The 72,089-nt window shown below is 38.6% G+C and overlaps 1 pseudogene; it reads right to left on the minus strand.

Annotated features, from left to right (window-relative positions):
• Nucleotides 1-29,159: 29,159 nt before the first annotated feature.
• On the minus strand, nt 29,160-39,333 carry LOC119821718 (annotated as a pseudogene).
• Nucleotides 39,334-72,089: the final 32,756 nt, after the last annotated feature.

A 72,089-nucleotide genomic window follows, 5' to 3' on the forward strand; every position in this document is an offset into this window, starting at 1 on the left:
AAAACACTGATGACAACTTATGCTGGAGAGGTTGTGGGGTAAAGGGAACACTCAAGCATTGCCGGTGAGAATGCAAGCTAATATAGCCCTTTTGGATATCAGTATGAAGATTTCTCAGAAAATTAGGAAGCCACCTTCCTCAAGACTCAGCAATACCACTTATGGATCTATACCCAAAGGATGCTCAATCCTACCACAAGGGCATGTGCTCAACTATGTTCATAGCAGCATTGTTTGTCATAGCCAGAACTTGGAAACAACCTAAATGCCCCCTGACTAAAGAATGTATAAGGAAAATGTGGTACATTTGTACAATGGAGTACTTACTACATAGCAGAAAAAGATAATGACATCTTGAAATTTTCAGGCCAGTGGATAGATCTAGAAAACATCAAATTGAGACTCAGAAAGACAATTATCATATGTACTCACTCATATGTGGATTTTAAACATAAAGCAAAGAAAACCACAATCCCAGGGAACCTAGACAACAGTGAGGACCCTAAGAGAGACATATATGGATATAATATATATGTGAAGTAGAAAAAGACAAGATCTCCTGGGTAAATTGGGAGCAATGGGACAATGAGAGAGGGTTGAAGGCGAGGGGAGGGGAGATGAGGGGAAGAGATCAGAGAAAAATGTAATGCTCAATAACATCAATAAAAAATTAGAAAATAAAAAAGTGAGTCATGTTGGTATTGTTTCAGCAACTGAACCTTGCTGTCAGTTTATATAGAACATTTTTTAAAATAGTTTTGACAATAGCCTGGATTGTTTGGGGATTCCCATGGGACTCCTTTGACCAAGAATGCAATTAGATGTCACCTGGTCCTGATATTAGAAGTTTTATTTGGCGACAAGAGATGGCCAGGTAGGGATCTGTCTTTCTCTTATTTGGTAATTTTATTGAGATCACCTTCATATATGTATATATTTTAGGAGGTTTCTACTGTATTAGGTTTCCATACTATCCCTCAAATACTCCTTAATTTTAACTGTCTCTACCCATATTGTCTCCTAATAGTTCTCCTTCTCTCTTCCTCCCAGCTTGATTCTCTAAATTCAAATGCCGCTATTTATCCAAAGATACCTATTTATTTCCCATTTTTGAGATCTATCTATTCCCTCTATACCCTGGTTCTCTACTTATCATCTGTGTTTCTTTGAACTATATCTTGGTCATCATTTACCTAATGGCTAATATCTACATATAAGCAAATAAATACCATACTTGCCTTTCTGGGTCTAAGATAGCTCACTCAGGATGATTTTTTAAAATATTTTAGTAATCTTTTTTAATATTTAGTTATTTATTATGTATACAATATTTTGTCTGTGTGTATGCCTGAAGGCCAGAGAGGGAGCCAGACCTCATTACAGATGGTTGTGAGCCACTATGTGGTTGCTGGGAATTGAACTCAGGACCTTTGGAAGAGCAGACAATGCTCTTAACCTCTGAGTCATCTCTCTAGCCCCAGGATGATTTTTTATAGTTCCATACATTTGCCTATACATTTCATAATGTCATTTTCTTTAACAGCTGAGGGAAGCACGACTAATAAAAGTTCTGTTTCAGAAATTGGGGTTCAACCAGAAGATCTGAAAAGCAAAATAGCTAGCCACGGGCTCTCATCTCGACCTCAGTCTGAAATGGCAATCCTGCCTCCAGGAATCGCAGAATGAAACTGAATTTGAGAGCTGTCTTGACACGTTTTATATTCCTCTCTAGGGCTGGGGTCAAAGGCCTGCACCACTGGGATTAAAGGCATGTACCACCCGATTTCTATGGCAACTAAGGCGGCTACTGGGATTAAAGGTGTGTGTTACCATAATCTGGTCCATAAGACTGACCAGTGGGACTATTTTATTCTCAGATCTTCAGGCAGTCATTATTAATTAAAATACATTTGAGATGCAACGACATCTGTTGTCTATATGTATCACATTTTCTTTATACACTCTTTGATTGAGGGACATCTAGGTTGTTCCCAATTTCTAACTATTATGAATAGAGCAGCAATGAATATGTTTGTGTCTCTGTGGTAGGATGAAGCCTCTTTTGAGTATATTCCCATGTATGGTATCACTGGACCTTGAGGTAGATTAATTCCCATCTTCCTGAAGAGACCCCACACCCACCAGTAATGCAGGAGTGTTCCTCTTACTCCATATCCTTGTCAGAATGAGCTGTTACTTGTTTTGTTGATCTTAGACATTTTGACAAAATGAAATATCAAAGTCAGTTTGATTTGCATTTCCATAATGGTTAAGGATGTTGAACATTTCTTTAAGTGTTTCTTGACCATCTGATTTTCTACTTTTGAAAATTCTGCTTAGATTGGCTATTCATTTTTAAAATTAGTTTATTTGTTTTCTTGATTTTCAGTTTCTTGAGTTCTTTATATAATTTGGATATTAGCCTTTATTGGATGTGTGGTTGGTAAAATCTTTTCCTATTCTGTAGGTGGCTGTTTTGTCTGAATGATGAAGGCCTTTGCTTAACAGAAGCGTCTCGGTTTCATGAGGTCTCATTTATTAAATGTTGATCTTAGTGCCTGTGCTAAAGTTGTTCTGTTCAGAAACACTTCCTATACCAATGACTTGAAGGTTACTCCTTATTTTCTCTTTTATCAGGTTTAGTTTTTTTCTTTTTCTTTTCTTTTTTTGAGGTCTTTGGTTTTGTGCAGGGTGATTAGTATGAATCTATTTGCATTTTCTACATGCAGACATCCGATTTGACTAGGGCCATTGTTGAAGATGATATTTTTTCCCACTTTATTTCTGGCTTTATAAAAAAATCAGGTATTGATAAGTGCTTTGATTTATGACTGGGTCTTCAATTTTATTCCATTGATCAACATGTCTGATCAACATGTCTGTTTTTCTGCCAATACAATGCTCATTTTAAAACAAGCCACACCCACTCTTCCTGCTTGCAGCCTTAGACCCCCACTCTCTCTCTTCCTGTCCCCTCTCTCTAAGAGGCAGCCTCCCCCCCTCTCTCTCTGTTTTTCTCTCTTTTTCCTCCCTTCTTCCCCTTTTTCCTTCCCCTCCATAACCCATCTAATAAATTTTCAATTTTACTCTGTATGGTGTGTCTGTCTCTTTCACTCACCGCAGTCACATGGAGACATGCTGCATGGTCTCGTGTGCTTTCCCTGCTTGGGACTGGCTGCTTTCAGAACTCTGGCAGCTTGCAGCAAACCCATCTGCATGGTGTACCTATCTGTCTGCCCCTCGCCCACCCACCGCCCACATGGCTAGCTGCCGGGGACACCCAGGGGACCAGCCACCTGGAGACCTGCTGCATGGTGTGCCCAGGCCCTGCCCAGAACTGGCTGCTCTCAGGACCCCACTGCCCCCCTGCCTACCGGCAGCTCGCAAATCCATTGCAGCAGTTATTTTCTTATTCATTGTAATTTATTTATTATTGTTTTAGTTTTTTGTTTCCATATTAATCTGAATTTTTTTTTTTAAGATCTGTGAAGAATTGTGTTGTGATTTTGGGGGAGATGGCATTGAATCTGTAGAATTCTTTTGGCAGGATTGCTGTTTTTACTCTGTTAATCCTATTCATCCATGAGTATGGGAGAGGTTTCCATCTTTTGATATGTTCTTCAATGACTTCAAGTTATCATACAAGTCTTTCACTTGTTTGGTTAGTGTACTTTATTTTATTTGAGGTTATTGAAAAGGTGTCATTTCCCCGATAATTTTTTCAGACAATTTGTATATAGGAAGGATATTGATTTTCATAACTTAATTTTGTATCCAGATACTTTGCTGAAAGTGTTAATAAACTCTAGGAGTTTCCTGTTGTAAGTTTTAGGGCTTCTTATGCATACCATGACATCATCTGCAAATAGAGATACTTTGACTCTTTCCTTACTAATTTGTATTACTTGGTATTACTGATCTCCTTCAGTTGTTTATTGCTCTAGCTAAGACTTCAAGTACTATATTGAGTAGACATAGGGAGAGTGGACAGCCTTGTCTTATTCCTGATTTTAATTCAACTTCTTTGGGTTTCTCTCAGTTTTGGATGTTGGCTATGGGCTTGCTGTATATTGCCTTTATTGTGCTTAGGTATGTCCCTTCTATCTCTGGTCTCTCCAAATCTTTTATCATGAAGGGGTGTTAGATTTTGTAAAAGGCCTCTTTTTGCATCTAATGAGGTGACCATGTGTTTTCTGTCTTTTAGTTTATTTGCATGGTGGATTACATTGACAATTTTTTATATATCAAATCATCCTTGCCTTTCTGGATGAAGCCTGCTTGATCATGGTGGATGATCTTTTTAATTTTTTTTTTGGGGGGGTTCAATTTGCAAGTATTTTATTGAGTAGTTTTTGCATATACGATCCTAAGAAAATTGGTCTGTAATTTTCTCTCTTTTTTGAGTCTTTATGTGGCTACCTGCCTTTTAATGTAACATGGCAATTCAAAACTGAGGGCACATGTGGATAAAAACAATATCTATAAACAGAAAGTTTCTGATAATTCTACTTCCTGTTCCAGTACATGTATTTATACTTTCTTATATTAATATGTGCAAAAGCATTTGTCTTGATTCTCATCCAGTCAATTTTTTTGATGTGAGAAGTCCTTCTGTATATGTGTTGCTTTCATTGATTAAGGAATAAAGAAACTTATTTGGCTTATAATAGGACAGAGTAGAGCTAGGCAGAAAAACTAAACTGAATGTTGAAAGAAAGCAGAGTCAGTGAGAAGCCATGTAGTCTCCAGGGACAGATGCCTGCTCTGGAACCCATGAAAACATTATCGGTAGGCCACCACCTCGTGGTGATGCACAGATAAATGGAGATGGGTTAATTTAGGATACAAGAATAAGCAAGAAATACCTTTGAGCTATTGGCCAAACAGTATTGCAAATAATACAGTTTCTGTGTGTTCATTGTAGAACGAGGTGGGATGGAAACCTCCACCAACAAATTGGCATGCCAACGTGGTCTGAAGCATTTGGAGCTGATGCCTGCCACCCACTTTGGGTCTGGATGCTTTTGTGCTCACTCGGGGTCAGGAGAAAGTAGCTGAGACTATGCCCCTGGCTCAGTACTCCCTGCCTAGGCAGGCAATCTGGTCTTCTAGGAATGCACAGACAGGAGAGCATGGTGGATTCCTGATACCATACACAGAGATAGTTTAAGGCCACGCAGTGCACTGCATGGCAGATTTAGCTTTTACTCAGATAAAAAGGGTTTATATGCTGCACAGTGCTTCCCAGAGTTGAAGTGGTGAGGATAGCTCCCACTCAGCAGTCTCAGGGGCAGTGAACATGCCTCCACCATGTTGGACTGGGTGGAGCCATCAAGCAGGGCCCAGTTGGTCCTTGCCATGCACACTTAGCATTTTTTTAAAAAAAGAAAGAAAGGTGCTTCTCGTCAGAAAATACTGATACACAATAAAGACAGATTCAGATTTTAAAAAGACCTTTAAATGAGACACATGTTAAAAATGTATGTAGGCTTGGGAGAGAGAAGTAAAAGAGTATATAGAATTATAAAAAGGAGTAAATGGCTTTTTAAACAATTAAAGTCTTCAAAGAGACAGAGTAAGCCTGTAGAAAAAGTAATAGAGTAAGAAAAAAATAAGCCACATAAAGATGGGATATCCATAGAGAGTCTGGATTATGTATACCATTCTGTTTTTTTTGAATTTTTTGACTGCAGAGAGACATTTGATTCTGGGAACTGCCAAGTTAAATCAACATATGTACTTTAAAGGTATCTTGATTTCAAAATATGGGTCTAAGAATATGTTGCTTTGGAAAAGAGGTTCTACTTTTTTCCACAGAGAACGAGAACCTATGGAGTCCTTCCAGACTAATGTGGTCTAATGGGCCAAGACCCCCTAAAAGGTTGCTGTGAACACCCCCCAAAATTACTTCACCCAACAAAAAGCAGGAAGCAGCCTTGTGTCTGAGGTGGCCTTGGAATACCAGGTATCCCAATTTCAGTGTTGAGGAGTTTCATCCAGATGGGTGGGTGTGTGCTATCCTGGGGCAGACTGTCCCGGAAGAGAGCACAGCCTCCCACCCCAGCTCCTGCTGCAGGGTTTCTGTGTTCCACTTGACCCTGCCCAGCCCCCACGTCTACCCTTGTGACTGAGGTGGCCGTGGAATACCAGGTATCCTTGTTTCAGTGCTGAGGAGTTTTATCCAGACAGGTATCCCTGTTTCAGTGCTGAGGAGTTTCATCCAGATGCCACTGAGGAGTTTCATCCAGAGGGACAGGAACAGTTCCTGCTCCTGCACTGAGGAGATCCACCCAGAGAGTCAGTCACAGCAGACTGGACCAAGACACCAAGACTCTCCTGGCTCCATTTGAAGAGATGGGCAGGCACCAATGCAAAAATTCCTCCAACAACCTGAAAGGCAACATGACATCACCAGAAACCAGGGATCACAAAACAAGAAGAATTGAACAACCTACTCCAGAAGAAATAGAAGAAATCAACTTTAAACGGAACATTATGAAAATATTAGAGGACCTTAAACAGGAGGTGAAAAACTGCCATAAGGAAATAGAGATGACAAACAAAAAGGTTGAGGAAATGGATAAATCTCTCAAAGATACCCAAGGAAAACAAGAAAAAGCAATCAAACAGGTAAGGGAAACAGTTCAAGACTTGAAAAATGAAATGGAGGTAATGAAGAAAACACAAACTGAGGGAAGGCTGGATATGGAAAATCTGGGTAAACAAACAGGAACTGCAGAGACAAGTATTACCAACAGAATACAAGAGAAAGAAGAAAGAATCTCAGACACTGAAGATATACAGAGGAAATAAAATCACTGATTAAAGAACAAAACAAATCCAACAAATTCTTAACACATAACATCCAGGAAATCTGGGACACCGTGAAAAGTCCAAACCTAAGAATAATAGGAGTAGAAGAGGAGAAGAGTTACAACTCAAAGGCCCAGAAAATATATTCAACAAAATTATAGAAGAAAACTTTCCCAACCTAAAGAAGGATATTCCTATGAAGGTACAAGAAGCATACAGAACACCAAATAGGCTTGATCAAAAGAAAAGCATCCCCACGCCATATAATAATCAAAACACAAAACATACAGATTAAATAACAAATATTAAGAGCTGCAAGGGAAAAAGGTCAATTAACATATAAAGGGAAACCTATCAGAATTACACCTGACTTCTCAATGGAAACCATGAAATCCAGAAGGTCTTGGGTAGATGTACTACAGACACTAAGAGACCATGGATGCAAGCCCAGACTACTATATCCAGCAAAGCTTGCATTCACCATTGATGGAGAAAACAAGATATTTAGGACAAAAACAGATTTAAACAATACGTTGTCACAAACCCAGCCTTACAGAAAATACTAGAAGGAAAATCACAAAGCAAGGAAGCCAACAATACCCATAATAACACAAGCATCTGACAACCCTGCACCAGCACAACTCTAAGAAGGGAAACACACAAACCCTACCACTAGAAAAAAATAACTGGAGTTAACAACCACTGGTCTTTAATATCACTGAATATCAATGTACTCAATTCACCTATAAAAAGGCACAGGTTAAGAGAATGGATATGAACCCAACATTCTGCTGTTTACAAGAAACACACCTCAAACTTAAAGACAGACACTACCTCAGAGTAAAGGGTTGGGAAAAGGGTTTCCAATCAAATGGACCAAAGAAACAAGCAGGTGTGGCTATACTAATATGTAACACAATTGATTTCAAACTAAAATCAATCAGAAGAGATGGAGATGGACACTTTATACTCATAACAGAAACAATTCATCAGGAGGAAGTCTCTATCCTGAATATCTATGCCCCTAATATAAAAGCTCCCACTTATGTAAAAGAAACATTACTAGAACTCAAAGCATACATCAAACCACACACTCTAATAGTAGGAGATTTCAACACTCCACTCTCACCAATGGGTAGGTCAACCAGACAGAAACTTAGCAGAGCAATAAGAGAACTATCAGATGTAATGAACCAAATGGACCTAACAAACATCTATAGAACATTCCACCCAAACAGAAAAGAATATACCTTCTTCTCCGCATTGCATGGAACCTTCTCAAAAATTGAGCACATAATTGGTAACAAAGCAAACACCCAGAGATACAAAGAAATTGTAGTAACCATCTGTAATGTAATGTAATGTACTATCGGATAATCATGGAATAAAGTTAGAATTCAACAACAATTCTAACCCCAGAAAGCCTACGAACTCATGGAAATTGAACAGTCAACTACTCCTGGGTCAAGGAAGAAATAAAGAAATTAAAGTTTTCCTTGAATTCAGTGAAAATAAAGACACATCATACCCAAACCTATGGGACACTATGAAAGCAGTGGTAAGAGGAAAGTTCATAGCACTAAGTGCCCACTTAAAGAAAATGGAGAAAGCACTCATTGGTGATTTAACAGCACACCTGAAAGCTCTAGAAAAAAAAAGAAGCAGATTCACCCAGGAGGAGTAGAAGACTGGAAATAATCAAACTGAGGGCTGAAATCAACAAAATAGAAACACAGAAAACAATCCAAAGAATCAATGAAATAAAAAGATGGTTCCTGGAGAAAATCAACAAGATTGACAAACCCCTAACCAAACTAATCAAATGGCAGAGAAAGAATATGCAAATTAACAAGATCAGAAATGAAAAGGGGGACATAACCACAGACACAGAGGAAATTCAGAGATCATTAGATCTTACTACAAAAGGCTGTATGCCACAAAATTGGAAAATGTGAAAGAAATGAACACTTTTTTAGATAAGTACAATATACCAAAATTAAATCAAGACCGGGTGAATAGTTTAAATAGACCTGTAAGTTGCAAGGAATTAGAAGCTGTCATCAGAAACCTCCCTACCAAAAAAAGCCCTGGACCAGATGGTTTCAATGCAGAATTCTACCAGAACTTCCAAGGGGAGCTAATACCTATACTCCTTAATGTGTTTCACAAAATAGAAACAGAAGAGTCATTGCCAAACTCCTTTTATAAAGCTACAGTCACCCTGATACCAAAACCACACAAAGACTTAACCAAGAAAGAGAATTACAGACCAATCTCACTCATGAACATCGATGCAAAAATTCTCAATAAAGTACTGGCAAACTGAATCCAAGAACACATTCAAAAAATCATACATTATGATAAAGTAGGCTTCATCCCAGAGAGGCAGGGCTGGTTCAACATACAAAAAATCTATCAATGTAATCTATCATATAAATAAACTGAAGGGAATAAAACATATGATCATCTCATTAGATGCTGAAAAAGCATTTGACAAAATTCAACACCCTTTATGATAAAGGTCTTGGAGAGATTAGGGATACAAGGTTCATGCCAAAATATAATAAAAGCAATATACAGCAAGCCGACAGCTAACATTAAATTAAAAGGAGAGAAACTCAAAGCCATCCCACTAAAATCAGGAACAAGACAAAGCTGTCCACTCTCTCCATACCTCTTCAATGTAGTGCTTGAAGTTCTAGCAATAGCAATAAGACAGCATAAAGAGATCAAGGGGATTTGAATTGGAAAGGAAGAAGTCAAACTTTCATTATTTGCAGATGCCATGATAGTGTACATAAGCGACCCCAAAAACTCTACCAAAGAACTCCTACAGCTGATAAACACCTTTAGCAATGTGGCAGGATACAAGATCAACTCTGAAAAATCAGTTGCTGTCCTATACACAAAGGAGAAGAGAGAAATCAGAGAAACATCACCTTTCACGATAGGCACAAATAGTATAAAGTATCTTGGGGTAACTCTAACCAAGGAAGTGAAAGATCTATTTGACAAGAACTTTAAATCTTTGAAGAAAGAAATTGAAGAGGATACCAGAAAATGGAAGGATCTTCCTTGCTCTTGGATTGGGAGGATCAATATAGTAAAAATGGCAATTCTACCAAAAGCAATCTATAGATTCAATGCAATCCCCATCAAAATCCCAACAAAATTCTTCACAGACCTTGAGAGGACAATAATCAACTTTATATGGAAAAACAAAAAACCCAGGATAGTCAAAACAATCCTATACAATAAAAGTACTTCTGGAGGCATTACTATCCCTGACTTCAAACTCTATTACAGAGCTACAGTAATGAAAACAGCTTGGTATTGACACACAAACAGGGATGTTGATCAATGAAATATAATCGAAGACCCAGATATTTTCCACAAACCTATGAACACCTGATTTTCAACAAAGGAGTTAAAAGTATACAATGGAAGAAAGAAAGCATCTTTAATAAATGGTGCAGGCATAACTGGATGTCAACCTGTAGAAGAATGGAAGTAGGTCCATTTCTATCACCATGCACAAAACTCAAGTCCAAATTGATTAAAGACCTCAATATTAATTTGACCACACTCAATCTGATAGAAGAGAAAGTGGGAAGTAGTCTACAACACATGGGCACAGGAGACCACTTCCTACATAGAACAGTAGCACAGACAATAAGAACAACAATGAATAAATGGGACCTCCTGAAACTGAGAAGCTTCTGTAAAGCAAAGGACACTGTCATTAAGACAAAAAAAGGCAACCTACTGAATGGGAGAAGATCTTCATTAACCCTACATCAGACAAAGGTCTTATCTCCAAGATATATAAAAAACTCATGAAACTAGACTTTAAAATGCTAATTAATCCAATTAAAAATGGGGCATTGAACTGAACAGAGAATTCTCAATAGAAGTTCGAATGGCCAAAAGACACTTGAGGTCATGCTCAACCTCCTCAGCGATTAGGGAAATGCAAATCAAAACAACTTTGAGATACCACCTTACACCTGTCAGAATGGCTAAAATAAAAAACACCAATGATAGCCAATGCTGGAGAGAATATGGAGTAAGGGGAACACTCATCCATTATTGGTGGGAATGCAAACTTGTGCAACCACTTTGAAAATCATGTGGTGGTTTCTCAGGAAACTGGGAGTTAACTACCTCAGGACCCAGCAATCCCACTCTTGGGAATATACCCAAGAAATGCCCAATCATACTACAAAAGCATTTGTTCAACTATGTTCATAGCAGCACTATTTGTAATAACCAGAACCTGGAAACAACTTAGGTGCCCCTCAATAGAAGAATAGATAAAGAAGGTGTGGTACATATACACTTTAGAGTTTTACTCAGCGGTAAAATAAAAAACAATGACATCTTGAATTTACATGCAAATGGATGGAAATAGATAACACTTTACTGAGTGAGATAACCCAGACCCAAAAAGAGGAAAATGGTATGTACTTTCTCATAAGTGGATTCTAGCCATAAATAAAGGACATAAAGCTTATAATTCGTGATCCTAGAGAAGCTAAATAAGAAGGTGAACCCCAAGAAAAACATATTGTTATCATCCTGGATATTGGAAATTGACAAAATTGCCAGGCATGGGTTGGGAGCACAGGGGTGGGGATAAGGTGGGGATAAGGGGAGATGGGGGGAGAGAAGGGAGAAGTAGATGATGGGGAGAGCTTGAGGGAATGAGATGGTTGGGATGGAGGAGGGATGGATGTGGGATCAGAGAAGTATATATCTTAATTATGGGAGCCATTTTAGGGTTGGCAAGAGACTTGACTCTAGAGGGGTTCCCAGGTGTCCAAGGAGATGTCCCCAGCTTGTTCCATGGGCAGCAGAGGAAAGGGTGCCTGAACTGGCCTTGTCCTATAGCCACACTGATGATTATCTTGCATATAACCATAGAACCTTCATCTGGTGACGGATGGAGATAGAGACAGAGCCCCACATTGGAGCACTGGACTGAGCTCCCAAGGTCCTAATGAGGAGCAGAAGGAGGAAGAATATGAGCAAGGAAGTCAGGATCGCGAGGGGTGCATTCACCTACTGAGACAGTGGAACAGATCTAATGGGAGATCACCAAGGCCAGTTGGAATGGGACTGATGGAGCATGTGATCAAACTGGACTCTTTGAATGTGGCTGAAGGTGGAGGCTGACTGAGAAGCCAAGAACAGTGGTGCTGGGCTTTGATTCTACTGCATGGATGGGCTCTGTGGGAGCCTTGTCAGTTTGGATGCTCATCTTCCTGGGCTGGGGGTAGTTGGGAGGACCTTGGACTTGCCATAGTGTAGAGAACCCTGACTGCTCTTTGGCGTGGAGAGGGAGGGAGTGGGGTTGTGGGTGGAGGGGAGTGGAGGGAAGTGGGAGGAGGGGAAGAGATGGAAATTTTTAATAAAATAAATTTTAAAAAAGCAGGAAGCAGTTTGGAAAGAACTACACCCTAATTCCTTCCATTGTGTACTTTTGGCTCCTTTATCAAAAATCAGGTGTTCATAGGTTTGTGGTTTAAGATCCGGGTCTTCTATACGATTCCATTGGTCAACTTCTCTGTTTTTATGCCAATACCAAGCCGTTTTCAATACTGTAGCTTTGTAATAGAGTTTGAAGTCAGGGATGGTAATGCCTCCAGAAGAACCTTTATTGTATAAGATTTTTTTGGCTATCCTGGGTTTCTTGTTTTTCCATATAAAGTTGATTATTGTCCTCTCAATCTCTGTGAAGAATTTTAATGGGACCTTGATTGGGATTGCATTGAATCTATAGATTGCTTTTGGTAGAATTGCCATTTTTACTATGTTGATCCTCCCAATCCACGAGCAGGGGAGATCCTTCCATTTTCTGGTATCCTCTTCAATTTCTTTCTTCAAAGACTTAAAGTTCTTGTCAAATAAATCCTTCACTTCCTTGGTTAGCGATACTCCCAGATATCTTATGCTATTTGTGGCTATTGTGAAAGGTGATACTTCTCTGATTTCCCTCTCTGCTTCCTTATCCTTTGTGTATAGGAGGGCGACTGATTTTTTGGAGTTGATCTTGTATCCTGCCACGTTACTGAAGGAGTTTATCAGCTGTAGGAGTTCTTTGGTGGAGTTTTTGGGGTCGCTTATGTATACTATCATATCATCTGCAAATAATGAAAGTTTAACTTCTTCCTTTCCAAATTGAATCCCCTTGATTCCCTTATGTTGTCTTATTGCTATTGCTAGAACTTCAAGCACTATATTGAAGAGATAAGGAGAGAGTGGACAGCCTTGTCGTGTTCCTGAATTATTTATAAATTTTTGTTTAGATTTAAAGGGGGATATGCTATAGAAATTTACATTGGTATGTATCTCAGTTTATTGATACAAATTTAAGGCCAATTTTGTTATATGTATATTTCTGCTCTTGATTAAGGTATTGTGTTTGTGTAGCTCATTTAAAAATATAAAGTATAATTAAGAAATACAGGTTAATAGATAATCATCTATAATATTCAAGCTTGTTGTCATGTTAGTTTGTTAGTTAGATATCTAGAGATATATTTCATTTAGATGGATATTTTTCAAATCTTTCAGAGACCTTTGAATATGCCATTTAAAATGTTTTAAAAACTGAGGATTTTTCATGACAGTGAGACTCATCTGCTCCTGGTGGCACCAATCAAGAGAAAGCTCTGCTTTGAGGAGGCTCCTTATGGAGTTTGTTAGCCATTTGGGCAAGAAACTGCTCTTTCTTGGACTGCTTGATATTATACTGTTTGAACTGGACATGCAAGATCCACAAAAAATGACTGTTGAAGTTGCCTAAAGAAGGTGAGACAGTCCTTTGGGGTTCCTGCTTCATGAAAGAGTCTGCCAGACATTCTGCAGGACACAGAAGAAAGTAACTGATGGTCTTTGCTATTACAAGGCAGAACAGATCTTCAGATTTACCGCTCCATGAAAAAGTCTGCCAGATACTATAGGCCTATAACCTGAAGATGGATGTTCCAATGTAACAGAAGAACTTTGGGTGACTGTCCAGACAGTGAGATGTTTCTGTCAGTTCTAGAGTTTTGGAAGTTGTTTACAATGCACTTTGTGTTTACTTAGGAAATATTATGTCCTTCTGTGGTGTTTGATGGAGTTGAAGAATAGATAGGTATAATTATAGTTTTTCTTGGTTATGACAAAAGATAAAGTAGACATAAATATTGTAACCATAATTCTTGCTTAATACCTATTTTGTTATATGTAATTTTACTATGTTAACGTTAAAACCTTCCTTTTAATTTAGACAGAAAAGGGGAGATGATGTGGGCAGTCCTATATATGTGTTGCTTTTATTGGTTAATTAATAGAGAAACTGCTTTGGCTTGTGAGAGGGCAGAGTAGAGCTAGGCAGGAAAAATAAACTGAATGTGGGGAGAAAGTAGGTGGAGTCAGTGAGAAGCAATGTAGCCACTGGGGACAGACCTCTGCTCTAAAACCTGCCAAAAATTTTCTGGTAGGCCACCACCTCATGGTGATGCAGAAATCAATGGAGATAGGTTAGTTTAGGAAATAAGAGTAAGCCAGAAATATGCTTAAACTATTGGCCAAACAGTATTGCAAATGAGACAGTTTCAGTGTGTTTATTGCAGGACTATGTGGGATGGAAACTTCTGGCAACACTTTTTAAAATGTTTAACATATTAAAAATACTAAAAGTATAAAGTGAAGTTCACAAAAATAATTTTGGTTGTCATTTAAATTCATATTAGTGAGAGTCAGTCCAGTGGTAGAACTTGGGAAGGCCTTGTGACTAAAAATAGAAATAAGTGCACCCTGTTTTTGAAAATAAACCTTAACCTTAAAAAATCAACATAGGAAATCATAATTTGCATTTTGGAAGAACTGAAATTCTTACTTTATAGGATACCCTGAATAGTAGACTCTACATAGAGCCAAGTGGTTAAGAATATGAATTTTAAATTGAAGACAGCTGAATTAAATTTATAGTCTAGTCCTTACATGTTAGGCAAGTTGTTTCTCTGTTCTGAAACCCAATTTCTTTGCTGTAAAAATGATAACAATAACTTCCTCGCAGGAATATGTATCTATCAGATATTGAAGGAGAATGTACATGATTACAGGGTCTGGGACACAGTATACACTCAAGACACACAGCTTCAATGCTGCCTTCATCATCTCTCCATAGTGGTTGAGTTAGAAGAGAAGCCTTTAACGTCTAACTGAATCTTTTTCATTTATGTCCCTTGTACTTTTTTATTTAATAACCCACTTTTCAAACCATTACTATTCGGCTACCAAAACAATTTAACAATTAACCCTGGTGGCTGGACACTTCTCGCAGTATAATGCATCATACATGTCACAGACAGCACTGGGGAAGCAGAGTCCTTGGCCTCTGAAGGCTCTCCATTCACCAGCTTCTCTGCCGTAAGTCTGCTCATCTATGATATACCCCCATGGTTATATTTGTTACGCTACAGCACCAGCACTGACAATTTTGCAAAACTCATAATGTTCCCCTTATCATCTCATCCTTTCTGTCAGTTGGAAACATAGCTGAATTGATTATTCCAGTCACAATTTACAGGACATATATAGTCAAAGTTTTGGTCGTAATAGTGAACCATGCTATAGTACCCAGCACTGTAAAAGATACCAGTTTATATTTTGAAATATGTATTAGGTTGTGTTTGCTATTTTCTGGAAGTAAAAAAAAAAAACATCTGAAATATGTTTAGATTGTTCCCAGAAGAAAAAGTACCTTTGACTTTATTTTAAAATTGGAATATGGGCATTTGTGTGCAACTCCAGCCATGTGTACTTTTAATTCATGCTTTGGGTTAAAGAGGGCATTTTATAGGTTGGAACATGGCATGCATAGTAGCTTGGTGGTGCATAGTAGCTTGGTGGTGGCGTATTACACTATGACTCCTTTCCACCTTTATTGCTTCCATCCTGAGAACAACTTATTAGTATCATGAAATGATTTTCATTCTTCCTAAACCTTTCCCTTTCGAATGCTTTTCAAAGTTCTACATCATGATGATGAACATTAAAGCTCACTCCCACGATTATTGTGTAAAGCAAAGACCTAAAGGGATAAGGGTTCCACTGTCCTTGAGTTGGCAATGTGGTACAGGGAGAGCAAAACAGCTTGTTATTGAGGGTGGGAGGGTAACGGTTTCTTCCTCAAATTTCTGCACCTTGACATTTTAGAAGGGGTCTGAAAACCTGCCACAGCAGGTAGCTTCACCTCCATGCCCAACCTCCATTATCTCTTACTCCAATTTACTCATAACTGCTTGTGTGGGATACCATGTTGGTCACTGATGCAGCTGATAGAAGCCATCTGGCTCACAAATATTGCTACATGGGAGCTGTTGTTTTATGCATAACATTTACATCATCTTTAAGTCAGTTCTGTTGATAAATTATATTTTCCAGTATTCTTCATCCCTTTCACTCCATGCTCTCAATTCTATGCCTTCCCTCAGGTTTCCTAACAGAAATCCACCCCTATCTCTCTGCTGGAGCTCACTGCCCTCCTTTGTGTTTCTGATCACATTTGAAGGCTTCAGATCCATGAGTTAAGCTTGGAGCAACACAAAGTCTTTAAGTGTGATAGTTTTCACTGTCCCTTAGTTGAGGTGTGGCACAGGTACATAGTTTCTTACTGTCAAGGCAAAGGATAGTGACTTAACTCTCCTGACAACATTTGCTTACAAATTACATTTCACTGCCATTTGAAGGCTGTGGTGCAGCTGCCATGGGCAATGAGGCTGGCACTCCCCAGGGACAAGACATTATAACTGTATTTGCCAGTTGAATGGATAGATTTTTCATCTGCTCCAAGAGGACTGAGATGTGTTTCTTATGATCCACACACACGATTCTTATGGTGATAAAATAGCTCCAGAAATGGGAGCTTTGGAAAATCATAATTATTTCTTTATGCTGCAGAGACTTGGGTGACCATTCAGCTGTCTGCTTAAATTCTAGACTTGCGAAAGCTTTAAGGGAGCTTTTGTTCAGATGTGAATATAATTAGACTTTGGGCTAGCAATCAACATATAAACAATTCACTTTGAACATTTCATAATTAGTTGAGACACAAATAGTGTATCAAGAGTTTCAGCGAGACTTTCCATTGTTTATTTTTTGCCCTTCACTCTTTTCATATGGAAGTATGCACACATGTAAACCCAAATGCTCATACAAGCAAGGGTATAATGTGCTGTGTCCAACCTCAAAAAAGGCTAAAAATTTAATGAACAGGGCAGCCCTGTCATGGATTCTAGCTGTTTCACCATGAGATAAACAAAGACTCTTAATTAGAAGCTAAAATTTTTAATTAAGATGATTCTGCAGTAATTATCCTCATTGTCTGCTTCACTGGATTTTAATGAAAAAGATTGATTACTTATAAAACTAGAAGCAAAATTTAACATTCAGGGTTGCACTGGTCACTGGGGTGAAAGTAATGTGATTAAATCCTAAAGTACGCTCTTTAATAAAGTGCTGCACACGGTCAGATCGGGAGTAGTGTCTGTAAGCCTCCTTTCTGTGAGCCATTTCAGTGTGTTCAGGTAAACACAGGTACTTCTACAGCTGGTTGATCCATGCAAAAGTGTTTGCTAAGCACTTAACTATGTACTAAAGCAATACAGCAGTCTGTAATATGAGCTGTGGAATGAGATGTATCTGTTCAAAGCTTCAGTTCGTTATATAGCAGAGGTAAATATAATCTTTAAGCCACAATATTTATATTGTATGTGAATGGGATGGGTTACACTTTATTTGTTTGGTGAGCTGGTAAATGATCAGCATGTGTTCTTACTGAAGTTCCTGGCACTCAATACATGCTTAATTGAGTAGCAACTATCTTTACTATTGATTTTATTTTTTTAAAATATTGTAAAATTTTCTTATAAATAGTGTAGTTATAGATTCTATTCATTTACAAAATCTTAAACAAAGGACTCACAAATGTTGACAGGTGTACTGAGGGTTTAAAACCATAGCAAAATTTATTGCAACAGTAGTGAACAGATTATTAGATGCTCAGTAACTGAGTAAACTTTTGAAAGCTAACTCTGTCTTACTTACTGTCTCTGTCTCCTCTGTCTCTCACTTTCTCTCTCTCTCTCTCTCTCTCTCTCTCTCTCTCTCTCTCTCTCTCTCTCTCTCTCTCTCCCCTTTCACTCCTCCCTCCCTTACACTCCTATAAGTAACTTCCCGTAAATGCATAAAATTGATTTGCGACATATATTCATTTTATTTGGCTTAGAAGGAATGTAGAACAAATTTCTGTATCTGCCACCATCAATTCATATTATCACAACTAGTCCCTGTTTTCAAGGATGCTTTCATTGCCATGGGTTAGAGTGAGTGATTTTTGTTGAACATAGTTGTAGACAGAAATTTCTGGCCCTCCTGGTCCCATAGCCATTTATTCTTAAATAAACACACAGAGACTTATATTAATTATAAGCGGTTTGTCCTATTGTTCAGGCTTATTAATAATTAGTTCTTACCAGTTAAATTGACCCATAATTCTTATCTATGTAGCCATGTAGCTTGGTACATTTTCGCAAGTAGAGAAATTTGCAAAAATTCAGGTTTTGTGAGGTCAGTTATCAAATACTTGTTAGAGCACAGAGGAAGTTAAAGACAATCTAGACCATATTCTACTTTATTTGGCAATGAAGACACCCCTGCAGATAGCTATTGTGCCCTGCATTTAAAGCCAGATTTATTAGAACCGTAGTCTTAGGCAAGATACTTATCAAATGTAATATTTCTGTAAGATAAACAAACACATGATGAAAAGCATAGATTCCCATTTTTATACTTGCCAATTTATTGTGTGTGTGTGTGTGTGTGTGTGTGTCTGATGCACACAAGTGTGTGTGCCCAGCAGTAGAAACTGAGATGTAAGTGAGATATACTAACCCCTTCAAGGAGATTTCCATTGACAAATGAGTAAGTCAACAGAAACTTGCACCTTGGAATGAGGGATGCATGGCCTAACAGCATGCCTTGAATGTTTTGAAAGCCAAGGAAAGCATCTAACCCAGATGTAAGTGGCAAGGACTATTTTCTGGAGAGAGCTGAAATATGAAGAATGAATTGATTAGTTCAGAGACTGAGCAAGGGCATTCTTGGGGGAGAGAACTGTCAGATAAAGGCTTGGCTATATATGACAGACACAGTTGCTAGGGGACTGCTGTGGTAGAGAAGAGGCATGCTAAGATTTCCCTTGGGGCAAGGAGAATTACAGAAGACAAGACAGAAGGGGACAGCATAAGCATTTGAACATTGTACTGATGTTTGCATTAGTTTTTTGAAAATTTTGTATTTGCTCATATTCACCTCCCAGTCAGCTCCTTCCAAATCCACTCCCTAATTCCCTGCCTGTTGCCAATTACAATAAAATAGTCCCACGGTAGCACAGAATGGAGTATAATATTTTTTTTTTAATTTAGAGGTAGATTCACAGATCAGCAGTCCTCTGCATGAGCAGGGAACAGGAACCGAATACAACAGTGAAGGGGCTTGCCCATGCTCTAGTCTACATATGTAGTACCCAAGATCATGCCCAAAGTGGGCCAGCACCTCAAAAGCCATTGGCTGAAGGAGTTCCCATGGACACGGTTACCTGCTTCACGCCCTCCCATCCCATGGTTCGTGCTCCACTGCCACGTTGGGCACCAGATGTTACAGATTATAATAAAAGTCCCACGCTAGTGCGGAATGGAGTATAATAAAGGTTTCTTCACTTAGGGGTAGACTTACATATCAGCAGTCCTTTGCCTGAGTGGGGAACAGGAACTGAATCCAGTTGCCAAGGGGCTTGCCCACTCCCCTACCTCTGCTTATATAGTACCTAAGATCACACCCAAAATGGGACAGCATCTCAAAGGCCATTGGCTGAAGGAGTTCCCACAGCACCTGCCCACCCAATTGTGTGTTATTTAAAAAACGTCCATCAAGTCCAATCTGTGCTGCACATATATTCTTGGATGCATGACCATCCACTGGAGTCTGGTCAACTTTACAGGGGCTACACCATTAAAGAAAACAGACTCTTCCTCTCCTAGCAGCTATAAATTGCCAAAAGTTCCTCAGCTTTGTTTCCACCTTTCCCTCCATCCTGTGATTTGGTCTGGCTTGAGCTTGCACAGATCTTGTGCATGGTGTCACATTAACCCCGAGTTCCAGGTGCAGCTTCCCTACTGTGTATGGAGGACACATCTGCAGTCATCCACCACTCTTACACTCTTTCTAACCCATGCTCTGCAGTGGTACCTGAATCTTGGGAGGAGCAGGATGTGATATAAATGTCCCATTTAGGACTGAGCACTCCAGAGTCTCTTATTTTCTCTACCTTGACCAGTTGTTGGTTCCTGTGTTAATAAGTACCGTATGTAAAGTAGGAGCTTTTCTGATGAACATTAAAAGATACATTCAACTATGAGAAGGATGTTTAGATTTTGGGTGTTACTTTAATGTTACGCCAATGACTTTTAGGGATTATAAAATGGTACCTAAAGGTATGGTGATATTTATTTCTTTAAAAGCATGTGGGTAAAAAACCTTGATCTTTAAAAAACATGTAGCATAGACATCATATAAAAATTGCTACTGAAAACAAAAGTTTTGCTGATGATAGAGGGAAATGTGTATATTCTTCTACATTTTGACAAATGATTCCCATAGAACCTTCACTGAGCTACCAATATACAATGAAAGATGTGTTTCAAGAACCACTTGTGAGAGGTTTAAATGACTTCAGGATTTTTAGAAATGTTGACAGAATATCAGTTTGTGGGAGGATTTTTTCCATGTTGTAAAGCTCAGGATGACTTGGAACTAATTTCAGTTACTTCTTTTCAGAAAGAAATGAAATAAGCCTTTTTGAAGCACCTCATCTCTGGGATTCAAAGGGAATAATAATCATGAGTATATTGATCTACAGTCATCATAATAATTACGCCAATCTGAGTAAGAGATCTCCCTACCAGATTTCCATCTACTGGCCCACCAGACCTACCTAGTATGAAATGTCTCAGAAAAATAGAAGCAATGATTGAACTAGAACTTAAATAAGCATCTAGCATCTGGGAAACTTGCTCTTTTCATTTTTAACATTGGACAATAGCAACACTATCAGACACATCACCTAGTGACACAAATGTTTGCTTATTTCATCCATGATGAAATTTGATGAATATTGTCTTTTCTTGGGTGTTTTTCTTAATGCTGGATCATATGATGGCTCAGGTCCTGTCACTTATGAAGCACCCCCTTTCTTGGAAAGCAATTGGGAAAAATCAGTTGTAAAAAGAACTTATTATATCCTAAGGAAAATTCCAAGTTGTACCTGGTAGCTTCACATGACATAAAAAGAAGTGACTTTGATATAAATGACGTACACTACATATTAACATTACATATATACAACATTTACTATCATTAGAACTGGTTCTGTGTTGGCTGAGCAGGTCATCCCTCTAGACAGAAAGGTAGGAGACCAAGAGAAGAAGGGTAAGAAAAATAATCCTCCACTTAAAACTAGTCTACAAATAAAAATTCTAAAACTCATAAAAGATTCAGTGTTATGGAAAATGCTAAAATAGAAATGGACATAAATCAGACAGTCAGAACATGGATTACTGAGTCACGTGACCAATGAGTTTATGTTTAGATCTTAGAGAAGTCTGAAAAACCCTTAAAATAATTGTGACAATAATGAAAAGTTTACACATCCGCACTGCAATAAAATATATTGGTAGATATGAAAATGATATAGTCAAGTATTTTAAAAATAAAAATGTGGAGCATGAAATAAAAATGCAACACGCTAGACAGATTTTAGAATAGTTAACAGGAAGCAGAATAGAATGGCCTTGGTCATTCAACACAGACAGGAGAATATATTTGAAAGGGCACTTATGAAACATGAGAGACTAAGGTAGGTGCTCCAACATTCAATGTAGGTGTTACCAAGGGAGGCAGAAAGGATGGAAGAAATATCAGAGAACACATACACGGGTGTCTTCATTTCAGCTCTATTATTGTGAAGAGACACGGCAACCACAGCAACTCTTAGAAGAGAAAGCATTTAACTGGGGGCTTGTGTACAGTTTTAGAGGGTTAGTCCATGATTACAATGGTAGGAAGCAGACGGGCATGGTGCTGCGGCAGTAGAGAGCTTTATATCCCAGTCCTTAGATAGCAGGCAGAGAGGGGGTGGGGACTGAGGGGTTGTTTGACCCAGTGACACATGTCTTCCAAGGAGGCCACACATCCTAATCATTCCCAGCTGTTTCCCTCCCTGGTGACAAACCATTCAAACACATGACCATATGGGGGTCATTTTCATTCAAACCATCATAATGGGAGGTAATTGTTACTAACATTTCTCCAATTTAAGATTATCAACCATAGAATAGATGCAAACTCAATATAAAACTGTATAAATAAAAGTAAATTCTCTTTTGGAAAAATAACAGAACTATGTAAATAGGAATAAATGAAACAGAAGTTATCAGGGAAAATGCACAAATTAGTTGTAAAGAAATAATTAGACCAACAGCATCCTTACAATCAAGGGAAATGATATCTCTTAAAAGGACTGAGGAAAAATAAATCAATTATATGTAAAATATGCATGGATGGAAGCAAGTTAAGAGAAATTAAGAAATACAGAATTGTAGCAAGGGGCCGCTTGTCCTTCCCAGCTGCCCAGCTAGCTTACACCCAAAATAATCACACAGAAACTATTAATTAAATCACTGCTTGGTCCATTAGCTCTGGCATCTTATTGACTAACTCTTACATATTAATTTAACCCATTTCTAGTAATCTGTGTATCACCATATGGCAGTGGCTTACCAGGTAAAATTTCCAGCTTCTGTCTCTGGTGTCTCCATGGGGTTCCTACTACTCTGCCCTTCTTTCTCCCAGCATTCCTCTTTGCCTACCTAAGTTTTGCCCTATTAACAGGGCAAGGCAGTTTCTTTATTAACCAAATAAAGCAAAACATAGACAGAAGGACCTCCTACACCACAGAATGTAAAGAAAACTATAGTCACTAAAAGCTTTCTTTGTTAAGGAAAACATGGATGCAAAGGGAAGAGGAAGGTTAGGTATGTTTAGCTGGCATGGCTGGAGACATGATGAAAAGACTAGAAAACACATTGAACACAGAAGTAAGTAAAATAAGCTGGCAAACTTTATGAGCTATCACTTTCAGTTTTTTTAAACAAGGTTTATTATTTTCAGATTTATTTTATGTGTATGAGTGGTGTGATTGTTTTGTTTACATGTATGTAGTGCAGTATGCATGTGCTTGGCAGTTGTAAAGGTTAGAAGCAGACATGGGACCCTCCTGAGTTGTGAGCAGCCATGTGAGTGCCAGAAACCAACACCAGGTCTTCTGCAAGAATGGTGACTTAGCAGCTGAGCCACCTCCATATCTCTACTTTTATTATTATTATTATTATTATTATTATTATTGGTTTTTCGAGACAGGGTTTCCCTGTAGTTTCTAGAGCCTGTCCTGGAGCTAGCTCTTGTAGACCAGGCTGGCCTTGAACTCACAGAGATCCACCTGCCTCTGCCTCCGGAGTGCTGGGATTAAAGGCGTGTGCCACCACCGCCCGGCTCCTACTTTTATTATTTTAAATGGTGTGGTGGGGAGTAGGGTATGCACACGTGAGAATGCAGGTTCCTGCAGAGGCAGAGGCATCAAATCCTTCTGAATTTGGAATTACAGGTGGCTGTGAGCCTTCCAGAGTGTGGGGAATGGAGCTCAGGTCCTCTGCAAGGTCAGTAAGCACTCTTGACCCCTGTGCCATCTCTCCAGAGCCTCAAGATGTTTTCTTTGTTTAACACAGTTACAAGGAAACAATGAAAAGAAGATCTCTCCAGGAGGGTGGAGACTAAGGACTGCTTACCCTTCCTCTGCTGAGCCTGGGGGAACTCCTGAAGGAGATGTGGATCTAAGCTGCCCTCAAAGTAGGAGGGCAGCCTGCCTGAGACACTGTAATTTTAAATTCAATCTTGTAGTCTTTGCCCTCACCCGGAAAAGTAAACCCTACAAGATCTGAAGTTATCAAAGTTTGAAGTGTACTGTAGTCATATTAAAAACTATGAATAAAAATATTAACTACAGGTTTTCTGAGAAAATTTTGTGCTTAAGTTTTAATCTTGATATGCTAAAGTGAGTCACTGAAGTAACAGCAGTGTACACTAATGTGTAACAACAGAAAAAAATTAGAATTATATAGTTTCTCAACAGAAATTAAAATATATAGAGACCAATGAAATAAAAATATAAGTACAAATTATGTGATGAAAGGAAGCCCCCCAAAATACCAGCATTGCAATAATCACAATAAATGTTCATTGATTAAACTTGTGTTTTAGGAGTTATATTACAGGATATGTATTAGTTACTTTTCTATTGCTAGGCTAAAACACCATGATAAAAAAGTATCTTACTAAGTGTTTAAATTTTACTTATGGTTCCAGAGGGTTAGAGTCTATGGTGGTAGAGCAAAGACATGGTGGCAGAAATAGTTGAGTGTTCAAATCTCAAACTATAAGCAAAGGTAGAGAACACACTGGGAATCACCTTGACCCCTATGGCCACTATCTGGTGCCACACCTCTTCCAAAAAGGTTACACCTCCTAATAGGTCCACCAACTGGGGACCAAGTATTTAAACATAAGACTAGAGAGCCATTCTCATTCAAAGTACCACAGAGTGGTTATAAAGCACAATTATTTTTACCGTGGAAAAATGGTAAAATACCAAAGGAAAAGGACATAGAATAGTTGAAATTACAGGGAGCTTCTGGACTTGGCCTACCATCACACAGAGACACATGCAATCAATGGACCTATTCAGTTTTGACTGACATCATGCCAGCATTGGGGTGTATCTGGGGCATCCTTCCACACAAACAGTGTAGATCTTTGTGATACTCAGGTGTGACCAAGCTTAGCAACAGCCTTGCTGGCCAAGTGATTATCATCAACACTGTCCAACCTTGAACAGCCTATCATGGAATGGATTAAGATTTCATTTACTGAGTGTAATTAGCACAGGACTTTACTTTGGACTTACTGTTGGATATTGAACCTCTCTCCCCCTCCCATGTACATACACATACCTCACACATATAAATACAGCCTACTTAGTGTTGAGGGATACATCTACATCACAGCTCCTGCATCTCTGGCTTCGGGAATATTATTGCAGATGTAGAGGAAAGACTATAAGAGCCAGAATACTAGGATGTCTGCTATGAAACAGTCTCCCCTAGAAATGGCTGCTTAAACAAGACCGGAAGAATATATCATTAAAGTCCTAACAAGGAAGGGAGAAAATTTCATTAGATTCCACCCCTAGACAAGACACTACTTTTAACTACTGACTGCTGGGAGAAGGAAATTTAGCCTCACCCAGGGATGAGGCCCCTTATTGATTGTTCTAATGCAAAATGGTCAGCCCTGAAACAAACCATATACACACGTGGTGTGGGAGAATTGTCTATATTCTGTCAATTGCATTTTAAATAAATGTTGATTGGTTGGTAGCCAGGCAGGAAGGATAGGTGGGAAAACTAGACAGGAAGTAGAGGTGGGGCAATAAGAACAGGAGAATGCTGGGAAGAAGAAAGCCCATTCCTCCCAGTCCTGCCCAGATCACGGAAGAAGCAAGATATGACCTGCCCCGCTGAAAAAAGGTACCAAGCCATGTGGCTAACATATACTAGAATAATGGGCTAATATAAGGTATAAGAGCTAATATGAAGCCTGAGCTAATGGGCCAATCAGTTTATATCCTAATGTATATTCTCTGTGTGATTTTTCTTTGGGGACTTCTGTGGGAACTAAGCAGGACATAAACCCCAACAAGCTGGCCCTCATGCTATACACACAAACAACAAAATCAGATTCAGCAGGTTGTATCAGCTATCCATTTTAGATTACTTCCTTGGGTCATTCTTGGCTTGGGTAGCTTTATGTCAAGTTGACACAACTAGACTCATTTGGTAAAAGGACTCTCAATTGAAAAAATGCCTCATAAGATTTTCCTGTAGGTTATTCTCACAACTTGATAGTAAGTTACTGTTGCTAAAGACAACACTTACATATCTCACTGAACAGAGAGGCCTAACAAGCAACTTCACACCTATGACTAGTGTTTGTAGTACTGGAAGGTACTCTACATGCTACTGGGGGAGAAAGGTAATCATTGATATCCCCCAAGCTACAAACACTGTGACTTGCCTCTAAGATATACTGGTGTAATAATTGCACAAATGTTATAGGAACAATCAACCACTTTTTAATTGGATTTAAGGCCCATTCCATGAGATGGAACCTAGCACTGTTAAAGTAGCAAGAACATGAGACTAGACAGGCGATGAGCCCATGTGCAAAACTAACATTAGTATTCTACAAAGGAACATAGCAGCAAAATAACTTCTGCTAATACCCAGGAGTGCCTCACTTAACCCTCATCAGAGCAGCTTATTCTTGCTGTGGATAACAACTAACACAGAAACCTATAACTGGACACTGGAGCACTCAATCCTAAACAGGGTGTCTTCATCAAAGCCTTCTTGTCTAGGCTCAGGGATCTATGTGGAAGAGAAGGCAGAAAGATTGGAAGAACCAAAGGTGATGGATGACTCTAAGGAGACACAGTTTTCCAGACACAACAGCATTGATGGACACATGAACTCACAGACACTTGGGCAGTATGCACAAGGCCTGAAATCCAGATAGGGTCTCAGTATTGAGACAGGAAAATAAACATGAACTCCTATCTATAATCAAGCAGATATCCGCAACTGATGGCAACTGGCAAAGAAAAGTTGCTTCTTTTTCCCCCAATGAAGTCTCACTTGGTATATTGACCGTACTTCAGGGTAGGCCTCTTCCCAAGGAATTTTTTCCCTTATTTTCTTTGTTTGGGCATCTTTTTTTGTCTTGTTGATCTTTTGCTTCTTTATTTTAATTTCCATTTGTGCATGTGTTTATTTTTTATTTGGTTGGTTTTTATTTTTGTTTGCTCCATTTTTGTAAGATAGAGGAAGAATATAAAGTTAGGTGGGTAGGAATGTGAGGAGGATCTGGGAGGAATTAGTTCAGGGAGGGGAAATATTATCAAAATATATTGAATGAAATATTTTCAATAGATTTGCCTATAGAAAAGTATGTAGTGCATTTATATTTCATTTTATTTTTATAAATAATTGATCTGGGCAGGAGCAGCTCACTGAGGGTGGTGCCAATTCTGGGCAGATGGTCCTGGGCTCTCTAAGAAAGCAGGCAGAGCAAGCTATGAGGAACAAGCCAGTAAACAGCATTCCTCCATGGTCTCTCCTTCAGTTCTTGCCTCCAGTTCCTGCCTTGAGTTCCTGTCCTGACTTCCCTCAGTGATGGAGTGTGACTTAAAAACTTTAAGATAAATTAAACCATTTTTCTTCAAGCTGCTTTGGGTCATGGTGTTTTATTACAGCAATAAAATCCTAATTAAGACAATTCTGAACAGCCCAACATCTGGGATTTAGGACAAAGCTAGACTCGGATTGCCATCCACTGCTTAAACACTGATAAAGCACTAATAAGGGGGTGGTTAAAAGCCTGGACTCTAGGCACCATCTAGTGCTGAGATTTTAGAAGTAACTGCAGTTGTTGAGCAAAGCAGCCTGCTTACACCTTCTGGAAAGCAAGGCACAGAGTCAGATTGTAAGGACTGGAATAAATATATTAGTGTTGAATTTATTAATGCCCAGGCAATGTCACTTACACAAGCATTGGGAATTTTCAGGAAACCAAGAATTCACACAATAGAAACAATGAAGTGAAGAAACCAATGAGCTTTTTACTATTGTGGGTGAGTCTTCCAATGAGACCAGTATGGGTGAGTTCTCCATTGTTATGAGCCTCCCCCACCAGAAAAAAAATCAAAATAGTGGTTTTAGGAAAATTTAACAAGCTTTAAAAAACATAGAGTAGCAATACAGTTCTGTACCACAGAAACTTAAGCAAAATAATAGAGGGATTAGACAAATATCAAACAGAAAATGTTAAGCTGAAAAATATGCTGAAGAAAATTAAAGCATAATAGAAACCATCAGTGGGAGGATCAGTCAAGCAGAAGAAAAATATAGGATATTTAAAAACACATACACACACACACACAGAGAGAGAGAGAGAAAGAGAGAGAGAGAGAGAGAGAGAGAGAGAGAGAGAGAGAGAGAGAGAGAGAGAGAGAGAGAGAAGGAGAGATGGCATCATAGTCCAAATTGACCTTTTGGTAGCTATAGATTCTATCCAACAGCTGCAGAATTTCCATTCTTTTCATCTACACATGGAAAATTCTGCAGGATAGATCATATGACAGGTCTCAATATGAATTTCAACTATTTACTAATTGGGCCACATTAGCATCTTTTCAACCATGGTGCAATAATATTTTCCAGATCAACAGCAAGAAAACCACTGGACACTATACAAATACAGCAACATATAAAAACTTACTTTTGAATAACAAATGAGATAAGAATTTATGAAGGAAATCTAAACATTTTGTTGGAGGAGGCTGCTTGTTTGTTCCCGGCTGCTTAACCCCAAAATAATAACACAGAAACTGTATTAATTAAATCACTATCTCTAGCTTCTTATTGGCTAACTCTTACACATTAGTTTAACCCATTTCTATTGATCTGTGTATTGCCACGTGGCAGTGGCTTACCGGCAAAGTTTCAGCATGTGTGACTCTGGCAGTGACTCCATAGATTCTCCCTGACTCCCCCTTCTTTCTCCCAGCATTCAGCTTAGTTTTCCCTGCCTAGCTAAATTCTACTCTGCTATAAGTCCAAACCAGTTTCTTTACTTATTAGTGTTAATCACAACACACTGAGGGGACTCCCACATCAACATTTATTGGTAAAAATGCAAATCAAAATATAAAGCATGTGTGCTTGTGTGGTGCTTTGAGGGAGAATGCCCCCATAGGCTCATCTGCTTTAGTTCTTGGTCCCCAGTCGGTAGACCTGTTTGAAAAGGACTAGGAGATGTGGCTTTATTAGAGGGGGTATGGCCTTGCAGGAGGAGGTTTGTCACTTGGGGTGGGTTTTGAGGTTCCAAAAGATTCCTGCAATTCCCAGAGTGCTCTCTGCTTAAGGATCAAGATGTAAGGTCTCACCTGCAGCTGCAGTTAGCTGATGTAATTCCTTTCTTCTGATCATCATTGCTGGTGACCCTCTGCAACCATAAACCCAATGAAACTTTTTTCTTTTGCAAGTTGCTTTGGTCATGGTGTCTTTTTTTTTCTCATTAAACTTGTTTTAATGGGTCTCAAAATTCTGTGACAGATTTTTGGTCAAGTTGTTTCCATTAAAAAGTACTGATTTTGAAAACTAATAACTTAAAACTGCCACACACAAAAAAATGGTCCACAAAACATTCTCCTTTCCTTCTGAAGGTTTTACGAAGCATTGTTATCATTAACCAGTCTTTTACTATTAAACTTAAATGGCCAATTGAGACAAACAGTTCTGAGACCGTTCTTCTACCACTGATTAAGACTGGGGTGGCAGGTGTTAGGGATAATATTCATTTAGCCTTCTGAGCTTTCTGGGCAGACTTGGTGACCTTGCCAACTCCAGCAGCCTTCTTGTCCACAGCTTTGATGACACCCACAGCAACTGTCTGTCCCATGTCACGAACAGCAAAACGACCCAGTGGAGGATAGTCAGAGAAGCTCTCAACACACATGGGCTTGCCAGGAACCATATCAACAATGGCTGCATCACCGGATTTCAAGAATTTGGGGCCATCTTCCAGCTTCTTGCCAGAACGACGATCAATCTTTTCTTTAAGCTCAGCAAACTTGCATGCTATGTGAGCTGTGTGACAATCTAGTACAGGAGCATAGCCAGCACTAATTTGGCCTGGGTGGTTTAGGATAATCACCTGAGCAGTGAAGCCAGCAGCTTCCATTGGTGGGTCATTTTTGCTGTCACCAGCAACGTTGCCACGTCTAACATCTTTGACAGATACGTTCTTCACATTGAAGCCCACATTGTCCCCAGGAAGAGCTTCACTCAAAGCTTCATGGTGCATTTCAACAGACTTTACTTCTGTTGTCACATTGACTGGAGCAAAGGTCACCACCATGCCAGGTTTTAAAACACCGGTCTCCACTCAGCCCAGAGGGATAGTCTCAATACCACCAATTTTATAGACATCCTGGAGTGGCAGTCGCAGAGGCTTATCAGTTGGACGAGTTGGTGGCAGGATACAATCCGAAGCTTCCAGCAGGGTGGTCCCACTGGAACTACCATCTTTGTGAGTGACTTTCCATCCCTTGAACCAAGGCATATTAGCACTTGGCTCCAGCATGTTGTCACCATTCCAGCCAGAAATTGGCACAAATGCTACTGTGTCAGGGTTGTAGCCAATCTTCTTAATGTAGGTGCTGACTTCCTTAACAATTTCCTTGTATCTCTTCTGGCTGTAGGGTGGCTCGGTGGAATCCATTTTGTTGACACCAACAATTAGCTGTTTCACACCCAGGGTGTAAGCCAGAAGTGCATGCTCATGGGTCTGCCCATTCTTGGAAATACCAGCTTCGAATTCACCAACACCAGCAGCAACAATCAGGACAGCACAGTCAGCCAGTGATGTGCCTATAATCATGTTTTTGATGAAGTCTCTGTGTCCTGGGGCATAAATGATAGTCACATAGTACTTGCTGGTCTCAAACTTCCACAAGGAGATGTCAATAGTGATACCACGCTCACGCTCAGCTTTCAGTTTGTCCAAGACCCAGGCATATTTGAAGGAGCCTTTTCCCATCTCCGCAGCCTCCTTCTCAAACTTCTTGATGGTTCGTTTGTCGATTCTACCGCACTTGTAGATCAGGTGGCCGGTTGTAGTGGACTTGCCGGAATCGACGTGTCCAATGACAACGATGTTGATGTCTTTTCCTTTCCCATTTTGGCTTTGAATTAGCGGTGGTTTTCACACCTGCGTTCTGACGGCAAACCCGTTGCAAAAAAGCTGGTCATGGTGTCTTATCACACAGCTTTAGAAAAAGCATCTAACACAGTTCATAAGAGGAAATGTTTATAGCAACCAACACCCATGTCAAATTCAACAAAAAACAAAACAAAAAATCCTGCAAGATCTCCAATAAGCAGCCTATCACTGCACTGCAAACAGAGACAGGAGAACAAAGAAATCCAAAGTTATTAAAGAGAAAGAAATGTAGAGCAGATCGAAAACAGATGAAATGGAGATTAGGTCCCCAAGCAAAAAGCTTCTTATTTATTTATTTAATGAGATAACTCAGGCTTGCAACAAACCTCCTGTGTAGCTTGGGATGACCTAGACCTTCTCATCCTCTTGCCTCTACCTCACCAGTCCTGGGATTATAGGAGCACAGTGCTATACCTAGTTTAATGCAGGATTGAGAATCTAATTAAATGTGGCCTAATAAAACACAAAAAAATGCTATTCACTGTGATCAAGGAGAAGACATTCCATGGATTAAAAGATGGCTGAATACATACAAGTAATAAATTTAATATTGCCTGCCTAGCATTCGCAAAGTCTTCTGCCATATCCCCAACACTGCATGAAACTGGGTGTGGGAGCACATGCCTAAAATCCCAGCTCTTGGGATACTGGTAGCAGGATCAGAAGTTCAATGTCATCCTCAGCTACACAGTGCACTCAAGGTCAGCCTAGGGTACATAGAAACCTACGTAGGATAAACAAACAAAATTAAAACAAACTATGATATTCCACACTAACAGTATCGAAGACAGAATCTCACGATTATCTCTACAGTTGCAGAAAAGGCATTTGATAAATTTCAACATCCTTTTGCTGTTTCAACGCTGAACAACCTGGGTATAAGGGAAAACACATTATCATAATAAAAGCAATGCATAATAAACACTTTACATTAAATTGGGGAACCCGAAAGCTTTTACCCAACACTTGGACCAAGTTTACCTATTTCCACAGCTTTTATTTTATGCAGTGATGGAAGTCTTAGCCAAAGTCATCTGGGGAGAGAAATAAGCAAAAGATATTTATATCAGGGAAAAGGAAGTTATTACTGTTTCTGTTTATATATAACGTGATTGTAGAAAACCCCAAAGATATCATTAAACACATGATGAGAACTGACCACTTGAAAACTACAGAACCAGGGTTGTTGCTGCACATTTGTAATAAATCATCTGAAACAGAAATCAAGAAAATAGCTCAACTTACAATAGCTCTGATGACAAATATCAGAAAGATGCTGTATAAAAGAGGTAAAATAACTCTACAATGAATACTACAAACAGTGAATGAAGGAAATCAAAGAAGACACACAAACAACACAAAACAAAATCTCATGTGTGAGGACTGGGAGAATCAGACTGTTAAAATGTTCTCACTATCAAAGTGATCTGTAGATTTAATGCAGTCCTTCTCAAAATACCAATGACAACAGAACTAGAAAAATATCTAAAATTATTTGGAAATAGAAAAATCCCTGAATAGCCAAAACTATCATAAGCAAAAAGTTGAAAGCAGCAAGCAATATACTACCTGCATTCAAAGTCCATTAGAAAGCTGTGGCTATCAAAACAGCATGGTGTAGCAAATAAAAAAAAAAAACCTAACATATGGAATTCTATTTCTTAGTAATGTCTTTATGTGGTTTGGGTATCAGGGTAATTGTAGCCTCATAATAGAGTTTGACAGTGTTCCTTCTGTTTCTATTTTGTGAAAAAATTTGAGAAGGATTAGTGGATAATTTTCAATAATTCCTTGACCAAGACAGTTACATGAGGCATTTATTGAATATTTTCTTCTGTAATTTTCATAGTTTCATGTTTTATATTCAAATATTTAATACATTTTGTGTTATTTTTGTGACTCCTGTGTCTAATAATTTCATTTTTTGTATGCATATTCCTAATTTGTACCACAATTTTTACTAAGAGTTTCTATGATACATGTTTTTAACGCTTTTGCAAAAAAAATTAGTTGTCCATAGCTGTGTGCATTTTAATTTATAGGCTTCCTATTCCATATTGATTTTACTGAGCTATAAATTTTTCTCTGATCACCTTCCTTCCTCTCCCCTCCAACTGACTCCCATGGTCCCCATGCTCCAAATTTACTCAGGAGATCTTGTCTTTTTCTGCTTTCCATGTAGATTAGATCCATGTATGTCTTTCTTAGGGTCTTCATTGTCATCTAGGTTTTCTGGGATTGTGAATTGTAGGCTGTTTTTTCTTTGCTTTATGTCTAAAAGCTATTTATGAGTGAGTACGTATGATATTTGTTTTTCTGGGTATGGGTTGCCTCACTCAATATGATGTTTTCTAGATCCAGCCATTTGCTCTAAAACTTCCAGATTCCATTATTTTTTTCTGTAAAAATTAGGTATATACATACAAAAATGAAATTATTAGACACAAGAGTCACAAAATAACATGAAATTTATTAAATATTTGAATGTAAAACATGGAACTATGAAAATTACAGAAGGCAAAACCCAATAAATGTCTCATGGAACTGTATTGGCCACGAAAGAGGACACCAGAAAATGGAAAGACCTCCCATGCTCTTGGATGGGTAGGATCAACATAGTAAATATGGCAATTCTACCAAAGGCAATCTATAAGTTCAACGCAATCTCCATTAAAATCCCAACAAAATTCTTCACAGACCTTGAGAGAACAATATTCAAGTTTATTTGGAAAAACAAAAAAAATCCAGGATAGCCAAAACAATCTTATACAATAAAGGAACTTCTGGAGGCATTACCGTCCCTGACTTCAAACTCTATTACAGAGCTACAGTAATGAAAACAGCTTGGTACTGGCATAAAAACAGAGAAGTCAACCAATGGAATCGAATAGAAGACCCGGATATTAACCCACAAACCTATGAACACCTGATTTTGACAAAGGTGTTAAAAGTATACAATGGAAGAAAGAAAGCATCTTCAACAAATGGTGCTGGCAGAACTGGTTGTCAACCTGTAGAAGAATGAAAATAGATCCACATCTATCACCATGCACAAAACTCAAGTCCAAATGTATTAAAAATCTCAATATCAATCTGAACACACTGAACCTGATAGAAGAGAAAGTGGGAAATAGTCTACAACACATGGGCACAGGAGACCATTTTCTACGTATAACCACAGCTGCACAGACAATAAGGGCAACATTGAATAAATGGGACCTCCTAAAACTGAGAAGCTTCTGTAAAGCAAAGGACACTGTCATTAAGACAAAAAGGCAACCTAATGATTGGGAGAAGATCTTCACCAACCCCACATCAGACAAAGGTCTGATCTTCAAACTATAAAAAGAACTCAAGAAACTAAACTTCAAAATGCTAATTAAGCCAATTAAAAAACTGGGTACTGATCTGAACAGAGAATTCTCAACTGAAGAAGTTCAAATGGCCAAAAGACACTTAAGGTCATGCTCAACCTCCTCAGCAATCAGGGAAATGCAAATCAAAATAACTTTGAGATACCATCTTACACCTGTCAGAATGGCTAAAATCAAAAACACCAATGATAGCCTTTGCTGGAAAAGATGTGGAGTAAGGGGAACATTCATCCATTGCTGGTGGGAGTGCAAACTTGTGCAACCACTTCGGAAATCAGTATGGTGGTTTCTCAGGAAATTCGGGATCAACCTACCCTAGGATCCAGCAATACCACTCCTGCAAATATACCCAAGAGATGCCCTATCATACTACAAAGCATTTGTTCTACTATGTTCATAGCAGCATTATTTGTAATAGCCAGAACCTGGAAACAACCTAGATGCCCCTCAATGGAAGAATGGATAAAGAAAGTATGGAATATATACGCATTAGATTACTACTCAGCGGTAAAAAACGACACCTTGAATTTTGCATGCAAATGGATGGAAATAGAGAACACTATCCTGAGTGAGGTAACCCAGACCAAAAAAGATGAATATGGTATGTACTCACTCATTAGTGGATTCTAGCCATAAATGAAGGTCATTGAGTGTATAATTTATGATCCCAGAGAGGCTAAATAGGAAGGTGAACTCCCCCCAAAACATGTAGTTATCCTCCTGGATATTGGAAGTAGACAAGATTTCCAGGCAAAAATGGAGAGCTTGGGGGTGGGGGTGAGGGTGAGATAGGGGTAAGGGGATTTGGGGAGAGAGAAGTGAGAAGGGGAGGATGGGGAGAACTTGGGGGAATGGGACAGTTGGGATGGAGGAAGAGTGGATATGAGAGCAGGGAAGTATTAATTAAGGGAGCCCATTTGAAGGTTGGCAAGAGACTGGGCTCTAAAGGGGTTCCCAGGTGTCCAAGGAGATGTCCCCAGCTTGTTCCTTGAGCAGCAGAGGAAAGGGTGCCTGAACTGGCCTTGTCTTATAGCCACACTGATGATTATCTTACTTACATATTACCATAGAACCTTCATCTGGTGATGGATAGAGATAGAGACAGAGATCCACATTGGAGCATGGGACTGAGCTCCCAAGGTCCTAATTAGGAGCAGAAGGAGGGAGAACATGAGCAAGGAAGTCAGGACAGTGAGGGGTGCATTCACCCACTGAGATGGAGGGACAGATCTAATGGGAGATCACCAAGTCCAGTTGGAATGGGACTGATAGAGCATGTGATCAAACCAGACTCTTTGAATGTGGCTGAAGGTGGAGGATGACTGAGAAGTCAAGGACAATGGCATTGGGCTTTGATTCTACTGCATGGATGGGCTCTGTGGGAGCCTTGTCAGTTTGGATGCTCACCTTCCTGGCCCTTGGGGTAGTTGGGAGGACCTTGGACTTCCCATAGTGTAGGGAACTTTGACTGTTCTTTGGCCTGGAGAGGGAGGGAGTGGGGGTGTTGGTGGAAAGGAGGGAAGGGAAGTGGGAGGAGAGGAGGAGATGGAAATTTTTAATAAAATAAATTTTAAAAAAAGCAGGAAGCAGTCTGGAAAGAACTACACCCAAATTCCTAAATACTATTTATAAATTTTTGTTTAGATTTAAAGGGGAATATGCTATAGAAATTTACATTGGTATGTATCTCAGTTTTTCATACAAATTTAAGGCCAGATAGATGAAAACAAAGAAATTAAATATAAAATCTAGAATAAATATGGAAACAAAATTAATGAAGCTCTAGAAACTTTCAATGACATATGTTTAACCGAAAATGAGTGATTTGAAAGAACTAGTTGAATAAACAAACTCTTATCAAGACTGATTAAAAAAGAATAAACAAGATATAAATACTTGGGATTTTTAAAAATAAGACACTGGCAGAAATGTACAGAACAAGCCTGATGATCCAGGTTGGCTACATGGAGCCCATATGGTGGAAGGAGTTCCGTAAGTTTTACTCTGACCTCCATACATGGACTGTGGCACTTGCAGACCCCCACACATGCTATTCACACATATTCCCATCCACGAAATAAAGAAATGTAATAGGTTTTGTTCTTTAAAAGAACAGAAATTCTTTTTTTATATATAAACTCATTTAATAGCTAGAAGAATAAAGGTTACCTAACTTGTCCTTATGAGATAGAGCTATAATGTCAAAATTGGACAAACAATATAAAATATAAATTATATATATTATTTTCATCATAGATACAAAACACAAAATAAAAATCATAAAATTTCCATCATAATAAGATAGAATTATCCAAAGAGTTTCCAACTACTGAAAATATATTGATGTTATGCACCTGTTGAACACGAACTTTTAAGGCTCAATTTTTATTTCTGTGTGTCCCGCAAGTAGAGTCAATGACTGACATTTGCTCACGCCTATCTTCTCAAGTTGTTTTTATGGTAGAGACTCTTGCACAATGAAGCCGGAGTCTCCATCTGGAGGCAAAGGCAGATTCACGTGTGATACAGTGAAGAGAGTGTCTCCTGGAACAGAAGGCACATTTGCTCCTTCTCCATGATAGGATTTGTGTTCTCTAATCCCAGGACTCCTTTCTTGTAATGCAACTCATCGCCTCTGCAGGCAATCTGTTTGTTCTCTTTGGGACTTGTAGACAAGAGAGACTGTACAAATGTATTACTTTCAATCTGCTTTGCTGGGCAAGGGAAATTAATCTCTTCACTCTGACCTGAGAATCTCACATCTTCTGCCAAGATCCCTGAAATGGTGGGAGGCTGACTAGACAGGCTGCAGGTAGAATGAAATGTCATACCCTTCATAGTTCCTGACTTTGATCAATAATTGCAAAAATAACATTTGGCTTTCCAAAACTCATCAATGATAAAACGTTTTAGTGAATAGGAATCAAAGGGTTTAGTCGTAAAGAAAGGTTTCATCTGCTGAAGAATATGCATATCAAAATCCTATAGCCAATATTCATACTGGTTAGATTTTAGAAGTATTTCTATTTAGATTAGGATCTAGGTAGAAATTCTGCTGTCATTACTTGTATCAAGTTTTATTGAGATTCTCAGAGAAGGGCACTACACAACACACACATATACACACACACACACACATACACAGCAATTAGAGTATAAGTGTTGAAAAAAACTATTGTGATTAAGGAGAAAAAGTTTAAGGAATCTATAGGCAGATTAATAAAATAAATGAATTTTCTGTAAGTCACTCAGGCTTCTGATCTATCTCAGGAAAAGGAGAGGCTGGGAAGCAGTTTTTCTTTGAAGGACAGCATCCACTACAAGGTCATCCTAGCCTGCTTTTACTGTTACTTCTCCTAAAACACATTCTAGTTTGGTAGGAAATCTTAGCATAGGTCTTTTGAATATCAGAGGTGCACTTAGGTGACTCTAGTAACATTTTAGAATTTGACCATAAGTGAAAGATGATTCTGTGAATTCGTTGCTCAAGGGTATTGGGGTCCCAATAGATCAGTGAGGACTTTGGAAAGATAAGTACTCCCTTTTCAAGAACAGTGGTTGAGAAATCCAACAGACACCATGCATTTGATCTTCAGTACAAGCAGTTTTATCTCAAAAAAACAAATTTTGAATAAGGTAAAATTATGAACAGCCTCTATATGTGTGATGGGTTATAGTAAGGTTTTGAACTGTCACTGCCTTCATGGTTTGTATGCGAGTCTGCCACGTCTTCATTCTCTGAGGTGAGAAATTCCTTTGTAAAACAATTTCACTGTGATGTTACAAAGGTATACAGACCCTTCACCTGGCTCCTGATAATATTTGGCTGTATTTTATGGGCTGTAAATAGAGAAAGATGTTTCCTCTGAAATGTTGACAGTAACATGCAGATGGGCCTCCTAAAAGTCTTTTCTCTTGTGAAACGGCCAGGTAACACGCCTGACACAGCCATCTGTGAGCTGTCTCGTTCGTCTTAAGGGCTGCCAAATCTTCTGGCTGAGAGTCTTTTCAACCTTTTCAAAAGGTATGAATCAGTCCTAGCACTGAATAGAGGCACTGTGAAAGACTGGCCTTAATTTCTCTTCATCATTAGTCCATTGGTGGAGGTAGAGAGAGAAGGGGCAGAGCCCCTGGAGAGTGAGTGGTTATGTTCTGATTATGATATTTTCCCAACCTCTTCTCAAATTATTTTTAAAGTTAGGCTTTTCATTTGAGTTTCAGGAGGGAAAAATCCCAGAGTAGGACCTTTTGTTTTATCAGATACCTGATTATTTATGTGAGATGAACACAGTTATGTTTCCTTTTAGAAAGTTCCAGATGCCTCATGATCAATTGAGAGATCAAAATTCAGTACATTTTATCAGAAGTGGTATGATTACATTCTTTTAGAAACTTTCCCAGTTTTAAAAGTGAGCTGTGGCAGCTGCCATTGCTCTTGTCTTCCTACTCAGAGGGCTCTGTTCTATGGTTATTCTCTTGGAGTGTCACTATTAATGAGTTTCTTGAATATACACTTTCCTTCAGTTTTTAAACATTTTCTATGCTCTTCCAATTTCTTGATTTAAAAAATCCTTAAAATATACTCCCAGATCTATTTGCCCATGTTATCTTCTTATACCTTATAACGTTCTTTTTTAAATTGAGCAATATATTTTTCTCCACTCCCCTCCTTTCCTTTCCCCTCCCCTTCTACCCTCTCCCATGCTCCCAATTTACTCAGGAGATCTTGTCTTTTTCTACTTCCCATGTATGTCTCCCTTAGGGTCCTCACTGTTGTCTAGGTTCTCTGGGATTATTAATTAGGCTGGTTTTTCTTTGATTTATGTCTAAAAGTCACAATGAGTGAGTAAATATGATATTTGCCTTTCTGGGTCCAGATTACCTCACTCAATAAGATGTTTCCTAGATTCATCCATTTGCCCACAAATTTCCAGATGTCATTATTTTTTTCTACTGTTGTAGTACTCCATTGTGTAAAAGTACCACCTTTTCTTTAACTATACTCTGGTCGAGGGGCATTTAGATTGTTCTCAGGTTCTGGCTTGACAAACAATGCAGCTAAGAACATAGCTGAGCACATGTCCTTGTGGTAAAAATGAGCATTCTTTGGACATATACTCAAAAGTGGTATTGTTGGGTCTCGAGGTAGGTTGTTTCCTAAATTTCTGAGAAAACGCCATACTGACCCAAAGTGGCTGTACCACTTCGTATTCCCACCAGCAATGCAGAAGTGTTCCCTTTAGCCCACAACCTCTACAATTGCCACCAGTGTTTTTAATTTTGGCCATGCATACAGGTATAAGATGGAATCTCAGAGTTGTTTTGATTTGCATTTCTCTGATGGCTAAGGACACTGAGCATTTCCTTAAGTGTCTTTAAGTCATTTTAGATTCCTATGCAGAGAGCTCTCTGTTTAGGTCTCTACTCCATTTTTAAATTAGATTATTTGTTCTTTCCATGACCAATTTCTTGAGTTCTTTGTATATTTTGGAGATCAGCCCTCTGTCTGATGTGGGGTTGGTGAAGCTCTTTTCTCATTCTGCAGACTGCCAATTTGTCTTGTTGTTCATGTCCTTTGTTTTACTGAAGTGTCTCAGTTTCAGGAGGTCCCATTTATTAATTGTTTCTCTCAGTCTCTGTGCTACTGGAGTTATATTTAGGAAGTGGTCTCCTGTGTCAATGCGTTCAATTGTACATCCCAATTTCTCTTCTATGAGGTCCAGTATGGTCGTCTTTATGTTGAGGTCTTTGATCCATTTGGACTTGAATTTTCTGCATGGCAGTAGATGTGGATCTATTTTCATTCTTCTACATGTTGATACCCAGTTTATGCACACATCATTTGTTGAATATGCTTCCTTTTTTCCCATTTTATATTTTTTGCTTTTTTGTTGAAAATCAGGTATTCATAGGTGTTTGGATTAATATCCAGGTCTTCTATTCAGTTCCATTGGTCCTCCTGTCTGTTTTTGTGCCAATACCAGGCTGTTTTCAGTACTGTTGCTCTGTAGTAGAGTTTGAAATCAGGGATTGTGATGCCTCCAGACATTCCTTTATTATACACGATTGTTTTGGCTATCCTGGGTTTTTTGCTTTTCATATGAAGTTGAGTGTTGTTCTTTCAAGGTCTGCAAAGAATTTTGCTGGGCATTGCATTGAATTTGTAGATTGCTTTTGTTAAGATTGCCATTTTTACTATGGTAATCTTACCCAAGAGCATGGGAGATCTTTCCACTTGTTTGGTTAGAGTTACTGTGAGATACTTTATGCTATTTGTGGTTATTGTGAATAATTCTTTGATTTCTTTCTCATCCCATTTATCATCTGTGTAAAGGAGGGCTACTGAATTTTTTGAGTTAATCTTGCATCCTACTACTTTATTGAAGGTGTTTATGGATTGTAGATGGTCCTTGGTAGAATTTTTGGGGCCACTTATGTAAACTATCGTATCATCAGCAAATAGTGAGAATTTGACTTCTTTTCTGATTTGTATCCCCTTAATCTTCCTTTGTTGTCTTGTAGCTCTAGCTAGAACCTCAAGAACTATATTGAATAGATATGTGATGTGGGAGAGTCTTCTGTTTGAGTTGATTTCATTGGTCAATAAAGAAACTGCCTTGGCCCATTTGATAGGCCAGCCCTTATGTGGGTGTAGTAGACAGAACAGAATGCTGGGAAGAAGGGAAGTTAGTCAATCATCATGCCTCTCCTCTCTGGGTCAGATGCGATGAAGCTCCAGCCCAAGATGGACATACACTAGGATCTTCCCAGTAATCCACCACCTTGTGGTGCTACATAGATTATTAGATATGGGTTAAAGCAAGATATGTAAGAATTTGCTAATAAGAGGCTGAAACTAATGGGTCAGGCAGTGTTTAAATGAATACAGTTTGGGTGTTGTTATTTCGGGGCATAAGCTAGCCAGGTGGCTGGGAGCAGGGCGGCAGGAACGCGGCCCACTGCTCATCACTACAGATATGGAGAGAGTGGACAACCTTATCTCGTTCCTGATTTTAGTGATATCACTGTAGTTTCTCTCCATTTAGTTTAATGTTGGCTGTTGGCTTGCTGTATATTGCCTTTAATATGTTTAGGTATTTTCTTGTATTCCTGCTCTCCCACCCACGACCTTTATCATGAAGGGATGTTGGATTTTGTTGAAGGCTTTTCCAGTGTCTAATGAGATGATCATATGTTTTTTTTCTTTCGGTTTATTTATGTTGTGGATTACATTGATTTATTTTCATATGTTGTACCATCCTTGCATCTTTGCGCTGAAGCCTACTTGATCATGGTAAATGATTTTTTCTGATTTGCTCTTAGATTCTGTTTGCCAGTATTTTGAGTATTTTTGCATTAATGTTCATGAGTGAGATTCTCTTTCTTAGTAATGTCTTTGTGTGGTTTGGGTATCAGGGTAATTGTAGTCTCATAAAAAGAGTTTGGCAATGTTCCTTATGTTTCTATCGTGTGGAACAATTTGAGGAGTATTGGTATTATTTCTTTTTTGAAAATCTTGTAGAATTCTGCACTGAAACCATCTGGTCCTGTTTTTTTTTTTTTTTTTTTTTTTTTTTTTGGTTGGGAGACTTTTGATGACTATTTCTATTTCTTTAGCAATTATAGGTCTATTTAATTTTGCATATCTGGTCTGATTTAATTTTGGTAAGTGATATTTATTCAGAAAATTGTCCATTTCTTTTAAGTTTTCCTATTGTGTGGAGTATAGGTTTTTGAAATATGATCTAAATAATTTATGGATTTCCTCCATGATATAACACAGAAAAAATATTTTAAAAATGTCTTTACTTTTCTTCATATCTCTTTCTGTTTTTATTATACCTTTCATTGAAAGGTCTATACATATATGTCTATATATGTCTATATAAATAATGCTTAAGTTTTCCACAATAAACAATAATCTTTAAAGTTTCCAGAAAAAAGACAGAGAACCACAACAACAACTCTACCAGGTTGATATGATGTCATGATACTGATAGCGGTACTACAAGACCTGTTTTCAGTATAAGCTACACAAAATAGTTCCAACTTGATTAGCTGAAATAATGCACATCTTTTACAATATTCTGACCAGATCTCCACAAAATACTCAGAGACTATTTGCAATCTTATCAGACATTAATCTTAAAACTTAACCATCATTTTACTTTTACAAGATCCCCTAGAAAGAACGTCACCCCCATGACTGCTAAAAGTAATTCTAGAAAACCATGTCCCCTATCCCAGCAAAGTTTGTCCTCAAGGTTAGGGACATCATTTAGGGGTTGATTATAATTGGTATATGGTTGAGGGTTGGGGGAGATATTTTATAAGTTCAACGATCTTTTTGTTAAAAAAAGGAAAATTGGAAGGGATAATAGATTGGTTTGTGAGTTATTATTTGTAGACAATTACATTGGTATGGATTCTTGTATGTTGATAAAAGTTAATTAATATTGAATATTGTATGCATGCATGCTTCTACCTCTGTTTAAAATATTTTTATATATTGCAATGTACATTTCTACCTCTGATCCAGATACTTATACATTGTTTACATTTGGAGGTCATTGTCCTCATTTATTGCACAATTGTTTATTGCCTTAGTCTTTAAGTTATATAGGTATTAAGAATTATAGTTCAATAGTCATCTATGTTTGTCATACTTATAGTTAAACTAATCAGGTTCTTTAGATACATAGAAATTATATTCTACATAGATAGATTATCTTCAACCACTTCAAAGAGCTGTAGAAAATTGCATTTAAATAACTTAAAGTTCGGTTGAAATGAGACATAATTGCTCCTGGCAACACCGATTTATTCCAGAGAGAATGTTGAGCACCGAAGACACTCCACTTGGAGCTTGTTTTCTTCTTGGCAAAACTGGTCTTTGGGCAAGAAACTGTCCATACCTCAACTACTGACAAAATACACAGTATCTGGAAATGGATAAACAGTACTGTCAAATGTTACCAAGAGAGGGTAAGACGGTTTTGAAAAATTTCTTGCCTTTGAAAATAGTCTGTCAGTTATTCCAGGCCTTAGTCAAAGTCAGTTCCCTCAATATTGCAAATGAGACTTTGGGTGATTGTCCAGGTAGCCAGTTGTCTCTGCCATTTGTTGCACATTTTGGAAGTTGCTTGATTGCACTTTCTACTCACTCAGGTAACATTATTTCTCTTCTCAGATCTTCAATGGGGTTAAAGACTAGATAAATGTAGTTACTTTCTTCTCATGACTTGGCCACATTATTTATTATACATGACTTAAGCTAACTAGTTAAAATAGGATATTTGTTCTTATTGTATGTAATTTTGTATTAGGTTTAGAACTCTCTTATTTAAACCAAAAGGGGAGGTGCTGCAGAAAGGTCTACCCACCTACTGGGGCATGGCCTGATAGACTATTTACCTGGATGCCGAAGGGCATCAGGCCTCCCACCCTCATTCCCATTTTGCTTGTTCGGATTGTTTGGATCTCATCTCTATCCACCGTTCAAGCAGAGAATCCTGATTTCCCCCTAAATAAATGTCTATCTATTACTTCTGAGCCAATGTGAGATTTTTTAAGCACCTGATATCTCTGTCTTCACAGCTGTGGAGTACGGCTTTCATTATCAAAAACTCACCTTGCATTGTAAAAGGAAAGTTAGGCTCCTAAAGACATCTGCCACACTAGACTGACTATTCCTTTCTAAAAATGCATAGTGCCTTTCAGGACAAAGTCCTCTCTCCAAGGTGATTTGATAGTATATTATCTGGTACAGAACCTCAGAGTGCTTTGGTGGGTCATGCAAGGACATACGCTAGGGAAATGACACAAATTTGATTTATAACCAGAACTGTGGTACTCTAGTTCTTTATTATATATAATCTACCATCTATTTTTGATGATAGTCACAGTGCTTTGTAAATATCACTAATATGTTTTTTCCCCTGCTAAACTCAGGGCAAGAACAATGTCTTGGATATATCCAAGCCAATAATATTGATAATAATACTGCACTTTGTAGATACTTATTAAATTGTTAAATAAAATGAATGTGCTGGACACACACACACGCACACACATATATATGTATAATATGCATACATAAATACACACACATGTGTGTATGTGTGTATTCCTATACTTTGAATTTATAGATGAGGATTCTAAAACTCACGCTGGTTCTGTCAACTTTACCTAGTCAGTTTATCAGTAGGGTCACTTATTTAGAATCAGTCTGTCCTTTCTCTTGTTAATACTGGCTCCATTTGATGCCTTTATTTGTAAACCAGAGAAGATAATATACTGTTTTTAGTCAATAAAATAAAACAAAACAAAACTTTCTTTGGGAAACTACTTTTAGGGTTGTTCTTCTTTCTTCTTTATCTTTTCTTAAATGTGATATTTTAATAGACCTTGTATCTCAATGTATTATTATGTGTTATGTGCTCATCCATGTTCATTAATGATTTAGCCACAATGTCCAGGAAATGGAAACAACTTAAATGTCAATAACTAATGACTGGATAATGAAAATGTGGAACACTTTCACAATGGAATACTATTCAACCATTCAGAAAAATGAGATTTTTAGGTAAAAGGATGGAAATTAAAGCAATAATTCGTAGTGAGGTAGGCCAGACCCAGAAAGACAATATCTTATGTTTTGTCCCTTTAGTGGATAGCCTTGTACGTTCAGATATTTATGTTTCATTTGGTATGTACACAAAAGTGAGAAAATTAGTAAGGGGCTATGAGAGGGAGATTTCAAGGAAGGGGAAAAAGAATGCACTGATATAAAAGATTAGAAGAAAATAACATTTTAATGGGGTAGGAGAGGGGAGAGCAGGGCAAATGAGGAACTAGAGAGAGGAATAATGGTAAAGAGATTTTTGAAAAGCTATTTGGAAATCTACTACTTTAGAAGCTTCCTAAAACACACAGTCCTCCCCTTCCACCTCTGTTGTTGAGAAAAACTAAATTCATAGGTAAAATGATGGGACTGAAAGATTGTAAATGGAATTACCTGCTTTGTGGTAACAATTAAAAGCCCAGTGCCAGGAATGGGTTACTTCTTTTGGAGTTGTTGGCTGAGATGTCCCATAGACCCACAAACATTGCTGTCTGTTGCCAATGCTATTGGATACCATTCAGAACTTGACAGTAAGATGTAGAAATCGTATACTTAAGTCACAGAACATAAAGAAATGAAGCTGGTGCCGCCCTAGAAGCTTCGTTCTTACTTGTTAAGGATGTAAAAGAATGCCGTTAGTTAGGCACTGTGTCTTGATCATTGTGAGAGGGTACATACTGTGTTGAATGTTTTGTCAGATCAGCTTATTCTTGCTCAGGTCACTCCAAGTAATTAGTTCTATAGAAAGCTGCCTGGGTGACATTCACCCCCTAGCTCCTCCTTCCTAGCATTTCCAGGAATTCTTGTCACATGGGATAAACATATCTAGGAAATAATTCCTTTAGTGCAATACTAGAAATGCTGAGTAAAATCTCTGAACAACCTTGGACCTGCGTTTCTGGTCCATGAAATATACAAGTAGTCTATGTGATGACGAATAAAGGCATCAGCTCAGAGTTCCCAGCTATACTGTGTCAACACTTTCTTCTGCCTTTGGCTTTCGATCAGTTGGACCAATGTTCCTTGTCCTGCTTTCACTCCATCAGACTGAGGCCATCCATGTACTCTCCTGTGCTGCCCAGAACAGTAGTCACCCAGCACCTATGGCTACTTAGGCATGACAACTCCAAGTTGAGAAGTTCTTTAACTACTAAATATGCAGTGTAAGGACTTGATACAGAAAGGATGCAATTTTCTACATTAATGCATTTTTCTATATTGACACAGTAAATTGGATTAAAAGAAATATTAAAATTTATTTTCCTATCTATTTTAAAACGTGTCTATGGGAAAAAAACACAAATGGTACTTGTGGACTAATTACATTTATGTGAGCAGCACTGATTATCAATTCTTCCTATGTTCCTCACAACCTCACTACCCCCATCCTCTTTGGTCCTATGTACATGAAATGCAGGGAGCAAGCAGAGGGTCTTGGTGACACCGCACCAGTTGAGTGAACAGTCCAAGGCCACTGCAACCATCTGATACCAACACTAGAATGTTTCCCACATTCCATGTAATTGCTTATTTTGTAAAAGGCAGGCTGAGCCACACAAGGCAGTGTCCACATCTGGCCAGACCCACTCCCTTCTAAAGGGACATAGTGCCTTCTCTGCCAAAGCTCTCTCTTGGAACACGTATCTCTTATGGAAATGCAAAACCTCAGAGGCCTCATAATAGCATTTTGAGATATCAAAGAACTCCATGGACTCCACAGGGCCTTGGAGATCTTTCCAATCAGTGATGGCTGGAGATAAGGGTCTGCATGTCCTGTGAGCAGCAGTAGTACTTGTTTGTACACACTTAAAGTGAAAAGAGCCAGTGCTCAAGACTGCTGTAACTAACTTCTAATGGGCACACTCTGCTCTCTACCAGATTTTATATTCTGTTTCATCATCTTTGTAGGAGGGAAATGACCAGCAAACTCTCATGGCAGTCAGGACTTTTAAAATATGAAGAGCATCTGGGAATACGTCGTCACTGTGGCCACGCCTGATTCCAACAGCGGAAAGTTTCCCATGTCACCCACTAACGTAGAGAGAGCAACTTGAATTAACTAGAGGTGGCAAGGAAACTCTAGCCAGGTGGAATGCTTCCTGCTGTTTGGGAATGGCCCATTTTCAATCACACAAAACACTAGTAGTGGAAGCAAAATGCCCTAAAAAAAGATCTGTGAGGAGAAACTGGGGTAGAGAGAATGAGAGTGCAGTGAAATGGGGGAGGAGAACTGAAAATTTCCAGAGTTTTGAGTTCTGTGTTGGCGCTCCAAGAACACAGCGCTTGTCCCTCCTCATCTTTGTGTTCAGTGCCAGTGTGCTGACAGCATGATATTGGCTCTGTGGGAACATTTGTGCAACAGAAGTATGATAGCCTTTGACTCTGGTAGGAATCTTAATGCAGTGGAACTGGGAAAAGCTTCAAATTAGCCTCACCCCTTGAACCCAATATTGAAAGTCCAATAGTATATCACTGTGCAGAGCACTGAGTAGCCAGTGTCGGGGGGGGGGGGGCCCTTAGAGGAATGCCATTGGTCCTCCAGAGGGGTGGTTCTACAGTGGGACCTACATCTCTGTGAGCTGTGTAGGGAATGAATGGCAGGTTCTAAGTGGATATCATCTTGCTTATTTCAAATCCTCCACTTAATGCCACCCAAGTAGCCTTGTGTTTGCTTTATGCTGACAAGCAGCTGATGCCTCCGATATTCCCACCTCTACTGGCTGCCCTGGCATCGTTTTACACTGAAGTTCTGAACTTTAGTAAGCTCAGTGTGGATGTATTTGTATCCTGATCCAATTAGGAAACTCCTGGCATTTCCCTCCTTAAGTGTGAAAACCAGCTGATCTTTGTTCTGAATGATCCATGTTAGTGAGGTTATTACCGAGTATACTTGTAGCCTGCAAAGTAGCCTTCAGGATGGCAATGTGTCTTTTGGGTATGTTTCCGACTATTGTTACAATAGAAAAAAAATGATGAAGCTGTGTTGGTGGTGTTGAGCATTGCATTTTTTTAAATTAAAAAGCCATGCCTATCATTTGTAAACTGATGTGAAGATCCAGGCCTTCTGGGATGGAGGGCTCCTTTGTTCTCTGCCGTTCACCTCCCATTCCTTGATGAGTCAAGTCTGAGTCAAAAATCCCTCTGCTCTTGGCAAACTTCCCAATATGTTTAAATCCAGCAGTCCTTAAGTATCCTCTCCCTGCATTCTTAAAACATTTCCATTCACCTTCCCGCTTAGAAGCCCTCATGTGTTATTCATAGCTATGTTTTTCCCAGTTGCATGAAAAATTCTTTATTAAGAAAAACTGCTATTCCTTTTTCTTTTTCGTGATCTCTATACTTAATGCCCAAAGCACAGTTACTAAGTAATTAGAAGAAAAATATTTATAACACCTTTTAGCATTTTCATTGCCTTCTGTAAACAGGATGCACACCCACATTAGTTCACTGTATCTTTACAGCGGTTCTTGGAGGCATATATTATCATCTCCATTTGCACAGGAGGATTTTGAAATTCATGGTAATTGAACACCTGCTTAAGCATATAGCAATGCAATGGGGAATATGTCACCATGGAGAAAAATCAGCTTTCTTCAGCTTCTCCAGGGACACACTTTCCTCTCCACACACCATCCCATGTGAACAAGGAATGGTAGAAATGATGTCTGTAGGATAGGATGCCAAAAGTCTTTATTGCCCATCTTCTTCCAGACTAGATAATACCTTGATGGCTCTTACATGGGACAAGTAGGATTCTGCCCACAGCCAGTGCTTCAGTTGGCTTGCTATGTTTTGGCCGACTTCCATTGAAGTCCAAGTCTTATTGTGGCATCCTGGCCCATTCAGGGTTGTCAGTGATATCTGAATGGAGCCCCCCCCCCCGTGGATAGACTGGACCAAGGGTCCCTGATCCTAAGTCCCTTTGTGGGTATTCCTTTGCTTTATCTGCTGCACATGGGTTCATGGCAGCTCTGGATGTTGGCCTGTGAAGTTATGTAAGTCTTCATTGATAAATCACCGTACTTCATATAGATCTATGAATTGTATATTATCATTTAAAGCTGGAATTTGATATGGGCACTGCTAGTAAAAAGTATTTGCCCATGGGCCCGTCTACTCTAAGAACAGACTTGTTCTTCAGAAAAGAGTAACCTAGCTTCCCTTTTACTCTCAATGGAAGCTAGGCTTCCATCTATTTCTGTGACTTCCTTCTGATCTGCAATTTTGAATTCCAAATGTGTGAATTTCAAAAATTTAAAGTTTTGACTTTAAAGAAATGGCTTCTGGAGCAGAGAAAACAGAGTTAGAGAAAGGAACGCTGGACGTCAAAAAGCCGCATAGTGACCTATTGTAGTATACTAGGACATACTGCAGTGTTACAGTGATGTACTGCCTCATTCCCGTAGCGCAGCTTACCTTGCTCTTGCATTCCAGGACTCACAGGAGTAGAGTGCGATTATGAAGCTTGTGTTCCATTCTGGCTGCTCACATCTGTAATTTTTGTACTTGGGAGCTGATGCAGGAGAATTGTGGATTCAGTGTTATCCTGTGTTACAGGGAGAGATTCTGTTTCATGCCACTCTTTTCCTCCTTATGGGAAAGCTTACTATGTCTCAGGATATACTTTACTGTGGAGCCTCGAGAAAACACATTGCTGGTCACTACAATATGCTAAAGCTGTTGAAATAATTGCATGAGTAGAAATAGATTAAGTTAGCCAAGAAGTTCGTTGTTTCTGTCACTGGGTCTGGAGCAGACAATTATCAAGAGTAAAGTAGGGTTAAGACAGGCCATGGCAGGGCAGGGCCAGGCAGGAGAGTGAAGAGCAGCTCGCCCTGGTAGTCAGGGATATGTGCACAGAAGGATGCATGTTCAATTACCTGTACCAAGATTGATGTGAGATACAGTCAAGCAAATTAAAGACCATCTCTAAGCCCATATCTTCTCCCATGGAATACAGTCTACAATAAAGTCATGTGTCCTTCATAGGGAATGTAAAGGTTTATTCAGACAAAGCCATCCAAGCATGACTAGATACCTAATTGTCTTACTTTGCATTTGTGAAAGGAAGTTTTGATCAACATTCTGCAAGCACAGTCCACAGTGTCCAATTATCTTTGGATCTGTCTGAATGGTGAGCATACAGCAAGTTGTCATAAAGGTCTTACTGTAAACTCTTTGGTTTGTTTAACAAATGCACTTCAAGAAGGAAAAATAGAGTAGAAATCTGAATTAAAGTGATGTTATCAACTAGCCACAGTGTGTAGAACCTCCTGGAATCTTATTTTTGTTTTTTTATTTAATTAAAATGTCATTTAGTTTTAATACATATATACATACACACACACACTTACCACATATTGCATGTTTTGAAATGCATTCTATGTATAATGGCAGAATCAAATTAGTTAACTCATATATTATACTTAAGCAAACTGAAAACATAGTAGCTAGTTGAAAGAGTTATTAAATATTAGTGGACATTAAGTAATTACTGCGAAGTTTTAAAGTAATATTAGCTACTATTGAGAAAATATGTTAGGAAGATTTGAATAAACTTTTAACAAAATTTGGAATTATATTAATAGCCTGTGACTTGGAACATTTGAGTAGGTTATGGGAAAACATTGCTGGCAGAAATTATAATCTGAGAATGGGTTTTTGTGGTGATTTACTATGCTTATTTTTTTATCTTTTATGTATCTCTGGAAATTTCCATAGTAAAAATGAAACATTTTAAGTAAAAAGAAAAGCAAGAAAACAATTAAATGTTCTTTTTACTTACTAATCCCCAAATTCCTGGAAAATAATATTTTAAGGCATCTTAACATTTCAAACGGGGCGACTCTGCACTTATTCTTGGATTTACTTATTCTTTTCTAATGTAATTTGCCAATGAATTTCTTACTTCTCAAGCTGGTATCTTAATATGCCTCACAAGAAAATGATTGGGACTCTTCAAGTTCACACATGCACATGTCTGGCTTTCACATAAATGATGGGGATCCAAACTCAATCTTTGTACAGCAAGCACTTTACCACTTAGCCATCTCCCTAGCCGTTGACTTGCTTCTTATCTTCTTTCTTATATATAGAAAGTAAAGGAGATAGCATGAGTTATTGTTCTGCACAGAAGCAGAAGACTCTAAGGAGGAAAACCTCCTTTCCTCCTATTAGGATCTTCCTCTCCTGTTGCTAAAAGGCAGATGTAAGCTTCTCCACGAATGACCTTCCTCACCAACCAGACCAGGTCCAGTGTCTCTGCTGTGACTAGGGACCGGCTGGTTGTGGCATGGAGGCCAGGTGGTGAGGACCCTGGTCTTTGCTCCTCAGTTTGTGAGCACAGACTCACATCTGAGCTGCTTGTTCAGCTTCCAGGTGACCACTGTGAATTTCTAGATGGTTTCCTGGCATTCTGTTTACTGACTGCAGTTATCCACCACATCAGCCTGTGATGCCACTTGTAATCTTCTCAGAGTCGCATGGAACTTACCTGACAACAGAACAGGGTGAGCTAAGTCACCTGATTGGTGACTTCAGTGTCTTGTGATGAAATCAAGTGTAATAATAACAAAAATGGTTGCCTTAGGGTATAATGGCATAACCAATATAAAAGTTAAAAAGTGGTAGGGTATAATTCATATCTTATATGCTGTTATAAAGTGCTCAAATGAATATTGAATAAAACTCATTTTATTTCCTCATGTTTATGATTCAAGTATATGGTATCTGCAGCAATATAGGGTTTTAACCATCAAGTTTTGGAGGCAGCAATGGCAATAGCCTATAATGCTTGGGATCTATCACCAGCTCAAAAAGAAATAACCACTACCTTGCATTGGAGTTTTTATTTGGTAGTGTGTAATATCTAAATGGGGTATTGTCTCCCCATTTTTGGATAAGTACTCTTAAGTTTTACTGTTTGTATATTGGCATATTTTAGGAATCCTATGCAGTAGTAGCTTCCATGTGGCTTTTTAAAAAGTTTTTTTTAGTGTTAAATAATCCTTCCCAGCATTCCTTCCTCTATCTTGGCATCTGCTTCCCCTCTCCATTTTATCCTTCCCATTCTAAATTCCCCCCTTTCTCCTCCACAACAATATATTTATTCTATTTCCCTTGCACAAAAGATCCTGTGGTGGTCTGAATAAGAATGGTTCCCATAGGCTCATATATTTGAATGTTTAGTCACTAGGGCGTGGTGCTATTTGAGAAGGATTAGGAAATGTGGCCTCGTTGGAGTAGGTGCATCCATTTTGGAGGAGGTATGTTGCTGGGCTTGAGGTTTGAGGTTTCAAAGGCCCAATCCAGGGCATGTGGTGGTCTTTTCTTGCTGCTTGTGGATGTGGATGTAGAACGCTCAGCTACTTCTCCAGCTCCACACTTGCGTCCACCATGTTCTCTGCCATGGTACTAAGCTCTGTATCTGTAAACCAGCCCACAATAAATGATTGCTTTTATAAGAGTTGCCTAGGTCATGGTGTCTCCTCACAGCAATAGAACAGTGTCTAAGATAGAGCCCCTCCTTTACTGTGGCCCCTTATTTCCAAACTGCTTTAGGTATTCCAAATAAAACACATTTCTAACACCATAAAGCTAACATCTACCCATGAGAAAAAGTATATCATATTTGTCTTTCTTTGCTGAGTTCCCTCGTTCAGAAGGATTTTTTCCAGTTCTGTACATTTACCCCCAAATTTTATTTTCATTAACAATTGAATATTCCACGCTGCTAATATACCACATTTTCATCATCCATTCTTCCAATGATGGACATACTTCTAGGTAGTCGCCATTTACTGGCTGTTGTGAACAGGGGACAATAAACACAGAAGAGCAAGTATCTCTTGTAAGGTAGGTCCTTTGGGACAGCATCCACAACACCCATGGAAGGTCAAGTCAGACAAATCTTAGCATAGGGTGGAGACAGACACAATTCTGTCATTAGCTGAGAAGCTATAGGCATTTTATAGCTTTGGAAATTTCAGACTCAGTTTTCTTTAATGGATGGCCTCTGGCATATCAACCACATTCTAGGTTAATCTCATACCCATGAGCAGTTGGTCAAGTCAAACTGTGGGGAGAGAGAGAGACAGAGAGAGAGAGAGAGAGAGAGAGAGAGAGAGAGAGAGAGAGAGAGAGAGAGAGAGAGAGAGACTAAAGTTGGGTGAAAAAGGAGGTAGGGTAGATCTAGGAGGAGTTAGAGAATAGGATATATGAAAAATGCATTGAAATTCTCACAGATATAACTAACAAATAAGTTTAAAAAGAATATATTTAAATATTTTCTACACTTCTAAAGAAAACAGAGCAACTTCCTATCTTAATGGTCTCCCTGAGACGTACTACAAATCTTCCAGAGTAGAAAACTCTACCTGTACTTTCTCAAAAAGATGGGAAGAGCTTGGGGGAATAGGATGGTTGGGATATAGGAAGGGTGGATATGGGAACAAGGAATTATATATCTTACTTAAGGGAGCCATTCTAGGGTTGGCAGAGGCTTGACTCTAGAGGGGTTCCCAGGTGTCCAGGAAGACGCCCCCAGCTAGGTCCTTGGGCAGCTGAGGAGAGGGTGCCAGAAATGTCCAGATCCTATTGCCATACTCATGAATATCTTGCATATCACCATAGAACCTTCACCTGGCATTGGATGGAGAAAATGACAGAGCCCCACATAGGAGCACCGGACTGAGCTCCCAAAGTTCTGATGAGGAGCAGATGGAGAGAGATCATGAGAAAGAAAGTCAGAACCATGAGGGATGTGTTCACCCACTGAGACGGCAGGACAGAACTAATGGGAGACCACCAAGTCCACTTGGAATGGGACTGATGGAACATGCGACCAAATCGGACTCTCTGAGGGTGGCTGATAGTGGAGTCTGACCGAGGAGCCAAGGACAATGGCGATGGGCTTGGTCTCTATGACATGGACGGGCTCTGTGTGAGCCTTGTCAGTTTGGTTGCTCACCTTCCTGGACCTGGGGGGAGTTGGGAGGACCTTGGACTCAACATAGGGTAGAGAACCCTGATGGCTGTTTGGCCTCAAGAGGGAGGGAGTGGGGGTGTGGGTGGAGGGGAGGGGAGGGAAGGGGGAGGAGGAGGGGAGGAGATGGCAATTTTTAATAAAAAATAAATAAACTGGAAAAAAAAGAAAAAAAAAGAAAAAGTTGAATTTCAAAAAAAAAAAAAAAAGACAAACTGTGCCCTTAATATTTGAGTCATAATTAAAACTGAATTTTATTTGAGGACTCTCATAGAATGTTTGTCTGTTAGAAATAATTTTTCCCTAAAATCTTAAAGTCTAATAAATATAGGTATGAATAAAAATTTTTAAATAGTTAATTTACAGTCTTTTGTAATTTCAAGACAGTAACTGTTTTGGTCACATTTAGCTTTTCACAGTAATAGCAATATTTTATTTGATTACTGATAAATTTTGATTACTCAATCATCTTTTAAAGCAATATCATATTCCTTATTTCATATTTTACTGGAGAAAATCTAAAACTATGTCAATTTTAAATAGAGATTTAAAAATGTAACAAAATCCTCTTCACACTATAGATCTTATGTTGATATTTATAGGTCTGAAAGTATTTGTAGTGTCAAAATTCCTGAATTTTTTTTATTTTCTGCTGAAATATTGTATCCTAGAAACGGAGAAATACACAGAGGATACCCTTCTGTTAAGTTTCCTTTTGTAGGGATCAAACAATAAAAGCCCATCTTCTGCTATGGTTTGCTGAAATGTTTTCCCCAAAGCTAAAGTTTTGAAGGTTTGCTTGTCAGATGGTGAGGAAATTGAGGTGACTGAATGCTGAAAACTTTGATTCTATCCATAGAGTGGTGCACTGGTGGCTGTGTGGTTGAATAGGCTACTAGTGGTTAGGGAATAATTCAGAGAGTTAAGTCTCTGAAGGGTATATTCTATCTCTGGGTTCCTACTTCACCCCTTGACTTCCTGGCCACTAGGAGTGATCAGCTCTGCCTCACGCTGCCTTTTCCAGTGTGAGGCTCTGCCTTTCAGAAAGCCTGCCAGTTATGGAGTCTAATGACAAAGGATTGAAATTTCTATTTTTCAATAAGATCTTTTTTCTTTAAGTTTTTTTTCAGGCATTTTTATCACAGTGCTGAAACCTGATGAACACATCTGTCATTTCCTCAAGAGTGCATTCTAGGAGCTCTTGTGGCTCACCTGAAACTACAGATGATCCTAGCACCTGCACATGCCATGGCTTTCCAATAATACATATATAGGATAAAGTTTAGTTTATGGATTAAGTTCTGTAAAAGATAAATAGTGACTAGCAACAAATTCAAGAAATTATAAAAATGTTAATGTAAGCATTTCTCAAAATATCTTACTACACAGTAGATCTTATTAACATTAGTATATAGTTTTCTTATAAGCTGAGAGCTTTCAGTTTTTCACTTAGAGAACACCTGATAGCTATTATTAGGCCTACCTGACCTGCCAACATCATTACTCTTGCATAGGGCTTAGCCATGCTTCTCAGAAAGACACATTCCTAACCTGTTTTTATGCTTTTGAAATTTTCTTTTTTTTTTCCTTTTTTCTTTTTTTGGTTTTTCGAGACAGGGTTTCTCTGCAGCTTTTTTAGAGCCTGTCCTGGAACTAGCTCTTGTAGACCAGGCTGGCCTCGAACTCACAGAGATCCGCCTGCCTCTGCCTCCCGAGTGCTGGGATTAAAGGCGTGCGCCACCACCGCCCGGCTGCTTTTGAAATTTTCTATTTAATATTTTAAACAGTAGTTGGCCTTGGATAACTCAACCTGTAGACGCTAACCCCATCGATTATGGGGAAGGTCTCACATCTGCTGCTGATAGTCTCTTGCACGATTTTCTCTGACGGCCTCTGGGACTATGCTAGCTTCCACTGTAAGCCAAGGTCAGTGAGAGTGAACGAAGAGTTGCCATAAATTTTAGGTTTCAGCAAGGGAGAAATCAGATCTCAGGTTGAGACTAGAATACAAGAGGACTGTCACCAGGTGGCAATGGAATAGCATCATGCTGCCCACTGACTGTGTTCTGTGATTGAACAGGATGTAGCTGGGAACCGGCTTCTGTGAAATGAATGAGAGGGCCGTGAGGCAATAACAGATCTGTGGTAAGACATCCAGGATATCTAATTTTTACAGAATGTTTCTTAAGGAAGTAATGTTGGTCCAAATCTTGGGACTATGTCATGGGTACTCACAATGCCACTGCCACTGAAAACCAGCTTTTTTCTTGTTCTTCTGGAGTCATTGTTTATATGTTTATTTTCTTCTTATTATAAGGCAAGTTCTAAGAAATCAGAGACTTTGATGCCTAAAAATAGGACCTGTCTCAACAAATATCTGTTGGCTTACTGCTACTATGGGTGACCCTATGTTTCAGTTAAACCAAAAGGGAGGTAGCTTGCTCAGGAATGAGAGACATGAAGAAGGTTAAGTCAAGAACTATCTTTTCATGCTTTCTATCAAATTTAAAAGTCCTGAAGAACCATGAGGGAATACTCATGGAAGTTTATTGGTGAGATACTTTGTCAGGATATGTATTTTAAATATGTAAGTTTAGAGACAGAGAGTTTGAGAATAGCAGTTTGGAAGGAAGTGCCTTTTGAGCTGAGTACAGAGAGGGCCGAAGGGAAGGGTCTAAGGAGAAGGAAATGATTGACAAGTAGAAGGAGCGGGACAGAAGGCTAAATGTGAGCTGCAGAAACTGTGGGGCCCAGTTCCCCATAGAAACACACCATATGGTATTGACCAATCAGGCAAGACCCTTCATTTTGACTTTCAAGGCACTATGGAGTCAGAGGAGAGCTTTCAATGTATAAAATCATTTGCAGTGGGGATTACATTGTAGGCAATATTTGGAACTGATTTTAAAAGCAAGGGAGGATAGCATGATTGTCATTATAGAAAATATGTTTTTATATCTAAGGTCAACATTAACCTGTATTGCAAAGCTAGGTTATTATTTCAATCCTACTCTATCACCAGAAGTTGAAAAAATTTGCTTCTACAACAAATATGAAATGGCTGTGTTGGGCAAACCACAAGTATTAAGTCCAGGAAACAGAAATTGGCTTGCAATATTTGTAACAAAAATAGAACTATTTCTATACTTTCCTCCAATCCTAATAAATCTTAAACTTTTCTTTAAGATTTCTTTTTATCCACTTTCTTCTCTAAGTTTTCAAGCCCTGCATAAGACAAAATTATTTGAATGAAGTTTCTCTGGGGAGTGGTTAGAAAAAAGGAATCAAACATAACTGTTCCTTTGTCACTCACTGCTTCAGGCCTCTGACAGCTCCGTATTATCCCACTTTATATGGAACTCCTTCTGGCCAGTGACTGAGTGTAAAATTTAAATGAAGGAAAAGAAACCCAGAGCATTTGAGCATACGCCTTGCAAACGTAATTAGTTACTGCTAGTCAAGACAATGTTTTAAAATTACTAACATTTTAAAGTACACACCAGTGGCCCATGAGCCATTTAATGGGTGCCAAGGTATGAGAGTTTTGCATAGATCATTCACAGTTTTCCAGCAGTTTAAAGAAGGGAGTCAGTCTCTGGACAGCCCTCTCTTTTCCCCTTCACCTATCTTCCAGGACCTGGCTAGATTGTGGTCCTATCAACACTTCTGTAATAATTATTTTGAAATATAAAAGCTTAGCGTGGCATCTGAACATGGAACTATTTTCCTATAAATATGAAATATTTACTGGGCTATGACTTATTTAGTACGGGTTATGGATGACTTATTAGCTGAAAATGAGGTGCTAAGTGTTTGACATAATTGCCTATGGAATCCTCCCTCCTAATCTGCAGTATATAAGATCCCATCACTTCCATATGCTGATGAGTTCTGCAGTATATAAGAAAGATCCCATCTTTTCCATATGATGATGAGAGATCTTTTCCACATGGTCAAGCTGGCCCTCACCTCAGACTTCAGATCCATGCAATCAGCACTCAGATAGATTGCTCCTGTAATAGCTACTGTTTAACTTGGTTGTTTTTGGTAAAGGTCTTTCCATCTAGAACAGTAGTTCTCAGCCCGTGGGTCACGATTCCTTTGGAAGCCAAACAACCCTTCCACAGGAATCACTTATCAGAGATCCTGTATATCAGATATTTATATTATGATCCATAAGAGCAGCAAATTTATAGTTATAGAACAGCAACAAAATAATTTTAGGGTTGGGGATCACCACAATATGAGGAGCTGTATTAAAGGGGTGCAGCATTAAGAAGTCTAAGAACCAATGTTCTAAAATCTTTTTTTATTTAATATTTTAAAAATTTCCATCTCCTCCTCCCCTCTTCCCCCTTCCCTCCTTGCCCTTCCACCCATACCCCCACTCTCTCCCTCTCCAGGCCAAAGAGCCAACAGGGTTCCCTACCCTATGTTAAGTCCAAGGTCCTCCCAACTCCCCACAGGTCCAGGAAGGTGAGCAACCAAACTGACAAGGCTCACACAGAGCCCGTCCATGCCATAGAGTCCAAGCCCATCACCATTGTCCTTGGTTTCTCAGTCCTCCTCCACCGTCAGTCACATTCAGAGAGTCCGGTTTGGTCTTCTGTTCCATCAGTCCCATTCCAAATGGTCTTGGTGATCTCCCGTTAGATCTGTCCCACCGTATCAGTGGGTGAACGCACCCCTCACGGTACTGACTTTCTTTCTCATGTTATCCCTTCTTCTGCTCCTCATCAGGGCCTTGGGAGCTCAGTCCGGTTCTCCAATGCGGGGCTCTGTCTCTATCTCCATCCATCACCAGGTGAAGGTTCTATGGTGATATGCAAGATACTAGAATCTTGTAGTGAGAGCTGAGTCACCATGTGTGAGCTTGTCATGACTGTGGTCTAGATGGGTTAAGTGACCAGTGAGATATCATCTGGAGACAGCTCTGGGAATGAAACAAAATCTTTCCCCCTCCCTGCCCCAGGTTCCTCTGTAAAGCATTTTAGAATCTTTTTTTTTCTCATTAAATAATGAATCTGTGTGACACTTACATGTGACTAGTCTTGTTTGAAGGCTGTTAAATGGGGCCAATATGCTCCAATTACAACCGCATAAGCATAGATTTAATGCAGAGCCCAAGGCCAGACATTTGGCCTCTACAGGAACTCTCAAAGGGCAGAAAGTGGAGGGAGAATTGCAACATCAGAAAATATGGTCAATACTTCATTAACTTGAACAGATAGCTAGGTTAGGAGTTCTTTTTAATTTCTGTAGTGCTTTCCACTGAAGCACTTATTTCTGAATGCAGCAAACACTGAATGAAACATACTGACGAGAGTGGCCATACTACCAAAGCTGAATTATGGATAGGGAGTTAATTACTAGTTATGGAGATATGGGAAGTACTGGACACATGAGAGCATTTACTGATATGACCTCAGTATAATTTTACAAAAGCATACCATCCTGGTTTAGAGGTACAAAAATAAAAGTAAGAAAAAACTGTATGCGTATTTCGTGTAGACCTGGCGAATGCCTTTTTATATTGAACAGAGTTGTTTATTCAATGTTAATATGAAAGAATGCTTTAAAGACAGAATTCATGCAGAAAGTAACTAGTTTGATAAAATGATATTTGCTAGTAACTCATAAAAGGTGTCTATTTCTCCACATCTTGGTTTGTAAAGTTAAAACTGGTTGTCAATCTGACAGGATCTAGATTCACTGAGGATAAACCTCTGTGCATGTCTGTGAGGCGTTATTTCAGCTTAGCTTCTGCTGCTGACTATGAAGGATTAGTTGAGATTGGAAGACCCATCCTGAATGTGGGCACCACTATCCCATGATCTGGGGTCCTGGACTGACTGCAAAGGAGAATGATAGCTAAGTACAGGCATTATTTTCTCTGCTTCTCATTGGTGGATGCAATGTGAGCAGCGGTCTCAAGTTCCTATTGCCATGAAAATTGCACCCTCAGACTGTGAGCTAAACCCTTCCTTCCTTAAATTTCTTCTCATCAGGTATTTTCTTACAGCAACAAGGAAGATAAATAACACACAAATCTCAAGAGGACATGTTTTCTCATTTGGCTTAAGTGTTATTAAAAGATCCTTCCAGTAGCTGAGTACACACAAAATCCCAGAAAAATCCAGAGGACATGACATTGTGGTCTCTCAGTATTTCTGGGCAAAAAAATGAAGCCAGTGTCATTTCCTGGAGTTCTCTGCTTTTTAGAAACCAGTGCAGTGGCAGGTACCTGACCAGCATTCAGGAGGATTTGTAACAGAGAGAAGAACTCATTATCAGTACATGCATACATACGTGATACACAGAGAAGCTCAGCCAAGACAATGAGAAAGGAAGCTAACACAATACTCAAGGAGAGATTTTTCTTGGCTAATCTTAAAGAATTTTTTTTAAACTTTTTACTGAGACAGGCACAGTAGGAAATTGGTATCAAGCAGCCACTGTGAATATTTTGTTTCTTTTCTTCTGGGGGAATGTATTAATTATCATTTGGGTAAGATAAGATATAAAGGAGTATTTTACTTTGAGTTCAATTGTCTTCAGTAAAGATTTTTAGTAGCCCGAAATAAGGGTAAGAGGTAGGCAACTAGTGTTTAAGATTTTGAGTTCTTTATATATTCTATATATTAATCCACAGTAAGATGGGTGTAAACTGAGACCATGCTTCTGTTTCCCAGACACAGAGACCTGAATAAACATACAAACTATATAAATTACAACACTGTTTGGCCAATGGCTCAGGTCTATTCCTAATTAGCTCCTACATCTTAAATTATCTCATTTCTATTAACCTATGTATTGCCATGAGGCTGTGGTTTACCAGTAAGTTTCTGACATCTTCTTCGGAAGCTACATGGCATCTCTCTCACTTGGTCTTCTTTCCTCCTCTGTCTCTGCTTAAATTTCCCATCTTGCTGTATTCTGCTCTGTCATGGGACAAAACAGATTCTTTATTAACTTTATTCACAGCATACTGAGGGTAACCCCACATCATATGGGCAGAGGCTTTGTCCATTCTGAAGACTGTCTGTTCACACTGTTGACCATTCTCTTTGGTGGTCTGAAACTTAAACTCCATGTACTCTGCTCATCAGTTCTTATTATTTTATTACCTTTCCATTTTGTGAAGAAATTCTTGTTTATGCCTAGAATTTGAATTCTGTTTTTTGTTTTTTGACTCTACTATCAAGCTTCAGGACTTTGATCCACACTGAGTTCATTTTTCCCCCCACAAGTTTAGAGTCAGGAATCTAGTTTCATTCTTCCATAAAATAACCAAGAGCTTATCCCTACTTTAGGCCATGGTTTTAATGCCAAACTATCAACCTGAGAATGTCAGTGGCATTCTTGTGATTTATTTCTATCCGAATCCACTACACATTACAGATACAGACATTTAAAATACAAATAGCTTAATATATCTGGAAATTCTTTTCATTATTCTAGAGGACTATCTTTTATTAACATTGTCCTATGTTTTTCCAATTTTCTTATTTATTGTCTTTATATCAGTATGCACATTATTTATCTTTTTAGTATTACAGTCATGATCTTGATACTACCTCTCCCTAAATATTTTATGTGCCCAAAAATATGAATTATTTTGCTCCTCAAGCTCACTTGTTCCCTCAATTTTTTACTGTGTTTAAAAACAAAGAAACAGCTTGTTTTTATTAAATATTATTTAAGAACATAATATTTGATTGTATAAAAACGTATTGCTACATTAACTTCCTTTTTAAGGTCAGAAACATTAATTTATTTTCATACTTTTGGTATTAGTTTCTTTTATGGCTTCTTTTGATAACTTAAAAATTACATAGAGAATAAATTTAGACAAAAGGGGGAGGTGATGGGGAACCTCCTTCAGTCAATAGCCTTTGAGAGGCTGGACCATGTTGGGTGTGGCTTTGGGTACCAAAGGTGCATGCCTGCTGCTCTCATGCTCTCTCCCTGCTCTCACACTTGGATGCTGCATTCCATTCCTGTTCCCCATTGTAATCTGTGAGTTTCCCTTTAAGTAAAAACCACCTATTATACCCTAGTTGGAGATAGTGTGGGATTACTTTATTCACATTCCCCTTCATCTGGTGTGTTCCCCTTCAATCAATCCCACCATGATATAAACTCTGTGAACTACAACAATGACCTGTCTGGCAAGACATGATCACTGGTGCAATAATGGCATGAATGTTATGTGAGTAACCAATCATTTTTTGGTTGTACTTAAGACCCATTCCACAAGATGAAACCCATACCTGACACTGTCAACAAGGCCAGGTCCCTATAGGAAAATCTACTATTATTAATTCTGCCAAATGGACATAGTATTAAAACATCCCTTAGTAGCATATTGTGATACCCATAGACCAGTTCATTACCCAAGCCTCATCAGAGAAATATCTTCTTGCAGTAAATAACTACTTAATCTTATTTTTGAGGAGATCAGGTGTATTCAGAAATTTGACCATATGGGTAACTTACTTTTGAAAGTAAGAGCCTAAGTCTAAAATACTAGATATTGTAGTAGGCTTCTATATCTTCACCTCAACTCTCCTGCTCTTGCAAGGCTCACTGCAGCCTAGCTTGAGGTAGTATGAGTAACAACTATCCCAAGTTTTATCTTAAATAATATTGAGAGATGAGTGTGTGTGTGTGTGTGTGTGTGTGTGTGTGTGTGTGATTTCTGTTCTGCATAGTTCAAAGAAATTGCTTTTTCTTGACCATTTTATCTTTCTCCTTATTGCCAAGCTATAATCTGGGGGCAGTAACCTATCTACTTCAACTAAGAAATGTGGACAGTAGAAGATATTTTCAATTTTCCCATGGATGTTAATGATCCTGATGCAGGATGAGAAGTCATGTCAGTAATTCTATATCATAATTATTATTTTATTTTTTCAAATTATTCAACCAGAATTCTTTGTGCTATGTGTGTGTTTCTGTGTGTGAGTGTGTGTCCATATGTGGGTGAGCCATGATGCACATATGGAGGAAAAAGAAGAACCTTGGGTGTTTGGCATTCCCTTCCACTTTGTTTATTAGGACAGATTCCCTTGTTTGTGTCTATGGGTGGCAGGCTTGCTGGTCCATAATCTTCCAAGTGCTCTCCTATCTGATTTCTACCCTGCCACAGAAGCACTTGGATTAGAGACAGATGCTCCTATGCAGAGCTTTACAGGAGTTTAAAGATCCAAATCCAGGTCTGTGTGATTGCATGGCAAGTACTTTACCCACTTAACTAACCCTATTTTGTAGTTTAAAAGAAATCACATTTTACATATCTTTAAATATCTTTAATGACTGTCTTAGTCAGTATTCTGTTCCTGTGAAGAGACCCCATGATCATAGCAACTCTTAATAAGGAAAGCATTTAATTGGGACTTGCTTATAGGTTCTAACGTTTAGTCCATTGTCAGCATGGTGGCAAGCATGGTGGCACAAAGGCAGATGTGGTGTTGAAGAGATGGCTGAATTGCTTTCTCCAATTTAGATTTTAGATTATTGTCTGATTTTGTGTTGAGGCATCCCACAACATTCCTACATTTTTCTCTTTGCATTTTGTTTTTCAAAATATTTATAAAGAGCTTTAGCCTGTAAGGAGTATTCAAATATGGAAAATGGCAACCAACATAATTTGAGTAGTTTTCAAATAATGTAACATTCAGCTCCCCCAGCAAGGTTAACAGCCTCTATTAAAGCATGAATGGAAATTGCCAATTTAAAAGCTTGTTTAGTGCCCAAAACTTATTTTGTGTAATATTGTTCATAAGACTTGTTTAAAGTATATTGTATATATAATATTTTCTTTTCAGAAATAGCTTACAGGCAGGCAGATCCAGAAACATATAGTCACCACAGGCAATGGCTAATTAATAGCTACCGCTTTCCCTTTTTAGCCTTTTAATCCCATGGAAAAATTATAACATTTTTTCATTGTTTTCTTTTTAGCCATTTTTATCTCAGGATTTGGAAAAGCATAAATTTCTGCAGAAAATGTGAGGAGAGAGATCCTCTTAGAAGCAGAGTCACAGGGGCTGGCAGAGAACAAACACATAGCTGCTGGTGGTCTGTGAGCCAAAGCAGACTTTTAGAGCCTGGAGGAGCTGGACAGTCCCTGAAGAGAGAAAAGAACTTTTGAATCTTATTCAAGTCATTGTATTTTGGGCATCTTGTTCCAGCAACCTAGCCATCCCTATAGCAAATCAGCAACACATTAAATAGTTTGGGTTGAGGACTGGCGGGCATTTCCTGAATAGCTTGTTCTGAAGTTCTGTGTTACTGAAACTTTGAATTGAAACACATAATCTAGTTCAACTATTTCATTCCATAGATAAGTTGAGTCCAAGGGATAGAAAATGGGTTGTCTGGAGAACTTGACATTTCATTTCAGATTAATGAAATTTATTCATCCATCTCTGTACTAGGTATATTTCCAAGGAAACTGAAATCAGATTGTCAAGGAGACACTGGTACCCTTACACTCACTGATGCACTATTTATAGTAGACAAGAAATGGAAATGATCGGAGGCTCCATTAAATGGTGAGTGGGTAAAACCGAGGCACATATGCATAGTGGAATGGAATTTAGCTGAGAGATCATGAAATCTTGTTAATTTTAACAGCATGGAGGGAGGAAACAAGAGGTCACTTTTTGTCATGTATAGTAAGTCAGAAAACATACCATTATTCAGTCATAAAATGACTACAGTCCTGCTATGTTAGCTATTTTCTGTGGCTGTGATAACAATACCACAACTAAGGCAACTTACAGGAAGGGCTTATTTAGACTTAGAATTGCAGAGGAGTAAGAGTCCATCACCACCCCGGTGGCAGGCAGGCACAGCAGACAGAGCAGAAAGTAGCAACTCACATTTTGAACTTCAAGTACCAAACACAGAGAGCAAACTCTACTAGGATGAGACCTTAAGCTCTCAGAGTCCACCAACTGTGATTTACTTCCTCTAGCAAGGCTGAAGTAGTGCCACCAACTGAGCTCCAAGTGTTCATATACCCAGGACAATGGAGGAAGTTCCTCACTCAAATGTCCACACCTGTCATTTGTGACATGGGTACACCTGTTTATCATAATGGGGTGATCCAGGCAGAGAATGGCAAGGATTACAGGATCTTACTTATAAATGGATCTGAAAAAGATGATGTCATAGATGTTGAGAATAGAGGGTGATTACTAGAGACTTAAGAGAGAAGTGGGGAGGGAGAGCCAGCGAAAGCAGGTTATTGTAACAAGTTCTAGTCTACCATTGAATAGAAAGTAGACTATAGATAAGGATAATGTACTGTATATTCAAAAAGCTATGAGACAATATTTTTAATGTATTCACTATAAAATGATAACTATTTGAGATGTATTTAACCTAAATTAAACATTATACATGTTAAAACATTACAAAACCATAAATATATTTAGCTTTTATGTTTTCAGGTATTAAAAATTAAAGAAAAATGGGGAGTGGGGCAATGACTCAGTGATGAGGAGTAGGTACCGCACTTGCAGAGGGCCTGTTTGCCCAGCACCCGCTGACACCTCCTCCGGACTGCAGACACCAGGCTCACACATAGTACAGAGGCATACAAATGGGCAGAACATTGCGGCACATAAAAATAAATTAGTAAATACATTCTCAAAAATGGTTAATATGGAAAACAATTCTAAGCTAGTTAATGTATAGGGATAGACAATGTCTTTGGGCATAAAAGATGAAACTATAATTTCTTTTGTAATATTTATACTAATAGAGAGTAAATGTGCTAATGTTCTTTCCTTCATTATTACATTACACGGTCTTATTATTTAATCTTGATCTTGTGGATAGAGATACTTGTAAGTGAATTAATTCTATATTAAGCATTCTATATGTGTTACCTAAGCAAGTCATCATGAGACTTCAGTGTCATTAGCCTCAGTTTACAGATTAGAAGCTGAGAACTGGGTAGATAAGAAAATTTCCTGAATCAGTAAGATGGCTCAGTGATTCAAATACTTACTACCAAGCCTGATGGCCTGAATTTGAGCCCCAGAACCTATACACTGGAAGGAGAAAACCTCTCACTTGTTATCCTCTGACTACCACAGGTGCACCGTGGCATGTGTAGGCGCCCCCACCCTGGTTCACACCCCCCACACCCACTCACACCCACACTCACACCCACATACCACTCTCACATACATATGCTCTCTCCTACACAAATTTGAAAATACAAAAAAAGATAGGAAAGCTGGGGTTTTGGAGATCTGGCACAAGCTATGCCTTTTGCTAAGCAAGCTTATTAAGAAGAACAGCTTTAAATGTGCTATTTCCCGGAGAAAAATGGGACATAGCAGAAACTATCATACAATGGCACACAGTCAGCAGGAGGCTAATCGAACAATGTTGCACAAGGGGAATACAGCGAATCTCAAGGGCATCAGGACTCTTGGGACTGATAAACACAACAGCCCCTTAGGGTTGAGGAGTTGGGTTCTCAGGACCCAGTACCCCACCCCCATGACCATGTCCTTGCCAGGAACCAGCTTTGGCTCTGCAAACATATCCTGGATTTAGACAGGGAGCTACACTACTTCTCTACAAATCAGGGCCTCAGGGAAAGCCTTGGGTTAACCCAGCCCTCAACAGCATGTCTTGATACTTAACAAATATTTTTTCCAGGATACTGTCTTCTTGTCATGCTGGCTGATTGTTTACAGTGATTCTTCACTCCACTGTGGACGTTCTGAACAAACTAGAAATTGGGTGACTGGTTTTTGGTATTTTATGTATTCATTGTCATTCCCCTTTGAGCACCATGCAATTCTCAAATACACTGAGCAAAAAAACTCTTCTGTACAATCTAAGTTCAAAGTGGTGTAGATGAAACCAGAAAACAGAAATATGACAAACTACAAGTGAATTTAAATGACTATGAGGCCATTATGAAGCAATATTGATATCCTGAACTCTAAGCTCCATATTAAGGTCACAATAATTGCTTAGTGTTTTATGAGCCTGTATGTTATTAGTGACATCATCTCTTTAATCTTACATTTGCCCCAATCAGAATAAATCTTAATGTGGTAAAATAACTGCCTTATTCAGTAGAGACTGTTTTTTCTCCTACATGTCACTAATACCATTCTTGTGGCTCCTCCACAAAGTAAAAGAGAGAAAGAGATATGCTGTTGCTTTCTGCTGAAGTATTTAACATTCCTGTGGTTGTAGAATGACTACGTATAGAAGACTTTTCAGTTTTGTTTGTACATTGAGTTATTGTGTACTAGTGCATAAGCAACCAGGCTGAGTGAGTCAGGCATATTTAGATCATTTAGTCTCCAAATTGCTAGTTTGCATGATATGTTTCTATAATTGTAAAGAGAAAGCAGGCACAAGAGGCAGGCCAGAACAAAATGCTCCACATTTCTTTAAGAATGTCAAGGCTAGAGGAAAGAGCATGTCCTTGGACAGGACTGGAGGAAAGAACAGGCCCTTGGTCAAGCCTGAAGGGATGAGCAGGCCCTTGGACAGGACTGGAGAAATGAGCAGGTCCCTACTAGGGTCTTGGTTTACTGAGAATCAAGCAGTTCCTCTAATGGAATGTAAGATAATCTTCAATAGTTAGGATGCAGTAATGCCTCAGGAGGTAACTGTCCTTTTAACTACACAAAGAAAAGCAAATATTAAGAAAGTAGAATTCTATGAACATGAACCCTACAGCATGGACGGGCTCACTGTGAGCCTTGTCAGTTTGGTTGCTCACCTTTCTGGACTTAGGGGGAGCTGGGAGGACCTTGGACTTAACATAGTGAAGGGAAACTGATGGCTCTTTGTCTTTGGAGAGAGGTGGAGTGGGGGTATGGGTAGAAGGGAGGGGAGGGAAGGGGGAGGAGATGGAAATCTTGAATAAAAAAATGAGAAAAAGAAAGAAAGTAGAATTCACTGAAGATATGGTTCTTAACTTGTATTAGAACTATTTCATAATCCTGCAGTACAAATGACATGATTCATACTCATAAACACATGTGTTACATTGTAAGCAAGAAGTTATGTAAGAAACTCAGCTACATGAATTCTAAATTTTCCCTCCAGTTCTTTGTACATGCCTGAATAATGTTTGCCTTAACATTTTTGGGTTTGAAGAGATGGCTCAGCTAAGGACTAAGGCTCACAGACAAAAGGACAAGTTTAAGCTTTTTGTGAACAGACTTAATTCACTGAGCAATAATTACTGAAACAGCAGGTATAGGCAAAATTCCTCTTCCAACGAGGCATGTGCTTTTCTCTCTGTGGGCTCTATTTGTGAAGCAAATATCTTCCTTGTCTTGGTGCTTAATCACTAGGATTTTTCATTTTACTCCAACCTCTGCCAGAAAAAGACTTATTTCATTTGCTTTTGAATGAGTTATTCAGGCTTTATGCTCTTGATTGTATTATGTATAAAAATTTCATCACTCTTTTAAAACCTAAAAGAAGAATATTAATAATTTGATCTTAAACTAACAAAATATATATTACATTTAATGTGACCAGTTGCCTATGACAGCAAACTCACGAGTTTAGATATACAAGTGGTACTCAGAAACACCTAGCGTAGAATAATATGTGAAATATTAGAAAGTCAAACCTGGGGGAAATGATTCAGTATTAGAAAAGTAAGACATTGCAAACAAGTCTGGGATGGAGAAGGAGGACTGCAAAGATCAAAGGGAGTGGAGTCCCTATGTGTGTGGAGCAATATACTGAACTGGTCCAGAGACAGCAGAATAAGAACTACAGTGCTCATGTGGGAAACATATTGGAGACATTATTTTTGTGTGGCTATTGTCATTTATATTGTCTTAGAATGGCCATATGTCTCTGATGTGGGAAATCCTTATGTATATGTGTGCATTTATTGGTTAATGAATAAAGAGGCTGATTTGACCTGTGATAGGGCAGAATAGAGCTAGGCATGGAAAACTAAACTGAATGCTGGGAGAAAGAAGGTGGAGTCAGGGAGAAGCCATGTAGCTGCTGGAGGAGACAGATGCCGAAACTTTTCCTGTTAAGCCACAGCCATATGGTGATACACAAATTAATAGAATTGGGTTAATTTAAGATATAAGAGCTAGCTAGCAATATACTTAAGTGATTGGCCAATCAGCCAGGAATGAACTAACAGCCTCTGCTTACATGTTTCTTGAGATCAGTCACCTTCTTTTGTCTGCCAGTAAGGATACTAATAGATATAGATGACACATTCAATTAAGGACCAATCAAGGAGATGCATTTTTGGAGTTCAATTTTGAAGATATGAGCAGGGTAGTAAAATGATGTAGAACTGAGGAGGTGTCTGAGTTGAAGTTTTCACCACACAACTTAAAGAGTGCAAGGACTGAACAGGTTATTAGAATCTGGAAGGGGAGTCATGTGAATAAGAGTCATGGACATGTATAGAGTCTTAGCCAGTTGGACGCAATTTCAGAAGGGGGAAAGAAGAGAATAATGCCTAGCTGAATTGATCTCTTACTGAGTTTTCTAAGACAGGGGTCAAGACTCTACTGGTATTATCTGTAGATGCTAAACTCTGTTAGTAGGCCAAATGCAGAAAATACCTCAAGTGTTACACATAGATGGCCACTCTATCCCAGTTAGTGGAATGGAAATGTCTCTTGTGAATGCTTGCACTTGGGTAAGCATTCATTTATTTCTGAGTTTGAGAATATGAGAGTAGTTCTCAGATTTGCAGCTTTGATGAAGTTAAGGTCAGATTCCACATTGCTAGGGCTTCCAAGTTCTCCTGGGAGACAGGCCACTGAATGTAGTGTGGAGCAGTGGGCTGTGTTCCTGCCACCCAGCTCCCAGCCGCCTGGCTAGCTTATGCCCTGAAATAACAACACACAAACTGTATTCATTTAAACACTGCCTGGCCCATTAGTTTCAGTCTCTTATTAGCTAATTCTCACATCTTGCTTTAACCCATATTTACTAATGTGTGTAGCACCACAAGGTGGTGGCTTACCGGGAAAGATTCAGCATGTATGACCTGGCGGCTGGCTCCTTGGCATCTGTCCCACTGAGGAGAGGCATGGCATCTGATTAACTTCCTTTCTTCCCAGCATTCTGTTCTGTCTACTCCACCTAAATCCTGCCCTATCAAAAAGCCAAGGCAGTTTCTTTATTAACCAATGAGAGTCCTCCATCAACTGAATCCTCTTTTATGCACGCATATCTGAAAGTGGATCCTTCTAGACTACAACAGGAGAAACATGGTAGACCTTGCCTCATACTTCTTCTCAAAGCATCTTAACCTAGTTATATTTTTGAATTGTTAGTACTTGATCCAGTAAAGCAAGTGCACCAATATAAAGCTCTTTAATAATATGTTTTAGAACTATAATGTTTGAGGTTTATAAAATATAAAAGTAGTTCACAGATATTTCCACTGTGACTTAAAATTTTTGAAATGTGAACTGACATTTATTATTATTTTTTGGACATCCAGATGACAGCTTCCCCTCCTTTTCTCCCAGTCACTCCCCTGTGTTCCCCCATCTTCTCCTCCTACATTTTATTCAGAAAAGGGAAGACTTCCCATGGATATCAACAAAGCATGGCATATCAAGTTGCAGTAGGAATAAGTACCTCAATATGTGGTTACTAACTACAGCACAATGCTGTACAGTAGATCTCTTGAATTTATCTCCCTTGTCTAACACAAATGTGCCTTGACCCACAACTCTCATTACTCATAATCTCTGGTAGCCACCATTCTACTCATATTTTTATGGAGTTAGTTTTGTTAGATTCCATATATAAGTAAGTGACAGCATAAGCTTTTTGTATTTAAAATTATTATTGCTATTATTATTATTTTTGTGTGTGTATGTGCCATGCCATAGTGTTTATGTGGAAATCATTCAAGGGACAAAGCTGTGAAGTTGGTTCTCTGCTTCTGTTGTTGTGTGGATTCTGGACCTTGAAACTGGTCATTGCTGTGTAATAAGCAGCTTTACTCACTGAATGAACCTATTGGCCCATTTTTTGGCATTTTGTATTTCAGTTAATGTAATGTTGTCCAAACTCAGCTGCATTTTCACAAATGATGGAATTTTCTTTTATTTCTTTTGAGGTGTAATACTATTTCATTGTGTATGTATACCACATTTTCTTTATCCATCTTTCAGTTGTTGGTTGGGTTTGTTCTCTTCTAGATTATTGTGAATAATACTGAAGTGAAATTTGTGGTTCAGGTGCCTCTTGGATATATATTCAGTAGTGGAATTGCTGGCAGTTCTCTTTTTAGTTTTCAGAGAATCACCAGCACTGCTCTTCAAACACAGTGTTAATTAATTCCCAGCCACAAAGTACAATGATTCTTCTTCCTTCTACCTTCTTCCACACTTACTATATTTCTGTAATTCTAGCTGTTGTGATGTCTATGAGCTAACTCTTCATTGTGCTTTGGTGTGCATTTCTTTAATGACTACTAATTAATGATAATATTTTCCCAATATAATTGATGGCCACTGCTACATTTACATTGTAGAATTAGCTTTTCAAGTTCTTTGCCTGTTTTGAAAATTGACATTTTTTCTTGTTATTGAATTGTGTGGTTTCCTTATATATATTCGGATATTAGCAAAATGTATGGTTCACAAATATGTTCTTTTCCACATTTTTTCTTGATAGTGCTTTGTGTCTTTTGACTTGCAGGAGTGAAGCAATTCTATTTGTTTGGTTTTGTTTTTGTGTCCTGTATTTTGGTGGTCATACACATAAGATTATTGCCATGACCAATATCAGTGAACTTTTTAGCCTATTCTGTCTTTTGTAGCTTTACCACTTCTAGAGGTGACTTTTGTAGAGATTGTAAGGCAATAATTAATTTTATTCTTCTACATGTGAATATCCAACTATCTATTGAAAAAAAACCTCCCTTTTCTTGTTATGTGTTCAGGGAACTTTTGCAGACAATAAAAGGACTATAAATGCATGGATTTATTTCTGGGCTCCATTTTTTATGTCACATTTGAAATAAGTTTAGTGACATTTAGTTTAGTGATACATTTGAAATAAATTTAAATATTTAATCAATAAAATTAAATATGAATATGCAGTGTTTAGGAAAAAACTTAGGTTTAAATATACAAAATACGTTTATTTTGAAAGTATTCTTTTAACATATACAACACATGTGACATTTTATGTTTTAATTTGTTAAAACAAAAAATGCATC

This window comes from Arvicola amphibius, chromosome 8, assembly GCF_903992535.2.
Source record: "Arvicola amphibius chromosome 8, mArvAmp1.2, whole genome shotgun sequence".
In the NCBI taxonomy this organism is placed as follows: Eukaryota; Metazoa; Chordata; class Mammalia; order Rodentia; family Cricetidae; genus Arvicola; species Arvicola amphibius.